This window comes from Triturus cristatus, chromosome 12, assembly GCF_964204655.1.
Source record: "Triturus cristatus chromosome 12, aTriCri1.1, whole genome shotgun sequence".
NCBI classification, from domain to species: Eukaryota; Metazoa; Chordata; class Amphibia; order Caudata; family Salamandridae; genus Triturus; species Triturus cristatus.
Genome location: NC_140595.1, coordinates 425,667,296 through 425,739,384, shown reverse-complemented (window position 1 = coordinate 425,739,384; position 72,089 = coordinate 425,667,296).

The window sequence follows — 72,089 nt, the reverse complement described above, 5'->3', positions numbered from 1 at the left end:
GTTTTGTGTGAGAGGGTGCCCAAGCATGAGCTGAGCTCCTCTGCAGCTTTCGGAAATCCTTTCTTATGGCTGTTCTGTGATACAGCCATACCATATACTTTTTGAAGTGCATTATAACCTCGCGGTAAATGCTAACTTTGGAATGGCTGCATCAAAACATGTCGTGTTTGGTGTCAAACGCTTTGGAATACTACACCCCACCCCCACCAGTTCTGGTGGCAGGGGTAGCATTCCAACCTTCTAGAGGGAGAGACATGTTCACACTGGTCAAACCCGGTAGGACTTTTCTGAGCCCTGGCATCGCAAAATGGATGCCTCTGCCACAGACACGAGTCTGGCCTCCTGCTGCTGACCAAAACTCCGGCAGGAGAGGCCTGGACAATAGGTTTCCTGTCGAAGAGAGGTGTAACCACCTCCCCAGACAGGCAGATGTGTATTGGAGCTGGGCGGGAGCACTCTCTGGTGCTTTGAAGTCCTGCACTGGGGGCACACTTGGGTGCCGATCACGATCCGGTAAAAACTGGGTACGAACCGTCGGACGGAGCATATTCTCCGTCCGACGCGTACCCGGTCTTAAAAATATACAAACCTGGAATTACGATTCGCACGGAAACACCATTTCCGTACGAATCGTACAAAACCCCGACCGACGAAGATAAATATACAAATGTGATCCGGGAAAGCGCCGACGTGACGTCGGGACGCACGCAGCCTGCCATTCACGAACCAGGAATCACGATTCGCACCGACGTCATCCCGCACGGTGAATATTTTCCGGCAGCCAAAAACTGCCGGGAAATCAGGACGACGCGAACAAGGAGTACCTGTACGCGACGGACAGACATGGACCCGAACCCACGTGTCATCCCGGCCGTCATAGCAGTCGACCTCCTCCACAGGTTACGACGCAGACGCCGCAGAAGGTCAGAACAACAAAGGGAGGGGGGAAAGTGGTGGGGGGGCTGGAGCAGGGGCAGGCCACAAAACCCCCACCAAAGTCACACAGCACACATGCCCTGGACATACCTGACCCCAGGCCCTGGTCACTACGAGGGGGTGGGGGCGTGTCCAGCAAAGCCAGCGTCCGCCACAACGGAAGTGCTTGACGACGCGAAACGGCAACACAACAATACAGGTACGTCCCGTACCCACGCCTTAAGAGCGTGGGTATGAGTCGTACCACGCCCACACCTACGTCATCCCAACAATGGCGGGACGGCTGTACCCACGTGGCAAAGGCCTGGGAACGGCCTGCACAAGCATCACATTGCGTGGGGACGCATATGTATGGACCGTACCCCCACCCCTGTATGCATGGAGCGTACCCCCAACCGCAACAGTGTAAGTACGACCCGTACCCTCACCCACGTACGTATGGAGCGTACCCCCCACCCCAACAGTGTAAGTACGACCTGTACCCTCACCCGCGTACGTATGGAGCGTACCCCCACCCCAACAGTGTAAGTACGACCCGTACCCTCACCCGCGTATGCATGGAGCGTACCCCCACCCCAACAGTGTAAGTACGACCCATACCCTCACCCCCGTATGCATGGAGCGTACCCCCACCCCAACCGTGTATGTACGACCCGTACCCTCACCCGCGGACGTATGGAGCGTACTCCCACACCAACAGTGTAAGTACGGACCCTACCCCCACCCCAACCGTGTATGTACGGCCCGTACCCACACCCGCGTATGTATGGAGCGTACCCCCACCCCAACAGTCTATGTACGACTCGTACCCTCACCCGCGGACGTATGGAGCGTACCCCCAACCCCAACAGTGTAAGTACGACCCGTACCCTCACCCGCGTACGTATGGAACGTACCCCCCACCCCAACAGTGTAAGTACGACCCGTACCCTCACCCGCATATACATGGAGCGTACCCCCCACCTCAACAGTGTAAGTACAACCCGTACCCTCACCCCCATATGCATGGAGCGTACCCCCACCCCAACTGTGTATGTACGACCCATACCCTCACCCGCGGACGTATGGAGCGTACCCCCACCCCAACAGTGTAAGTACGGACCCTACCCCCACCCCAACCGTGTATGTACGGCCCGTACCCACACCCGCGTATGTATGGAGCGTACCCCCACCCCAACAGTGTATGTACGGACCCTACCCCCACCTCGTATGCATGGAGCGAACCCACACCCGTGTATGTTCTAAGCTTACATATCCTGAAATAGGAGGGGTGGGTGCAGAGTCCTCCCAGCAGTGCCCAGAGACAGGAGGGGTGGGTGCAGAGTCCTCCCAGCAGTGCCCAGACACAGGAGGGGTGTGTGCAGAGTCCTCCCAGCAGTGCCCAGACACAAGGAGGGGTGTGTGCCTATCACTCCCAGCAGTGCCCAGAGACAGGAGGGGTGTGTGCAGAGTCCTCCCAGCAGTGCCCAGACACAGGAGGGGTGTGTGCCTATCACTCCCAGCAGTGCCCAGAGACAGGATGGGTGTGTGCAGAGTCCTCCCAGCAGTGCCCAGACACAGGAGGGGTGTGTGCCTATCACTCCCAGCAGTGCCCAAAGACAGGAGGGGTGTGTGCAGAGTCCTCCCAGCAGTGCCCAGACACAGGAGGGGTGTGTGCCTATCACTCCCAGCAGTGCCCAGAGACAGGAGGGGTGTGTGCAGAGTCCTCCCAGCAGTGCCCAGACACAGGAGGGGTGTGTGCCTATCACTCCCAGCAGTGCCCAGAGACAGGAGGGGTGGGTGCAGAGGCCCCCAGCAGTGCCCATGGAAAAAAAAGGGTGGAGTACCCACAGATCCAATTGCCACAATTGTCAGTCAGGTGCACAAAGACCCTGCAGTACATGTAACACATGTGTGCGAGGCTGGGAGTACACACATGCCTACAGCCTAAAAGGGAACATGTCCACATGAAGTCATGTCAACAGACTACATACACAAGTACAGTGATCACCAAGGATGCCACGAATGATGCAGGTGGAGACATCGCTCTGCATGCATGGCCAAAGTTGAAGGGGTCCGTCACACACCCAGCTAATGTAGACACAGCTCAGCGCTAAATATTGGGAACACCCTGCAGGGAAGATGTCAGGGTACACAGAGGAAGGAACAGACCTTGGGACAATTTCACCATGCAGGAACTGCTTACATGAACAGAGAAACCTAGCTAACAACTTGTGATGGCACACAGATACCAGGGTACCCCCTATGACCAGCACACTACTACATTTCCCACACACCCAACACATGATTACCACCCAAAAACATGTAGCAGCCCCACCAACAGCAACATCAGAAAAGCAGTAGTGTTCAAAGGAAACAAAAATGGCTTTGATCAGCATGATCTTAAATAGTGTATTCGTAGAAAGTCCAATATTTACAAAGCCCATATAGCAGTCTATGAGTCACAGCTGGACGGGGGACACAGTGGGACGCGTGTCCCCTAGCTTGCCTGCACAGTCAGACTCCTTCGTCTTCCACAGCGGGGAGGGCATCATGTTGGGGGGAAGGACCAGGCACCGCAGGGACAGGAGGGCGAAGGGTAGGCATTGTGGGTGCAGGGATGGAGGACTCCACCACAGGGGGTGGGGCAGGGCCAAAGGCGGAGGCCAGGATCTCGCTGCACACCTTAGCAAGGTCCTCCAGCGTCTCCCCTGCACCCGAAGGAACCACAGGCCCCAAGGAGGGGGGGGCGGAGGGATGGGTTGCAGCGCCACTGGGGGAGGGTGTGGACAGGGGGGGACTCAACCACCCTGACCGGGGACTCCCTTGACCGCTTGCGGGGTGGTGTCACAGTGGGGCTCAGGGACAGAGCGGCCATGAAGGAGTCCTTGCCGGATATGTGGCCAGGAGAGCTGGGGAGGGGATTTGGAGGGAGTGGATTTGTGGAATGCGGACTCCCACTATGGCTGTGTGACTTACGTTTGCCCCCCGACCCAGTGGGTGTGCCTACTTCACCCTGTGTGTGCGTGCCAGGAGGTGTGCGTATGACCTTCCCTGCTGGTATGGTGCCTGTGTCTGTTGTGGTGGGTGCATGCTGACGTCTGGGTGTACGTGGGACAGGCATAGGAGTGGGAAGTGTGGATGGGTCAGGGGTAGGGGGTTGGACGTAGCGCTTCAGGAGACCCACTGCTGCAGTCCGTGTCGAGTCAATGGACCTCAGCAAGTTGCGTTGGTCAGCCTGCGATGAAAAAATGCCCTCCAAGTATGCCTCCATGTTGTTCAGCACTTGGCTGTGGCCATGGAGGACATTAAGCATCGCAGCCTGACCAACCTGCAACTGCCGCTGGATGTCCACAGACTCAGCATTGGCGGCAGCAGTGGAGACAGGGGCAGGGGGTGCGGTGCCTGGCAGGAAGGAGACATGTGGTGACCGGGCACGCTTGGAAGGGACACGAGCAATTGGGAGGCGGCTGGTGGCAATGGAGGGGGCGGGGTGAGATGTAGTGCCGCTGTCACCTGCTGGTGCAGCCTCCGCCCACTCGGAGAGATCATCCTCGGACCCGTCAGCCTCATATTCTGTCGTGCCAGTGGACAGGTCCTCAGCCTCACTCTCCTCTGCCTCAGTTCCACTCAATGTGCCAGCCACGATGTCAACCCTGGCACTGGTGCTTGGGCCCTCCGCTCCGTCTGTGCTCATGTCTCCCTCCGTGTCCCCCGACGATGCTGTGGGCAAGGTGAAGAGACAGCAATTAATCACACACCTGTATACATATGTCACATGAGTCCAATCTACATAGGTTACAGTGCATAGCCTGAAAAGAAAGATCAGTAACATCTACAAAACAAGGTACAGATGTAGGTCATGCAACACAGAGTTGGTTGACCCACCATGCCACTGAAAATCCATGGAGAGCATGACACAATAGCAAATGACATGAAATGGAGTTTGAAAAAGTGATACTAGAGGTTCTCTAGAGTCATCCCTTTATGGTCACACATTTTGTTGTCTTTTCCACAGAAAGAAAGACTTCCACTCTGTTAATTCAATGGTTTGCAGGTAATTTATTTCATTAGCACTTTGGCTTAATTTCGAGCATAATTTGTTATTCTTTCACATATTCTCAAACGTTTTTATCCCAGGCAATGTCATCATCATTTATCCTATCCAATGCATTTCGGGCATTAGGGTCATGCCCTTCATCAGGGAGTTGACACTGTAAAACGGAATGGGATACCGTAAATGTGGTATAAAACAATTTGTATCATAAGTAATATCATTGTGGTGTGACATCATGAAAATTAAATAAGGCAATACGAGCAAAAAACATGAACTGGCTTACAAACAGACATGATAATGGTGTACACTCAAGGTGAACATTGACATGAGAATGAAAACGTCACTTACATGCCTTCCTCCTTAGAAGAGAGAACCACTGGATTCAAAAACTTTCCACCCAAAAACCGACAGGTTTGAATGAAAGAATTGAATTTTCTTGTTATTTGTAATTAATTGCTCCGCAGACTGTACCTTCGTGAACACTGTGTTCGTTCACAATCATATCTGACACCCACCGTATCATTGTTTATTGTACTCGCACTTTCCCTGTAAACCTGCCAGATGCGCTAGTGGCACCACTCACAAAACGAGATGATATGTACACATATCTACACAGGTTTGCGCCCCGATGAGTTCCCAACACCTTTTCATTTTTTCGTTTCCTTTATTTTCATACCACTTTTTTTTGGAAGCTGATGACCACCTAAATTAATTTCACACACCCTCCACCTGTTTAATGTGTCCACTTTCTCATCTAACGGGTGATTCCCGCAATTAAGATTGACCCCCCGGCCGTAGAATACCGATTAGCTGTAGTCTTTCTTTCCCGTCAATGGTCATGTGACACATCACATGATCGGAATCATTTTAAAATAGCAAAGCGCGGCCGATAATCTTCGTGCCGTCGCTACGGAAGACGAGTAACGGACTCGAGCACGTTTGAGTTCCTTTTCAGGTTAGTCCATCAGCTAGGATAGACCCATATTTATTCAGCACAATGCCGTAGCTCCCAACACCCATAGTTTAACCGAACCCTACCATTCTTTTACAGATCTTAAAAACAACACACAGAAAGGCATGTAAGTGACGTTTTCATTCTCATGTCAATGTTCACCTTGAGTGTACACCATTATCATGTCTGTTTGTAAGCCTGTTCATGTTTTTTGCTCGTATTGCCTTATTTAATTTTCATGATGTCACACCACAATGATATTACTTATGATACAAATTGTTTTATACCACATTTACGGTATCCCATTCCGTTTTACAGTGTCAACTCCCTGATGAAGGGCATGACCCTAATGCCCGAAATGCATTGGATAGGATAAATGATGATGACATTGCCTGGGATAAAAACGTTTGAGAATATGTGAAAGAATAACAAATTATGCTCGAAATTAAGCCAAAGTGCTAATGAAATAAATTACCTGCAAACCATTGAATTAACAGAGTGGAAGTCTTTCTTTCTGTGGAAAAGACAACAAAATGTGTGACCATAAAGGGATGACTCTAGAGAACCTCTAGTATCACTTTTTCAACTTATGTTCTAGACGCCGTTGGACCCTCGGCGCCACCTTTTGGTGCACCATAAAAATCAACTAAACCTAATATAATCACAGGTACAACAAATTTGCTGTGCATCTATCCAACCAAACAATGAAATGGAGTTTGACATAGGAGCCAGGCCCTGGGGACAATCCAGCACTGCATCTGCACCACACAGCGTTCCCGAAAATAGGGATGAGTAGGGACCATATCCATGAACTTGAGGCACATGCTGCATAGGTAATACTGAAAACATGCCCACCATGACTGGCTCACTGCACCTTGAGTGTATGTCCAGACAAACATCACACACTGGCCAGACCTAGAAAGGAGAATTCTGGTTTTGACATGTAGGCTTTGCCCGCACCAACCACCCCCTACATGAGACAATTTGTTGAGACACAGGTGGCACTTACATCTCTTAGTCTGGGTGAAATACACAGGGGCTGCATAAATGCAAGATTGGACGCCAAATACCCAAGGTGCGCCTGTCCAAATAATCATGTACAAATGGCCATCATCAGATGATTGTAACAAGACACACAGGCACTGGCCACCGTGAGTATGAACAAGGAAATTCAGGTCAGGCTGTACAGTGGACACTTGTACTACATTTTACGTCAATATACATGGTGCCAGGGGACAATGGCACAGAGCACAACCTATGCTGTAGACACTGAGAGTGTCCACGTTTTGTGATGACACACATGACACCTATGAAAACATGCCCCAGGGGACAGTAGTGGCCACACAACTCCATGGTCCTGAATGGGAATGACTGCAACACACGCCACCATCCCTATGCGTATCGCACACTCATGCACATCATGTCACAGGCCACAACATAGGACATGCGTGCTGTGAGGCATGACACTTGAGAGACTAACTCCCATGTCTGGACTCAGCATCAGTGCCAACTGACATGGAACCCACATGTACTGAACTGGACAGGGCACAGGCAAGTTCCCAAAACCTGTTACACACCACCCCCACACATGATGCTACAGGCATAGTTCACGTGGAGAAAGCACCAGCCTACATTACCTTGTGAAGGAGTGACTACACACAGACCAGGGAACACATTGCAAGGAGGGGAAGGGAGGCAGGAGAGCACCGCTATACTGTGGGTAACTGGATCTGCACAGGACCTTTAAACCCTGGCAGTGTATCCATGCAACTGTGCACTTACAAATGCTGGTGACACACAACAAACACACATGTACCTACCCCCTTCCTGCTGCTGCTTCTCCTGTAAGCGCCTGTCCAAGTCTGCAAATACCACCGCCAGCACACGCTTGTGGATGAGGGTCAGACGGCGGCGCCCGCGGTTCTTATGGGTCTCAGGTGAGTCCCACAGCAGGACCCGTGCGATCCTCCGCGTCCAGCACCGGATATCCTGCCAGCGTTTCCTCACCTGGGCCAGGCGTCGCTTGCGACCATCCGCACTCCTCACGGCACTGACGGCGGTCAACCATAGGTCAACCATATCTGCTTCTTGGCAGAGGCGCCTACCTGTGAGGATGAACAAGTGACACTACATCAATACACCAGGCACATGTCACAGAGAGACATATTGGAACACATTTGCTGTTTACAACAAGGCATAGTATGCATCCAACGCATTGCACCTTTGTCATAGGGACATGATCCTCTGGGTAAGGGCAAAAGCAGTACGTGCCATTGAAAGTACACAGGTGGAATGAGGGCAACGACACAATCAATGATCCAGGCTCACACTGTGCATCACAAGCTACACCAGGATAATGTGCAGCACCTCTAAGCAGTCACATGCCACAGGCCACTGACGCTACCGCAGCAGAGTACACAGACACACACAGGCACAGGACATGCACCTGCCATTGCCACATGCAGCGACAAACCTCACTCTGCACATGTGCCACTAGACGGGGGGGGCTCACAGGTGTGGGGCTGGCCCTGCACATCAGACACACAGCACTGCTCCCTGCTCACATCACATGGGCAGGGTATATCCATCCCTCATGCAGCCCGGGGGCCACACTCCACATATGCACCCACCCACATGACAGGGGACTTACACACACACCGATGTCCAGGGTACGAACACATCATGTGGACACTCTCAACACAGGTACACAGAACTAACACACATCTGTGGGTACAGTCACCTGTCACACTGGGCTGACCACATCATAAAATGAGGACTGTAGAGGCTACATTCCCAGGAGGACAAGACAGGCAGAATGTGGCATGCACCATGCAGGGATTGTCACAGTAAACACAATGCAAGTGAGGATGGCAGACATGCACCACAGCATGCACTGGCTGGGAGACATCAGGCATTCCCCCCCCCGGGACCCCCCCTACAGTACATAGCATGTGTGCCACACCTGGACACAATGCCAGAAGTCACAGTCACAAACAAGGGACACAGTCTGTGCTAGTAGACTCTGCACTCACCTGATACCCTGGTCGGCCATACAGCAGGGGGTACTGTGGGAGCATCACATCCAGCAAAGCCAGGTTCTCCTCCAGGGTGAAAGGCTGTGACCTCTCCACAGACCTTGACATGGTTCCAGGGAATCAGTAGCAGCAGCTGGGTCGTCGAATACAAAGATGTGCAGGCAAGTGCTCCCTCATGGGACCTGGCTGCCTTATATCTGCCTTGCTGGCCTGTTTCATGCACAGGAGTACAGAGTGATTGGTCACTCACATTTGCATCCTATGTTTCCTCCAATCCCTTCAAACCTAGCACAGTCAGTGGGTTCTTATTATGTTTTTTTCTTGAGCATGATGTCAACTCCAGAACCACATTGCAACAAAGTAGATTCATTCAAACTGACTACTGCTGTGCACCTGCTTAAAAAAATTCAAACTTTAAACTTGGTCTCCATGACAACCAGCATGCATGTAGGCCTTTATACTTGTCCCTCATGTGTCCCCTATGTAATTTGGAGTTTCACACACAGGTACGGTGCGTACCGGGGCCCTAGGGCACCACAAATGCATAGCAACGGCCCATACAGGCGTGTGTACGGTCCGTACCACTATGGGTACGCATACGCGAGAACACCCATAGTGACAGTGAGCGTACGCGCGTGTGTACGGTCGTATCACTATGGGTGTTCTCGCGTATGCGTACTCATAGTGGTACGGACCGTACACACGCCTGTACGCTCACTATCACTATGGGTGTGCTCGCGTTTGCGTACTCATAGTGGTACGGACCGTACACACGCCTGTACGCTCACTATCACTATGGGTGTGCTCGCGTATGCGTACTCATAGTGATAGTGAGCGTACAGGCGTGTGTACGGTCCGTACCACTATGAGTACGCATACGCGAGCACACCCATAGTGATAGTGAGCGTACAGGCGTGTGTACGGTCCGTACCACTATGAGTACGCATACGCGAGCACACCCATAGTGATAGTGAACGTACAGGCGTGTGTACGGTCCGTACCACTATGAGTACGCATACGCGAGAACACCCATAGTGAGACTGACCGTACACACGCCTGTACGCTCACTATCACTATGGGTACACATACGGCAGCACTCCCATGGTGATAGGGAATGTACATAGGGCTGACATACTTGTCCATGGATGGACATCGAGGCATTGTCTGGGCAGTACTACATGTGTGGGGCACAGGTGTGAAAGGCTGTGATGTGGCACATCACTCCTGAGTGGAGAAGGCACCAGATGTATGATGAGATGTGTACAGATGTTATGTGTGACGGTGCAATGTGTGCCAAGCATGGCCTTAACTCCTTTGACATGTGTGCATGTCGTACTGCACACTTGGGATGAGCGTCACTGGCATGGCACAGTCAACAACACACGCAAGTGTCCCCTGATGCCCGCTACTGGGGTTACCACACCAGAAATGTGACTACCCACGGTGCACGATGTGACTATGTCATGTATGTGTGGGGGGTGGCCATTTGCTTGATGTTGGAGCTCCCTCAAAAGCATCAGCTGTTGCAGCAACCAACATGTGTCTGTGTGTAGATGGACATGGCACACTGTTCTGCACACCAGGCCACATGTGGTATCGGATGTGAGGTGCGTATGTATGCATGGGACACGGAGTAGCGTAACAAGGACATGTCTGCATCCTCTCTATGAATGTGTGGTGAGTCATTAGATGTACACCTTATTGGCAAGGTGTGTGGGCTGTCCTAGTGTAATGTCATGTGACCTGTGGCTCTAGTGTTCCGCTACCAGTCTCTGCAATCGACATCCTATTTCTGCTGATGTGTTGATGTATGTCACTCCTGTGTTGCGTCTGGCTGTTCACTTACACTGGGACACAGCTAATCCCATGCCATGGCATGTGGAGGTTCACAATCTCTGTTAGAAGGCGACCTCAGAGGAGCCCGGAGGGGGCCCTGACTATCCTGAGACCAACCCTCGAGGTATCGTAGCCGGGCACTGGCGGGAGGCTCCTCAGGGGAGGAATCTCGTATCTAGGATCGTACACTCGGCACCACACGACAAAGAGACACCACACCGGGAGTTCTTAAGAACAAATCTTTATCCGATCGGAGTTGTAGGATCTTTATGATCAGCAAGGCAAATATATACAAGTGGAGCGCGGGCTCACAGAGTCTTGGAGGGGGGTAGGAGGTAGCGGGACAGTCTTTGGGGATATGGATCAAATGCAGGGGCGTACCCGTCGCACAGCTCACAATCCTCGAGCTGGGGGATACACTTGTCGTCGTCGGGGTCCGGCGGGACCAAGAGAGTCTGTGGGAGCCGCGAGTCACTCAGCAGGGCTCAAGCACAAGTCGGGGGTCTTACGATCTTTCCGGGGAGCCGCGAGTCACTCAGCAGGGCTCAAGCACAGGTTCGGAGGTCTTACGATCTTCAGGGAGCCGCGAGTCACTCAGCAGGGCTCAAGCACAATTTCGGAGATCTTACGCTCTTCAGGGAGCCGCGAGTCACTCAGCAGGGCTCAGGTGTTTCCAAAGGCGAATCTGCCGGACAGTCCCAGAGTGTAACGCCCTGAACGCCTCAGGATCGTTTAACAGACACGATAATGAGGACGCAACCACTTGTGAAGGGTTAGTTATTTTAATGAAGGCAAAAATAATACAAAGATATACAAAAGTTATAGTCACTGGAATCCTCCAGGCTAAGTACGTTACCAGCCCACCGCACGGATGGTCCTAACCGTCCTCCGCATATACGCCGATCCCGGCGTATGCCAACAGAGGGCAGAAATGAAATGGCCGACAATGCCAATCGGTAGGCTGTGAGGGGCACGAAGAGTGTTGGGGAGAATCGAGGAGTCAGGGAAACACCCAGCCGGGGTCTCTACCTGAAGGGAGCAGCCGCTCAACCTCTTCCTCAGACTGCACCGGGACGCAGAGTCACCTCCTGGTGATGCGTCACCGATACCCCAATCAAATAGCAAGAAGACTGAACCGAGAGCAGCCGCTCGATCGATCCTGTGGACTTCCGAGTCTGTAACGCGGCAAACACCTCCTGGTGTGCGTTACAGCTGGCAGTCCCTGTATCTCTGGTCTGGCTGGGAGTTACGACTCCAACCAGCAAAAGCGCCACTGCGCTTTGACTCAGCCGAGTCAAGAAGCGAAGCTCAATGGTGGACCGGTAGAGCTTCCGGGTCCTTCACAGGTGACGATGGGGCAAGACACGGCCCAGGGAGTAACGACTCGACCTACCTCCGTTCTTGCCTTACTGGAGCACCACTCCGGAACACTGCTCTTCACGAAGCAGGTACGTCGGTGTAAACACAATATCCGACAGCGTTGTACCTCCCGGTTCCTCCCTTTATAGGGCGTGTTTTTCTTGAGTTATGTAACAGCTCTCCTGTTTACATAAGGGCGTGCTTTTGTGGAAATATGGATTTTTCTGATCAGTTATGTCCCCTATCTTGGACCCCAACGGTTTCATGTATGAATCACAAGTACATGTATGTTCCCTCCAGTTCCAGTTATGAAGACGCAAACACATGTGCGTCCACCGTCAACATGTCCTCTGTCAGATCCGCCATGAATAGGCCGGATATTCCATTCCTAAGTATGAAAGGCTACCAGCTTTATATGGTTCACTTATGCCATTTTACAGTCCAGGCAAGTAGGCCCTGATTCTGTCATCAAGCTTTTCTTGCTTTCTGTCTCTGAAGCTCCAGTCCGAGCCTGCATCTGTGACCATGAACTTTGTCTCATCCTCTGCGCGGCTCACGATGCCCGACATCAGCTTGCTGCCTGCCAAGAACTGTATTTCACCTACGGAAATTATCTGCTCCGTTCCCTGCCCAATGCATTCCTGTCTAGCAGTTTAAGTAAACATTCTTCCAGCTACCGAGCAAAGGCTCGGCTTCTCTGTCTTTATGCAAGTAAATTCATAGCCCTGTTACCATGGAATATTCCTACCCCCTCGCATTTAGTGTAGACACTTAGACGCTTGTACACGCACTCACAGTCAATATAGTCAGTATAGAATAAGGTTCTACTCCGAGAGACCTTTCTTTTGGATAACATAGTTCTTTAAACATAGGATGTTAGATATGATTTGGGATTAGGTTGACATAACCCCAGACTTTTGTCTCCACATGTAGAGCTAAATGTCAAGTCCCTTTCTCCCTCTAGTTGCACGTCAATCACACGTCATGCGACTGTGCACGCATCTCTGCCAAATATTTCTGCTGACATTGCAGGATTCTCCAGGTATCCACCCACACATGACAAATTACCCATTATCATCAAGTGGACGCCCACATGGACGCCCACCTTCACGCCTACTTACACGCCCACATGCTCTTATCTCATTCTCTCTTGCTCTTTTGCTTACGTACAATTGAGAAATGTATATATACTGTACTCTGTGAATAATGTTTTGAGAATATTGAGAATACTTTTGAGCCCCTTTCCAGATCCAATTTTGGTGATGGAAATATTCTCCCTTTGACTCGAGTTAATGGAATAAATCCCTTTATGAACCTGATACCACAGACTCAGCCTCTTGCTTTATGCATGATCTTATTTATATTTTAAAAGTCTGACAGCGTAATATTTTATTTACCACATAATGGCGCCCGAACAGTTTAATCTCTTTCCCCACACGCCGGAGATGAAGGTCCAGTTTTGCCCCTTCCACAGCCGTGATGGACTTCAAGCGCGCGAATAGGGACACTTTCTCATCTCACGCGCCGGCGGTGAGTTGCAGGCCCGGTCTCCTGCCACAGCTGGACGGACAATTACGCGTACCAGCAGGATTTCCTGTATCTCCCTCCGGTCAAGCGGGGGCGACTGAGACTGCGATCAACACCCAGACGAGGCGGTGAGAAGTGCGAAGTATCCCGACCAGAGCCTAGCTGAGAGAGCAAGATCCGAGGTATACAGAGACCCGCCAGTTCGAAGTCAAGCCCAGTTTCCGACGAGTCGAGTCGAGTCCAGTCCGGTTCAAGTTCAAGTTACCGAGGCCTTCCGTTTCCGAAGCTACCCGGTGAGTACCATTACTGGGGAGGCATTTCTGACGTGCACATAGGTTGTGCCGGTCAAGACGGGTTTGGGTACACAAATCCGGTCTGCACTGTTTTAGCAGTGTATCTGTACTGTTTAGCAGTATATCAAGTATTCCGAAGTATCTAGTTATTGTCAAGAATTATGCTTGGTGATCAGTTATGCAGACGATCATCATTGTTGTTTATTTTAAAGGTTAAAAATGTTTAATGTTTAATGTTTAATGTGTTAAACGTCCTGCATATTGTGGTATGAATGGTTGTTCATTAGTGTGTTTTTGTATTAAGTGTGTTCAAGATTAAGTATCGGATCAGTTGTCAATATGCCGCTCTTTTCGAAATTAAGACAGATCACTACTAGAAAAGGGGTACTCGAAGAAGCCGTCCCTATTCCTCCTAGGGATACTCCAGGGCACTTCATGTATCACAAACATGGCTTAGACGCTATATTATTTCTTGATTTATGGGTAGACTACACCAAGGGATTGCCAGAAAGTCAGAGGTGGCCCGCAGCGGGGACCTGGGATGCAGAATGCATCATGAAAGTCGAGGAAGAGTTATGGAAAAGGAAAGTCAGACAGTCACAGAAAGACGCCGTTGAGTTATGGCGTAAAGAATCTCATAGACGTACAGAAAAAGCACGTAGACAGGAAGAGAAGAGTAAAGAAAGTTCAAATAAAGTTCGAGAAAATCTATTAATTGAGGAAGGTATCCGAGTGAAATCAGAACAAGTAGATAGACAAAGAAATGCCCTCATGAATGGTATGTATCCCCTTCTAGCCGAAGGATTACCTAAGGCTACTCCAGAGATACCGAAAGACTTGCCACCCCCATTATTCCCAATTAAGGTACATCCTAAGGGGCATCCTAGAACCGCAGAAGATGTTTTTCTTTCCTCATATTTAGATGACGTAGCTCCCGAGTATGCTAATTCCGCCCCACATAGACCACATACCAGGGAGGTCCCACGCCAAGATCCAGCACCCGTATCCCTACAGCAACAAATCGAGTCACAAGTTCCGACCAGCACATCTGTTTCTGCATCTGTTCCTACAGCTACTTCTATAGCTGTGTCCACACCTATAGTTGCTGTGTCACGTTCGACGAATCCTTTCACACCCGACGCCCCAGATGGGGCCACGGGAGGTGCTACCAATATTTTTTCTACGCCACCTAGAATAAATAAACTTACTTTTCAAGAGTCAGCGCATTCACGTACACCCAAACTCGTAAGTGCCCGTGCGCTTAAGGAACTTCTTATAGATTGTAGATATGACCCGGTGCCCGGTAAAGAGGACGAAATGACCCTGGCATCATTGCGTATCAGACGAGCCGCAGTGTATTTAGCGAAGTTACCAGGAATGACTGCGCATCTAGATAAAATATATCATTTTGTCCAAACAGGGCGAGATCCAGAATGTATTAACAGAGCTATGGAATACCAGAAAGTAGAGATACAGGGGGAACTGTTACGTTTCCTCATAAACTGTGTGATCAGAAATCAAGACCGACCGGGGGTAGACCCGGATGCAATGCAAATTCTTACAAGATGGAGCCAGAATATATCAGAAGGGAGACACGATAAACAAAATTGTATAATAGCCATGTGCCGAAAGATCCGTAAAGAAATAGAACGCCTACACGAAGAGAGATTAGAGGCAGACGAGTTCGAACAAAGCGAGGAAGAAGGGTCAGGACCGTCCGCGGGACAGTCGGACACCATAGCCTATGTAGGTAGAGGAAGATCTTGTAATAGAAATCAGACTAGATGTCATACTGACTCAATACGTCCGATATGTCCAGATAATAACAAGAATTTCCAAATACCTATAATTAATATAAGGTCTAACGAGCATTCGTTCCAAACCGCCGACAAACTACTCCGAGAACGAAGGGGTTATCATTTTCTCGATTCTATGGATGAACAAGATTTAGCCAGGGCAGCTGTCTATTGGGTGGACAGTCCCGGAAAATATAGTGATGATACAGTAGTACGCACATTTTTGAATCTCACCCCAGATGAACAGAGGTTAGCTGGGATTTATATGATTCAACAACTCATTATACTATATCGGAGTCAGCATTCGGACCCTGGTCCCTTACCTGACATATTGACTGAATTGCTTATGAATAAATGGAGAGGTCCAGGTACTAAATTAATTAAAGAAATTCTAGAATCAAGAAAGCAGTATATTCTTTTTGTATGCTCAGAGCATGTCTCATTGCCCGGCAAGGAAAGAACCACGTATCACATGGATAGACAGAATCCCTTACGAGAAGTGCACCCAATAAAAGGCGAGGACAACGAGTTTAGGCGCGTATTTGTATATACGCCCATATCAAAAATAGAACTGTTACAAATGAAGAAAGTGGTACCCAGTCATGACAAAGATCCAGCGGGTTTTCACCGAGAAATTAAAGACATGTTACTCATGGGAGAGTATACCTATCCCGACATTATGACAATATTAAAGGTGTTGATGCCTGCTGGCATTTATGAGAAACTCAAGGAAAAAGAGTGGGAGGTAGGAGATCAAAAGATAGAATGGTCAGTGTTAGAAGCGTAAGAAAAGGCCCGAACTGCAGGAGCAGGACTTGGGGATAAAACTAAAGCATTACCAGGTTTATTAGTACAGGTACTGCCACGTTTATTAACTACGAAAAAGGAAGATTGGGGTACAATTTCAGCCTGTAAACAGAAGCAAGATGAAGACACTAGTGATTACTATGCCCGATTCGAGAAATGTTTTGGTATAAATAGTGGCATAAAAGCAAGTAGCGAATCATACCCGCATCTGTTTGTAACAAAATTAGTAGAAAATGCCCTGCCCCCAGTAAAGAATAGAGTATTAAAATTCGAGAGTACCTGGCAAGGTAACACTCCATCACAAATGTTACAAATGTTACAGTACCATCACAATAGAATTAGAGAGGAACAAGAACATGAACACAGACGCATGGAAGACACAAAAATGAAAATGCTAGTTTCCCAGACAGTTCCAGCTGAAGGACATAAAAAGGGTATGACACATTCCGATTCAGCAGGACCTGTAAAAGGGACATGCAATTATTGTAAAAAGCCAGGTCATTACGTTCACGATTGTCCAGTTTCCGAGCTACCCGGTGAGTACCATTACTGGGGAGGCGTTCTGACGTGCACATAGGTTGTGCCGGTCAAGACGGGTTTGGGTACACAAATCCGGTCTGCACTGTTTCAGCAGTGTATCTGTACTGTTTAGCAGTATATCTAGTATATCAAGTATATAAATTCAGAATAATTCAGTTAATGCCGAGTATTATGTTTAAGTGATTAAGTTTTCCTTAGATCGTCATCATCATCGTTGCTCAGTTAAATGTTAAATGTTAAATGTTTTAAATACGTCCTGCATATTGTGGTGTGAATGAATGTTCATTATCGTGTTTATTGTATTAAGTTTGTTCAAGATCAAGTATCAGATCAGTTCTCAATATGCCGCTCTTTTCGAAATTAAGACAGATCACAACTAGAAAAGGGGTACTCGAAGAAGCTGTTCCCATTCCACCTAGGGACACTCCAGGGTACTTTATGTATCATAAGCATGGCCTAGATGCCGTATTATTTCTTGATTTATGGGTGAACTACACCAAGGATTTACCAGAAAGTCAGAGGTGGCCCGCAGTTGGGACATGGGATGCAGATTGCATCATGAGAGTAGAAGAAGAATTATGGAAAAAGATAGCCAGACAGTAACAGAAAGACGCCATTGATTTATGGCGAAAAGAATCGTATAGACGTACGGAAAAAGCACGTAGACAGGAAGAGAAGAGTAAGGAGAATTAAAATAAAGTTCGAGAAAATATGTTAGTTGAGGAAGGTATCCGAGTAAAAGCAGAACAAGTAGATGGACAACGAAACACTCTCATGAAAGAGTAATTTTTGAAAAGTTTAGCTTGAAAAAAAAAAAAAAAAAAAAAAGAATTGTGGGTATTTCGAATTTGCAAATTGTTCAAGAATACAGGTTTGTGTTCTTGATGGTCCAGTGAGCCAATGTGCTGGGTCAAGTCGGTAAGATTATGACCCCCTGAGTGCAAATTGTATATAAAAATAATTTTTCAATTGGGCGAATTATTGCAGTTTTTCTGGAATTGAGTAGTCTTTTTGTCTTTGACAGCTTCAGAGTGAGGAGAAGGTGGGGGCTGTGTAGAGCAGTATGTGATACAGAAATCGGAGACAGATTCTGACCTTGTAGCCAGTGTAGGTGGGGGCCGGTGAGTGGAGCAGAACAGAGGCACTGCTTAGAAAGCTTCTCTGACATCGCATCTGTGTAATGCCTGCAGGCGGAGAGCCTTGGGGGCAAGGAGTAGGAAAAACAAAAAAAAGATGGCTGGCAGCCCAGGCTCAGGCCGCGCTGAGGGGCTATTTTTAACTTCTCTGATAAGACAGGGCAGCTGAGAAATGTAAGTCGAGAAAGATTCCCTTGTTCTATTCTGTGCAAAACAAGTGCCCCGAGGAAATGTCTATGGAGAAGATTTGTTTTATTTTTTAGCAAATGCTATATTGCTTCTGGCCAGAAAGTAAAATGTTGCTCTTGCTTGGAATTTTAAGGGCTATGTGCCTATATAAAAACGATTTTCAAATTCAGACATTTTTGAATTGTGGCCACAAGCTGCCACCAGTTGCATTGGATAAATGATCCAGTGGTTAAAAGTCTGTGAGGAGAGATGAGAGGTGCGTCTTCGTCTGGGACATTAGGGTACATTGTGTTGACGAAGATGCATAGCTCATTTTTATAAAAGAAAACAAACAGGTTCGTGTGTTCTTCGTTTTTGATTATTATTGCTGATTCTGTTTTTATAAAAGAAAACAAACAGGTTCGTGTGTTCTTCGTTTTTGATTATTATTGCTGATCCTGTGTGTCAGACTTGACACGGTGGTTTTAAATGGGGGTGTATAGGGCAGGTAAATGAATTATTGATTATAAGCCTGACAAATTAAGCAGGCCAGAATGTTCGCCTCTGAGCTGTAGGTACTGTAATTGCGCATCGCTGCTCATTTATATATGTTAGTGCAACTGTCTATGCTTTCTGTGCTTGGTATACTGATGGCTTGGCATATGTATTTTATATATGTTTTGTTTTTGTGTTGTATTGACCAGTCTGTTTAGCGTTTAATACCAAGTTCTCCTGTGCAAGTACAGAGATAGTCGTGACGACGGCGATCTTTGCACAGCGCTTGGCTGGAACTTGTTCACAATTACTAAGTTTCACAGACGTGATATTACCTTTATCATGCTGTCAAAATAGCAGACAACACGTTATCAGTGTATGTCTAATTGGTGTTGGTGATGAATGAAATAAATGGAAAAATTATGCAAGACTAAAATATTTTTCACATGACTGCCTTTCTCTTATAGACAGGCAGCCTCGGTCATATGTTTCCAGATTGGACATTAAGGAACAATTATGATCTGTGCACTCGCATCTTAACTCTTGAAAGGCCTGTTTTAAATAAGGACTGCCACCACAGAGTGACAAATGAGGCTCGGTATTTAGGGTAATGATAAAATATCTGACAGGATTTCCTTTTTAAAGTTTGCTTTAGTAAGCTCATTCTTGTAAGTGGTGGCCCCAAAAGTTGACTTGTTTTTAAATTAGGCTCTTTATTGTATAGGTGGAAATTATTGCAAAATGACTGATTTCTTTAGCAGATAAATTATTGATTATCGACATTAACAACTGTTCTTAAACTTGGTTTTCCGAATATTTAGGTAATTTAGCATTCCTATTAGGGCCTACTAGCATTAATATTGACTTTAGGTTGGTGTAGGTTCATGTAATAGGGACATTTGCATATGAGATGTCATTTGGCCAGCTTATGAGCTAACACAATGAGGTTTGTACATTAATTTGAAGGATTTCTCGCCGTTTCAAATACGCTGTGTATCTCCTATAATTTTGCTTACGCCCAGTAGCTACACACAGGGATTAATAGTGTTGACAAGACACAGGGTTTGATAGTGTTTGACAGCAGTGAAATCTGTTTCAGATTTCCTCCTGTCAAAAAGGGGGGGAAGGAGGAGAATATTGGCTTTCTGCTGGCCCCTGAGGAGGTTCGCTTCCCGCTAGCCCCTTAAGAAATTAAGCCCCTTAGAAATTAGCCCCCTTAGAAATTAAGCCAAGGAAATAGATATGGTGTTTTCCCCATGTTTTATTGTGATCTTTCAGGGGAATTAGTCCAAGCCCCTAATACAGCTTCTACTAAAGTCCTCCCTTGGACACAAGAACACACTGTGGCATTTGAAGAATTAAAGAGAGCTTTATGTCAAGCACCAGTTTTAGCAAACCCTGATTACAACAAATCGTTTATGCTTTTTGTGACAGAGCGGGATGGAACAGCACTATCTGTCCTAACACAAGATCATGCAGGAAAACACGAGCCCTGTGCTTATTTTTCTAGTACATTAGACCCAGTAGCACAGGCTTTGCCTGCGTGCCTAAAATCAGTTGCAGCAACGGCCTTAGCCATAAGACAAAGTGACTTGATAGTGCTGGGCCACCCTCTGACAGTATAAGTACCACGCGCAGTAGAGGTTCTCTTGAACCGGACACAAACACAACACCTGACTGTAGCTAGACTGACAGGCTATGAGCCAACGTTATTTCAACCACACATAGAGATCAGACGATGCAACATACTGAATCCTGCTACCCTTTTGCCCTCCAGTACAGAAAGCGTTTCACCACACGACTGTGTTGAAGTAATACATACCGTGACTAAACCAAGACAAGACTTGACAGACGTTGCACTCCCAGACCCCGACCTAACACTATAAGTTGACGGCTCATGCATGAGGACAGGGGCGGGAGAATTAGTGGCAGCATATTCAGTGACTACTGATACTGTAATAATAGAGACTAAAAGAATAGACATATTGTCAGCACAAGCAGCAGAGCTCATCGCCCTGACACAAGCGTGCATAAGAGCTAAGCACCTGAGAGTAAAACATTTACACCGATTCTCTGGCGAGAAAGAGGTTTCTTGACCTCTCATGGGGCCAAGATACAGCATGGCCCCCATATTCAAGCCCTACTGGAAGCAATACATTTACCAACAGCCATAGCTATCCTAAAATGTAAAGCACATACTAGAGCCACAGATACCATTTCCCAAGGCAATGATCTGGCAGACCGAACAGCTAAACGGACAGCTCAGACCCCACTAGACAGGACAAAGTTACAGGTTCAATAAGTGTCCAAAGCCATGACAGTTAGGGATCCTTCCAAGGATGTACAAGACATACAGACACATGCTACGATGGACGAATTAAAGAAATGGTCGGAACAAGGAGGGGTACTGACTGATCAGGGTTTCTTTCTGATTCAATGGTACAAATAATCATAAATACCGCACATAGTCCTGCACACTTAGGAGAGAAAGCAATGATAGATAGCTTACAGAATATATGGTTCAACAAGCACCTGCGTGCAGCAGCGAAACAAAAGGTCAGAACATGTATGATCTGTTGCCAATTCAATGCAGGTAAAGGCATTCCGATGGAACAAGGTGGATTCCATCCACCTGACCACCCTTTTGAAGTGCTCCAAATGGATTATATCCAAATAAACAGATGTAGAGGTTACAAATATGTTCTGGTACTAATGAAGCAGGTGTCCCTTCTGTTAGGGTATACCTGGAAATTCCATTGTGTGCGACATCCTGAAGCAGCAGGCCTTGTAGAAAGACATAATCATAATGCCGGTTGCCCTCTTTTACATGCGAATGGTAGCTCATTCTAGAACAGGCTTATCTCCCTATGAAGTGGTCTTTGATAGACCACCAAATATGTGGGCACTCCAATGCCTAAAAGATTACTGATGCTGACAGATTACCTGGCTTCCTTGATGTCTGTTGTTCGCAGGTTGCTGCCGCCTTCCCTGACAACACCCAGGTCAAATGAATACTCCATCGCTCCTGGATGAAAGGCGCCAAAGTCAGTGCTCTGGACCACGGGGACGGCCGTTAAAGTCAAAGTGCACCTTCACCACTCTTTCACAAAGGAAAAAGACTTTAAACTTGAATTTTGGATTTTGAACACCATTTTCTAGAGGAGACTCCCCAGAAGTTTCCACAAAGCTAAACTTAGATCTAAAAAAAGTCAGAACCCGTTTGATCAATTAAGTCCACTAGGTGGTGAAGCGGTTGAACATGTATTCTGGCTTGCATAAGATCTTGGACTATAATATTAAAAACAAAGAGCAAGATGTGCATCACGATAATATGTATCAGCTTAATACTATATGCTATTTTTCCTCCTATTGCCTCACTTTTACACTCCTCCACTAATGATACCATAAAGCACACATTTAGTGATCTGCCATCCTATGAGCTATCATATCGACATGCCTTACGCAACAATACGTTTATTCAGATGCTGCACCATTCACATCAGACTAGCAATGCTACAGACTGCTGGGTCTGTGGCCGACTCCCCCCCTATCAGAACTATAAGGGAGTTTTGCCCCTCTTTCTCTATCCGTTCACACACAATGGCTCCTGTGGAGCATGGTTTAGTTTGATTAATTCCCTAGATTCGAATTCCGCAGTTTATCAAGACAACTGGGTATGGGGAAACCTGAACTTAGTTTTGCTTAAAGTCTGCTACCCTAACAAGGAGGGACTTCCCAAAAGAACAGGAACTGATCTAAGAAATGAAGTATATGGATTAGGTAATTTTACACTTAACCTCATGATCCTGAAAGTTGAATCTGAAGCTACACCAATCTTGCCCGCCATGTCCGTATTCCCAGTAAAAGGGGAATTATGTATAAGAAAGAATGGCTCCATACACATGGGCCATAGTAAATGCACCACTGTAATAAAATTCAGTGATCAAGGCAAGTCTACATTTAGAGCTTCTCGTCATTCCTTCTTTATATGTGGCCAGACCGCATATATACGCCTACCTCTAGATTGGGATGGTACCTGTTACATAGCATTCCTCCTACCACCTGTTTTCCTAGCTCCTCCTGATTATCATAGAAATACTCATTTAGTACACAATAGACAGCAGAGAGATCTCCCAATTGTCGATTACACTAAAACAGCATGGGAAAAATACACAGATTTCAATAAAGGTTTCTTTCCCTATATAGGTACAGTTACCAATAGTAAGCTGATACGTAGATTAACCAGAACCCTTGAAGCAGTAGTGAACGAAACTATTTCCGCCTTAGGCAATTTAACAGAAGAGCAGTCTGCTATGCGGATTGTTGTGTTTCAAAATAGTCTTGTCCTTGACGTTATCCTGGCCGATAGGGGCGGAGCTTGTAGGGTCATCGGATCAAGCTATTGCATTTTTCATACCAGAAAATTCGCCATCTGTATATAAAGCCATAACTCGCCTTCATAAGATTGTAAGCCAGATACACCAGAATCCAGGCACCTGGACTTGGTCCGGTTGGTTTTGGAGTGTATCATCTACCTTTGGATGGAAGGTCCTATCTTTCCTAGGTATTGGCCTTCTCATACTATTCAGTTGCTGTCTATGTCTGCAATGTGGACCAGCGATTTGTGGTCTGTGTGCCACATCGTGCATTCCACATCAAGATTTTCATTCAAGATCCCGGAAGAAGAAAGAAGAACAAATGATGCTATATGAACAGATCAATGGATTAATGAAGATTGATATCTCTTGACGGGCAAGTAGGGGACAAGGAGGGAATGTGGAAATATGGATTTTTCTGGTCAGTTAAGTCCCCTATCTTGGACCCCAACGGTTCTATGTGCATGTTACAAGTACATGTATGTTCCCTCCAGTTCCAGTTATGAAGACGCAAACACATGTGCGTCCACCGTCAACATGTCCTCTGTCAGATCCGCCATGAATAGGCCGGATATTCCATTCCTAAGTATGAAAGGCCACCGGCTTTATATGGTTCACTTATGCCATTTTACAGTCCAGGCAGATAGGCCCTGATTCTGTCATCAAACTCTTCTTGCCTTCTGCCTCTGAAAGCTCCAGTCTGAGCCTGCATCTGTGACCATGAACTTTGTCTCATTCTCTGCGCGGCTCACGAAGCCTGACATCAGCCTATTCTCTGCCAAAAACTGTATTTCACCTTCGAAATTATCTGCTCCGTTCCCTGCCCAATGCATTCCTGTCTAGTAGTTTAAGTAAACATTCTTCCAGCTACCGAGCAAAGGGCCCGGCTTCTCTGTCTTTATGCAAGTAATTCATAGCCCTGTTACCATGGAATATTCCTACCCCCTCGCATTTAGTGTAGACACTTAGACGCTTGTACACGCACTAGTCAGTATAGTCAGTATAGAATAAGGTTCTATCCTAAGAGACCTTTCTTTTTGGATAACACAGTTCTTTAAACATAGGATGTTAGATATGATTTGGGATTAGGTTGACATAACCCCAGACTTTTGTGTCCACATGTAGAGCTAAATGTCAAGTCCCTTTCTCCCTCTAGCCCCACGTCAGTCACACGTCATGCGACTGCGCACGCATCTCTGCCAAATATTTCTGCTGACATTGCAGGATTCTCCAGGTATCCACTCACACATGACAAATGACGCATTTAGTGTAGACACTTAGACGCTTGTACACGCACTAGTCAGTATAGTCAGTATAGAATAAGGTTCTATCCTAAGAGACCTTTCTTTTTGGATAACACAGTTCTTTAAACATAGGATGTTAGATATGATTTGGGATTAGGTTGACATAACCCCAGACTTTTGTCTCCACATGTAGAGCTAAATGTCAAGTCCCTTTCTCCCTCTAGCCCCACGTCAGTCACACGTCATGCGACTGCGCACGCATCTCTGCCAAATATTTCTGCTGACATTGCAGGATTCTCCAGGTATCCACGCACACATAACAAATTACCCATTATCATCAAGTGGACGCCCACATGGACGCCCACCATCACGCCTACTTACACGCCCACATGCTCTTATCTCATTCTCTCTTGCTCTTTTGCTTACGTACAATTGAGAAATGTATATATACTGTACTCTGTGAATAATGTTTGGAGAATATTGAGAATACTTTTGAGCCCCTTTCCAGATCCAATTTTGGTGATGGAAATATTCTCCCTTTGACTCGAGTTAATGGAATAAATCCCTTTATGAACCTGATACCACAGACTCAGCCTCTTGCTTTATGCATGATCTTATTGATATTATGAAATTATGAGAGCGTGATATTTTATTTACCACATAATAAAATAAAATATCATAATAAAATAGCTCAGTAAAATGAGAGGCAGAATCCGTGATATTGGAGGTTCGGAATGGGCTTTATTCCAATGATCCATTATAATCGGATGCTCCAAGTTCCATCACCACGGGGGTTCAGGAAGTGAAGTACATACTTTATTGACAAGAAGTAACTTTTATAGTACATACATTACAATGAAGCGAATGCAGTAGGCGTAACAATTGATAAGGAAATTGACGTTTTACCTGCGTAACCGAAAATGGGTGTAATAAGGAGTAAAAAGGAACATAATTGGTTATGATGTCACACATAGGTGGATCTATAAGATAATACTTGGCATAGATGCGCGCGCAGCCGCATGACGTGTAATTGACGTGTAACTAGGGGGTGAAGGGGACTTGACATTTAGCTCTACATGTGGAGACAAAAAGTCTGGGGGGTCAAGTCAACCTAATCCCAAATCATATCTAACATCCTATGTTTAAAGAACTATGTTATCCACAAAAGAAGGACTCTCGGACAAGATCTATTCTATACTGACTGTGCGTGCGTGTACAAGCGTCTAAGTGTCTACACTGAATGCGAGGGGGTAGGAATTATTCCCTGGTAACAGGGCTATGAATTACTTGCATGAGGACAGAGAGGCCGAGCCTTTGCTCAGTAGCTGGAAGAATGTTTACTTAAGCTGCTAGGCAGGAATGCATCGGCTGAGGGGGAAGCAGATAATTCGAAGGTGAAATACAGTTCTTGGCAGAGAATAGGCTGATGTCAGGCTTCGTGAGCCGCGCAGAGAATGAGACAAAGTTCATGGTCACAGATGCAGGCTCAGACTGGAGCTTTCAGAGGCAGAAGGCAAGAGGAGTTTGATGACAGAATCAGGGCCTCCTTGCCTGGACTGTAAAATGGCATAAGTGAACCATATAAAGCCGGTGGCCTTTCATATTTAGGAATGGAATATCCGGCCTATTCATGGCGGATCTGACAGAGGACATGTTGACGGTGGACGCACATGTGTTTGCGTCTTCATAACTGGAACTGGAGGGAACATACATGTACTTGTGACATGCACATAGAACCGTTGGGGTCCAAGATAGGGGACATAACTGACCAGAAAAATCCATATTTCCACATTCCCTCCTTGTCCCCTACTTGCCCGTTAAGAGATATCAATCTTCATCAATCCATTGATCTGTTCATGTAGCATCATTTGTTCTTCTTTCTTCTTCCGTGACGAATGAAATCTTGATGGTGGAATACACGATGTGGTACACAGACCACAGATCGCTGGTCCACATTGTAGACATAGACAGCAACTGAATAGTATGAGAAGGCCAATACCTAGGAAGGATAAAACTCTCCATCCCCAGGCTGATATCACACTCCAAAACCAACTGGACCAAGTCCAAGTGCCTGGGTTCTGGTGTATCTGGTTTACAATCTTATGAAGGCGAGTGATGGCTTTATATACAGATGGCGAATTTTCTGGTATGAATACGCAGCAGCTTGATCCGATAACCCTACAAGCTCCGCCCCTATCAGCCAGGATGACGTCAAGGACAAGACGATTTTGAAGCACAACAATCCGCATAGCAGACTGCTCTTCCGTTAAATTGCCTAAGGCGGAAATAGTCTCATTCACTACTGCTTCAAGGGTTCTAGTTAATCTACGTATCAGCTTACTATTAGTAACAGTACCTATATAGGGAAAGATGCCTTTATTAAAATCTACATACTTGTCCCATGCCGTCTCAGTGTAATCGACAATGGGGAGATCTCTCCGCTCTCTGTTGTGTACTAAATGAATATTTCTGTAATAATCAGGAGGAGCTAGGAAAACAGGTGGCAAAAGGAATGCAATGTAGCAGGTACCATCCCAATCTAGAGGTAGACGCATATATGCAGTCTGACCACATATAAAGTAGGAGTGGCGAGAAGCTCTAAATGAAGATTTGCCTTGATCACTGAATTCTACTATAGTAGTGCATTTACTATGGCCCATATGTATGGAACCAACCTTTCTTACACACAATTCACCCTTCGCTGGGAATACTGACATGGTGGGTAAGACTAGTTCAACTTCGGATACGACATTTAGAATCATGAGATTAGGTGTAAAATTACCTAATCCATATACTTCATTTTCTAGATCAGTTCCTGTTCTTTTGGGGCGACCCTCCTTGTCAGGGTAACAGACCTTGAGTAAAACTAGGTTCAGGTTTCCCCATACCCAATGATCTTGGTAAACTGCTGTGTCTGAGTCTATGGAATTTATTAAACTAAACCATGCTCCACAGGAGCCATTATGTGTAAATGGATGTGGAAAGAAGGGCAGGACTCCTTCATAATTCTGATAGGGAGGGAGTCGGCCACACACCCAACAATTGGTGGCATTACTAGTCTGATGGGAATGATGTAGCATACTAATGAAAGTGTTATTGCGCAGCGCAAGTCTATAAGACAATTCATGCGGAGGTAAGTCACTAAAAGAATGTTCAGCAGTAACATTATAAACGTGTCTAGAAATAGGGTAATATATGTGCAACAATATACTTGCAGTAATTATTAAAAGACTCAAGAAAAACAAAATTAATAATGTCACTATACAGTGGCTACGCAGTGATTTACAATACGCCTGTCGTTTCAACATTTTCCGGGTATTTTCTCTACTCAGGTCCAAGGGATACATGTCAGAGACAATTCAACCGCTTCACCTTGGAGAGGACTTAAACAATCAAATTGCTCGACTTGTTGGGCCTAAGCTTTAGTTTGTAATTTTCAGAGTTATTCTGTTCAACAAAAGGAAGTTTTGAATCAGTCTGTGAGGGAGTGCAGGGCACAATGTCTATATCCGAGGATAGTCCATGAAATTTCTTGATATGACTTGAATGAATCCAGCCCTTGCGGCCCTCGATCTTCACGGCTGTCCTTGTGGTGAGCAGAACCAACTTGGGTGTCTTCCACCTGGGCTCCAGCTGAGTCTTCCAGTCGAAATTTCTCACAAATACAAAATCACCCGGAACAACGTCATGGGGTTTCACCTCAGTGTTGTCGGGAAAGGCTGCAGCTACCTGTGAACGACAAGATTGTAGTGCAGACATCAAGGAAGCCAAGTAATCTGTCAGCATATTACAGTCAATATCAGTTATTTTGCGTGGTATAGGCGTCCCCCACATATTCGGTGGTCTGCCGAAGATCACCTCATACGGGGATAGCCCTGTTCGAGAGTGTGCTACCATTCTCATGTAAAAGAGTGCAACGGGTAACGCTACTACCCAGTCGACACCTTTCTCTCTGCATATTTTGGACATTCTGATTTTCAGTATCTGGTTATGTCTTTCTACGAGACCTGCTGCCTCGGGGTGTCGGACACAGTGGAATTTCCACTGATATCCTAACAGAAGTGAAACGTGTTTCATTAATTCGGATGAGAACGGCTGGCCGTTATCTGAGTGAACAACACGTGGTAAACCGTATCGTGGGAAGAATTCTCGAACCAACTGTTTGGCAGTAGTCGGGGCAGTGTAATCTGAAACCGGGTATGCCTCTGTCCAACGGGACAGAGCGCAGACAACTACAAGAACATATTTGAATCCTCGACATCGTTCCATCTGGATATAGTCCATCTGGAGTACTTCAAAAGGGTGATTAGGAGGATGAAATCCACCCTGTTCTACGGGAACGCTTTTTCCTGGGTTAAACTGACAACAGATCATACAGGTACGGACCTTTTGTTTGGCTGCTGCTCGTAAATGTTTATTGAACCAAATGTGTTGAATGCTGTCTAGCATAGCTTTTTCTCCTAGATGTGCTGGACTATGTATAGTGTTAATTATAACTTGGACCATTGAATCAGGAAGGAACCATACAGACTTTTCCTTCATCATCCATCCTTGGTCCGTTTGGATCCCTCCTAATTCAGTCCATTTCTTTATTTCGTCTGGTGTAGCATGTGACTGTATGTCAATTACGTCAAGAGTAGGATCTTTAACTGTCATACAATGTGTCGGTGTCGGGACTATTGTCTTTGTCATGTCGGGGGTTTGAGTTTGAGCAGTCTGTTTAGCTGTTCTGTCGGCTAGATCATTGCCTTGGGAAATGATATCAGTAACCTTCGTATGAGCCTTACATTTCATAATTGATATTGCAATGGGTAGATGTATTGCATCTAATAAGGCATGAATGAGGGGTCCGTGCTGAATGTGGGCACCGTGGGAAGTTAAATAACCTCTCTCTCGCCACAGCACGCCGAAGTCATGTACAACTCCGAATGCATAACGTGAGTCAGTGTATATGTTGACTTTTTTATTCGTGGCTTGAATACAGGCTTGTGTCAGAGCGATGAGTTCTGCGGCTTGAGCTGACAAAGTATTTATACGATTAGTTTCAATGACTTCAGTATCTGTTGTGACTGCGTAAGCGGCCACTAACTCTCCTGTACTTGTTCTCATACATGAACCATCTACATACAAGGTCAGGTCTGGATCTGACAATGGGACATCGGTTAAGTCTTGTCTGGGTTTCGTCGTTATCGTAATAACTTCAATACAGTCATGAGCTAGTGGGTCTGTTCCGATTACAGGTAAAAGTGTGGCAGGATTCAATGTGTTACAGCGTCTGATTTCTATATGTGGCTGAAACAATGTAAGTTCGTATCCTGTAAGTCGCGCTATAGTCAAGTGTTGTGTTTGCGTTCTATTCACAAGAACCTCTACTGCATGTGGTACTTGAACTGTCAATGGATGTCCTAACACTATGGCATCGCTTTGTCTGATTGCTAAAGCTGTCGCTGCTACTGATTTCAGGCACGCAGGCAAAGCCTGAGCTACGGGATCTAATGTACTAGAAAAATAAGCACATGGTTTGTGTGCTCCTGCTTGTTCCTGTGTGAGTACTGACAAGGCAGTACCTTCGCGTTCTGTAACAAAGAGTATAAACTGTTTTCTGTAACATGGCGTTGCTAAAACAGGTGCTTGACATAAAGCTTTCTTTAGGCTTTCAAAAGCTTGTGTGTGTTCCTGAGTCCAAGGGAGAACAGTCGGTGTGGCTGCCTCCTGTGTGGTTAACTGAATGAGTGGTTTTGCTAGAAATGCGTATTGAGGGATCCACTGCCTGCAATATGACGTGAGGCCTATGAAAGCTCGTACTTCCTTTTGTGTCTTGGGTATTGGCATGTTAGCTATTAACTGAATGCGGTCGGGTGTAAGCTGCCTTCCCTCCTTGGACAGCGAGTGTCCAAGATAAACAACTCGCTGGACACAGAATTGCAGCTTAGAAGGGGACACCTTGTGCCCCTTTTCGGCTAGAAATTGTAAAACTGTCAGTGATGCTTTTTCACATTCCGGTTCGCTTCTCGCGGTGATCAGCAGATCATCGACATATTGAAGCAAGGCAGTGTTAACTGGCATGTGGATACTGTCAAGTTCTCGTTTCAGTGCTTGGCTATAGATGCTGGGGCTTTCTGTAAATCCTTGAGGTGCGCGTGAGAATTTAAAGCTGCGCCCATTTAAACTAAATCCGAACAAATATTGACTTTCCGGATCTATTGGGACGCTGAAAAAGGCATTCTTGAGATCAATTACAGTAAAGAATGTTGCTTCGGAATCAATAGCTGTCAGTAATGATGAGATATCTGGGACCACAGGAAATTGTGGCACAATGCATTTGTTTAACTCGCGCAGATCAATAACCAATCGATATACTGGCGGGGCCGTAGGATCTGTTCGTTTAAGAATCGGAATTATCGGTGAATTACATACATTGGAGTCTGTTTCTACAACTACTCCTTGGGCAATTAGCTCGTCAATGATTTGTAGTAAAGCCACTACAGCATCTGGTGGTAACTTGTATTGTCGCATTCGTGGTAGCACCACTCCTGCCTTTAGTGTGACTCGATATGGTGTAATATTCATGCAACCAACATCAGTAGGGCCTTGTGCCCATAGATGTGTAGGTAAAGTCTGCAGTCGGGGATCCATGTCTCTAGACACATAGTGACCTTTAAAATCACGTAAAAACAACCTTACTCCTTCCGGGGAACAACATATTATGGCTCCTAGGGCTTTCAGAGTTTTTATTCCTAACAAGTTTTCTGGACATGATTTAGTAAGCAATAAATCTGTAGTTCGGGTCAGAGGTCCTATCGTAAGTGGAAGAGGCTGTGATACTTCATTAACAATAGGTTTTCCTGAAAAACCAAGGGAAATATTCTGAGAGCCTGAGAGGGGTGCCCCTGGAACTTCACTACGTTTTATAGTTGTTCGACTTGCCCCTGTATCGAGTAAAAATTTTCTATCTTGACCTAATAATTCACTATGTACATAAGGTCCTTCTTGATCTACAGGAATCTCGATAAGGGGTAAGTCAACTTCCCTCTCTAGGCTATTCATACTGTGCAGTCTGATACATTTGTCGTGTTGTTGTCTGTGTGGCAGCAACAGGCAACGGTGGTGCAGCTGGCACAAACTGTATTGGCTGTTGTGCGGCTGGCATGGCCTGGGCATGCTGCATAGCTCCTTGTTCATTCTGATCTTGTCTTAGTGGCCGTGATCTTTCTTGTGTTTTACCTATGGCGATATTATGTTTTAAAACTGGACAATCGTGTACGTAATGACCTGGCTTTTTACAATAATTGCATGTCCCTTTTACAGGTCCCGCTGAATCGGAATGTGTCATACCCTTTTTATGTCCTTCAGCTGGAACTGTCTGGGAAACTAGCATTTTCATTTTTGTGTCTTTCATGCGTCTGTGTTCATGTTCTTGTTCCTCTCTAATTCTATTGTGATGGTACTGTAACATTTGTAACATTTGTGATGGAGTGTTACCTTGCCAGGTACTCTCGAATTTTAATACTCTATTCTTTACTGGGGGCAGGGCATTTTCTACTAATTTTGTTACAAACAGATGCGGGTATGATTCGCTACTTGCTTTTATGCCACTATTTATACCAAAACATTTCTCGAATCGGGCATAGTAATCACTAGTGTCTTCATCTTGCTTCTGTTTACAGGCTGAAATTGTACCCCAATCTTCCTTTTTCGTAGTTAATAAACGTGGCAGTACCTGTACTAATAAACCTGGTAATGCTTTAGTTTTATCCCCAAGTCCTGCTCCTGCAGTTCGGGCCTTTTCTTCCGCTTCTAACACTGACCATTCTATCTTTTGATCTCCTACCTCCCACTCTTTTTCCTTGAGTTTCTCATAAATGCCAGCAGGCATCAACACCTTTAATATTGTCATAATGTCGGGATAGGTATACTCTCCCATGAGTAACATGTCTTTAATTTCTCGGTGAAAACCCGCTGGATCTTTGTCATGACTGGGTACCACTTTCTTCATTTGTAACAGTTCTATTTTTGATATGGGCGTATATACAAATACGCGCCTAAACTCGTTGTCCTCGCCTTTTATTGGGTGCACTTCTCGTAAGGGATTCTGTCTATCCATGTGATACGTGGTTCTTTCCTTGCCGGGCAATGAGACATGCTCTGAGCATACAAAAAGAATATACTGCTTTCTTGATTCTAGAATTTCTTTAATTAATTTAGTACCTGGACCTCTCCATTTATTCATAAGCAATTCAGTCAATATGTCAGGTAAGGGACCAGGGTCCGAATGCTGACTCCGATATAGTATAATGAGTTGTTGAATCATATAAATCCCAGCTAACCTCTGTTCATCTGGGGTGAGATTCAAAAATGTGCGTACTACTGTATCATCACTATATTTTCCGGGACTGTCCACCCAATGGACAGCTGCCCTGGCTAAATCTTGTTCATCCATAGAATCGAGAAAATGATAACCCCTTCGTTCTCGGAGTAGTTTGTCGGCGGTTTGGAACGAATGCTCGTTAGACCTTATATTAATTATAGGTATTTGGAAATTCTTGTTATTATCTGGACATATCGGACGTATTGAGTCAGTATGACATCTAGTCTGATTTCTATTACAAGATCTTCCACTACCTACATAGGCTATGGTGTCCGACTGTCCCGCGGGCGGTCCTGACCCTTCTTCCTCGCTTTGTTCGAACTCGTCTGCCTCTAATCTCTCTTCGTGTAGGCGTTCTATTTCTTTACGGATCTTTCGGCACATGGCTATTATACAATTTTGCTTATCGTGTCTCCCTTCTGATATATTCTGGCTCCATCTTGTAAGAATTTGCATTGCATCCGGGTCTTCCCCCGGTCGGTCTTTATTTCTGATCACACAGTTTATGAGGAAACGTAACAGTTCCCCCTGTATCTCTACTTTCTGGTATTCCATAGCTCTGTTAATACATTCTGGATCTCGCCCTGTTTGGACAAAATGATATATTTTATCTAGATGCGCAGTCATTCCTGGTAACTTCCCTAAATACACTGCGGCTCGTCTGATACGCAATGATGCCAGGGTCATTTCGTCCTCTTTACCGGGCACCGGATCATATCTACAATCTATAAGAAGTTCCTTAAGCGCACGGGCACTTACGAGTTTGGGTGTACGTGAATGCGCTGACTCTTGAAAAGTAAGTTTATTTATTCTAGGTGGCGTAGAAAAAATATTGGTAGCACCTCCCGTGGCCCCATCTGGGGCGTCGGGTGTGAAAGGATTCGTCGAACGTGACACAGCAACTATAGGTGTGGACACAGCTATAGAAGTAGCTGTAGGAACAGATGCAGAAACAGATGTGCTTGTCGGAACTTGTGACTCGATTTGTTGCTGTAGGGATACGGGTGCTGGATCTTGGCGTGGGACCTCCCTGGTATGTGGTCTATGTGGGGCGGAATTAGCATACTCGGGAGCTACGTCATCTAAATATGAGGAAAGAAAAACATCTTCTGCGGTTCTAGGATGCCCCTTAGGATGTACCTTAATTGGGAATAATGGGGGTGGCAAGTCTTTCGGTATCTCTGGAGTAGCCTTAGGTAATCCTTCGGCTAGAAGGGGATACATACCATTCATAAGGGCATTTCTTTGTCTATCTACTTGTTCTGATTTCACTCGGATACCTTCCTCAATTAATAGATTTTCTCGAACTTTGTTTGAACTTTCTTTACTCTTCTCTTCCTGTCTACGTGCTTTTTCCGTACGTCTATGAGATTCTTTACGCCATAACTCAACGGCGTCTTTCTGTGACTGTCTGACTTTCCTTTTCCATAACTCTTCCTCGACTTTCATGATGCACTCCGCATCCCAGGTCCCCGCTGCGGGCCACCTCTGACTTTCTGGTAATCCCTTGGTGTAGTCTACCCATAAATCAAGAAATAATATAGCGTCTAAGCCATGTTTGTGATACATGAAGTGCCCTGGAGTATCCCTAGGAGGAATAGGGACGGCTTCTTCGAGTACCCCTTTTCTAGTAGTGATCTGTCTTAATTTCGAAAAGAGCGGCATATTGACAACTGATCCGATACTTAATCTTGAACACACTTAATACAAAAGCACACTAATGAACAACCATTCATACCACAATATGCAGGACGTTTAACACATTAAACATTGAACATTAAACATTTTTAACCTTTAAAATAAACAACAATGATGATCGTCTGCATAACTAATCACCAAGCATAATTCTTGACAATAACTAGATACTTCGGAATACTTGATATACTGCTAAACAGTACAGATACACTGCTAAAACAGTGCAGACCGGATTTGTGTACCCAAACCCGTCTTGACCGGCACAACCTATGTGCACGTCAGAAATGCCTCCCCAGTAATGGTACTCACCGGGTAGCTTCGAAAACGGAAGGCCTCGGTAACTTGAACTTGAACCGGACTGGACTCGACTCGACTCGTCGGAAACTGGGCTTGACTTCGAATCCGAATGGCGCCCGAAAAGTCTGTGAGGAGAGATGAGAGGTGCGTCTTCGTCTGGGACATTAGGGTACATTGTGTTGACGAAGATGCATAGCTCATTTTTATAAAAGAAAACAAACAGGTTCGTGTGTTCTTCGTTTTTGATTATTATTGCTGATTCTGTTTTTATAAAAGAAACCAAACAGGTTCGTGTGTTCTTCGTTTTTGATTATTATTGCTGATTCTGTGTGTCAGACTTGACACGGGGATTTCAGATGGGGGTGTATAGGGCAGGTAAATGAATTATTGATTATAAGCCTGACAAATTAAGCAGGCCAGAATGTTCGCCTCTGAGCTGTAGGTACTGTAATTGCGCATCGCTGCTCATTTATATATGTTAGTGCAATTGTCTATGCTTTCTGTGCTTGGTATACTGATGGCTTGGCATATGTATTTTATATATGTTTTGTTTTTGTGTTGTATTGACCAGTCTGTTTAGCGTTTAATACCAAGTTCTCCTGTGCAAGTACAGAGATAGTCGTGACGACGGCGATCTTTGCACAGCGCTTGGCTGGAACTTGTTCACAATTACTAAATTTCACAGACGTGATATTACCTTTATCATGCTGTCAAAATAGCAGACAACACGTTATCAGTGTATGTCTAATTGGTGTTGGTGATGAATGAAATAAATGGAAAAATTATGCAAGACTAAAATATTTTTCACATGACTGCCTTTCTCTTATAGACAGGCAGCCTCGGTCATATGTTTCCAGATTGGACATTAAGGAACTATTATGATCTGTGCACTCGCATCTTAACTCTTGAAAGGCCTGTTTTAAATAAGGACTGCCACCACAGAGTGACAAATGAGGCTCGGTATTTAGGGTAATGAGAAAATATCTGACAGGATTTCCTTTTTAAAGTTTGCTTTAGTAAGCTCATTCTTGTAAGTGGTGGCCCCAAAAGTTGACTCGTTTTTAAATTAGGCTATTTATTGTATAGGTGGAAATTATTGCAAAATGACTGATTTCTTTAGCAGATAAATTATTAATTATCAACATTAACAACTGTTCTTAAACTTGGTTTTCCGAATATTTAGGTAATTTAGCATTCCTATTAGGGCCTACTAGCATTAATATTGACTTCAGGTTGGTGTAGGTTCATGTAATAGGGACATTTGCATATGAGATGTCATTTGGCTAGCTTATGAGCTAACACAATGAGGTTTGTACATTAATTTGAAGGATTTCTCGCCGTTTCAAATACGCTGTGTATCTCCTATAATTTTGCTTACGCCCAGTAGCTACACACAGGGATTAATAGTGTTGACAAGACACAGGGTTTGATAGTGTTTGACAGCAGTGAAATCTGTTTCAGATTTCCTCCTGTCAAAAAGGGGGGGAAGGAGGAGAATATTGGCTTTCTGCTGGCCCCTGAGGAGGTTCGCTTCCCGCTAGCCCCTTAAGAAATTAAGCCCCTTAGAAATTAGCCCCCTTAGAAATTAAGCCAAGGAAATAGGTATGGTGTTTTCCCCTTTTTCTCATGTTTTATTGTGATCTTTCAGGGGAATTAGTCCAAGCCCCTAATACAGCTTCTACTAAAGTCCTCCCTTGGACACAAGAACACACTGTGGCATTTGAAGAATTAAAGAGAGCTTTATGTCAAGCACCAGTTTTAGCAAACCCTGATTACAACAAATCGTTTATGTTTTTTGTGACAGAGCGGGATGGAACAGCACTATCTGTCCTAACACAAGATCATGCAGGAAAACACGAGCCCTATGCTTATTTTTCTAGTACATTAGACCCAGTAGCACAGGCTGTGCCTGCGTGCCTAAAATCAGTTGCAGCAACGGCCTTAGCCATAAGACAAAGTGACTTGATAGTGCTGGGCCACCCTCTGACAGTACAAGTACCACACGCAGTAGAGGTTCTCTTGAACCGGACACAAACACAACACCTGACTGTAGCTAGACTGACAGGCTATGAGCCAACGTTATTTCAACCACACATAGAGATCAGACGATGCAACATACTGAATCCTGCTACCCTTTTGCCCTCCAGTACAGAAAGCGTTTCACCACACGACTGTGTTGAAGTAATACATACCGTGACTAAACCAAGACAAGACTTGACAGACGTTGCACTCCCAGACCCCGACCTAACACTATAAGTTGACGGCTCATGCATGAGGACAGGGGCGGGAGAATTAGTGGCAGCATATGCAGTGACTACTGATACTGTAATAATAGAGACTAAAAGAATAGACATATTGTCAGCACAAGCAGCAGAGCTCATCGCCCTGACACAAGCGTGCATAAGAGCTAAGCACCTGAGAGTAAACATTTACACCGATTCTCTGGCGAGAAAGAGGTTTCTTGACCTCTCATGGGGTCAAGATACAGCATGGCCCCATATTCAAGCCCTACTGGAAGCAATACATTTACCAACAGCCATAGCTATCCTAAAATGTAAAGCACATACTAGAGCCACAGATACCATTTCCCAAGGCAATGATCTGGCAGACCGAACAGCTAAACAGACAGCTCAGACCCCACTAGACATGACAAAGTTACAGGTTCAATAAGTGTCCAAAGCCATGACAGTTAGGGATCCTTCCAAGGATGTACAAGACATACAGACACATGCTACGATGGACGAATTAAAGAAATGGTCGGAACAAGGAGGGGTACTGACTGATCAGGGTTTCTTCCTGATTCAATGGTACAAGTGATTATAAATACCGCACATAGTCCTGCAAACTTAGGAGAGAAAGCAATGATAGATAGCTTACAGAATATATGGTTCAACAAGCACCTGCGTGCAGCAGCGAAACAAAAGGTCAGAACATGTATGATCTGTTGCCAATTCAATCCAGGTAAAGGCATTCCGATGGAACAAGGTGGATTCCATCCACCTGACCACCCTTTTGAAGTGCTCCAAATGGATTATATCCAAATAAACAGATGCAGAGGTTACAAATATGTTCTGGTACTAATGAAGCAGGTGTCCCTTCTGTTAGGGTATACCTGGAAATTCCATTGTGTGCGACATCCTGAAGCAGCAGGCCTTGTAGAAAGACATAAATAGACATTAAAAATTTGCGCAGACAAAGGTGTAGATTAGATGGTAGCCCTGCCGGTTGCCCTCTTTTACATGCGAATGGTAGCTCATTCTAGAACAGGCTTATCTCCCTATGAAGTGGTCTTTGGTAGACCACCAAATATGTGGGGCACTCTAATGCCTAAAAGATTACTGATGCTGACAGATTACCTGGCTTCCTTGATGTCTGCACTACTCTCTTGTTGTTCGCAGGTTGCTGCCGCCTTCCCTGACAACACCCAGGTCAAAGAATACTCCATCGTTCCTGGATGGAAGGCGCCAAAGTCAGTGCTCTGGACCACGGGGACGGCCGTTAAAGTCAAAGTGCACCTTCACCACTCTTTTACAAAGGAAAAAGACTTTAAACTTGGATTTTGGATTTTGAACACCATTTTCTAGAGGAGACTCCCCAGAAGTTTCCACAAAGCTAAACTTTGATCTAAAAAAAAAAGTCAGAACCCGTTTGATCAATTAAGTCCACTAGGTGGTGAAGCGGTTGAACATGTATTCTGGCTTGCATAAGATCTTGGACTATAATATTAAAAACAAAGAGCAAGATGTGCATCACGATAATATGTATCAGCTTAATACTACATGCTATTTTTCCTCCTATTGCCTCACTCTTATACTCCTCCACTAATGATACCATAAAGCACACATTTAGTGATCTGCCATCCTATGAGCTATCATATCGACTTGCCTTACGCAACAATACCTTTATTCAGATGCTGCACCATTCACATCAGACTAGCAATGCTACAGACTGCTGGGTCTGTGGCCGACTCCCCCCCCTATCAGAACTATAAGGGAGTTTTGCCCCTCTTTCTCTATCCGTTCACACACAATGGCTCCTGTGGAGCATGGTTTAGTTTGATTAATTCCCTAGATTCGAATTCCGCAGTTTATCAAGACAACTGGGTATGGGGAAACCTGAACTTAGTTTTGCTTAAAGTCTGCTACCCTAACAAGGAGGGACTTCCCAAAAGAACAGGAACTGATCTAAGAAATGAAGTATATGGATTAGGTAATTTTACACTTAACCTCATGATCCTGAACGTTGAATCTGAAGCTACACCAATCTTGCCCGCCATGTCCGTATTCCCAGTAAAAGGGGAATTATGTATAAGAAAGAATGGCTCCATACACATGGGCCATAGTAAATGCACCACTGTAATAAAATTCAGTGATCAAGGCAAGTCTACATTTAGAGCTTCTCGTCATTCCTACTTTATATGTGGCCAGACCGCATATATACGCCTACCTCTAGATTGGGATGGTACCTGTTACATAGCATTCCTCCTACCACCTGTTTTCCTAGCTCCTCCTGATTCTCATAGAAATACTCATTTAGTACACAATAGACAGCAGAGAGATCTCCCAATTGTCGATTACACTGAAACAGCATGGGAAAAATACACAGATTTCAATAAAGGTTTCTTTCCCTATATAGGTACAGTTACCAATAGTAAGCTGATACGTAGATTAACCAGAACCCTTGAAGCAGTAGTGAACGAAACTATTTCCGCCTTAGGCAATTTAACAGAATAGCAGTCTGCTATGCGGATTGTTGTGCTTCAAAATAGTCTTGTCCTTGACGTTATCCTGGCCGATAGGGGCGGAGCTTGTAGGGTCATCGGATCAAGCTATTGCATTTTTCATACCAGAAAATTCGCCATCTGTATATAAAGCCATAACTCGCCTTCATAAGATTGTAAGCCAGATACACCAGAATCCAGGCACCTGGACTTGGTCCGGTTGGTTTTGGAGTGTATTATCTACCTTTGGATGGAGGGTCCTATCCTTCCTAGGTATTGGCCTTCTCATACTATTCAGTTGCTGCTTATGCCTGCAATGTGGACCAGCGATTTGTGGTCTGTGTGCCACATCGTGCATTCCACATCAAGATTTTCATTCGTCACGGAAGAAGAAAGAAGAACAAATGATGTTATATGAACAGATCAATGGATTGATGAAGATTGATATCTCTTAACGGGCAAGTAGGGGACAAGGAGGGAATGTGGAAATATGGATTTTTCTGATCAGTTATGTCCCCTATCTTGGACCCCAACGGTTTCATGTATGAATCACAAGTACATGTATGTTCCCTCCAGTTCCAGTTATGAAGACGCAAACACATGTGCGTCCACCATCAACATGTCCTCTGTCAGATCCGCCATGAATAGGCCGGATATTCCATTCCTAAGTATGAAAGGCTACCAGCTTTATATGGTTCACTTATGCCATTTTACAGTCCAGGCAAGTAGGCCCTGATTCTGTCATCAAGCTTTTCTTGCTTTCTGTCTCTGAAGCTCCAGTCCGAGCCTGCATCTGTGACCATGAACTTTGTCTCATCCTCTGCGCGGCTCACGATGCCCGACATCAGCTTGCTGCCTGCCAAGAACTGTATTTCACCTTCGGAAATTATCTGCTCCGTTCCCTGCCCAATGCATTCCTGTCTAGCAGTTTAAGTAAACATTCTTCCAGCTACCGAGCAAAGGCTCGGCTTCTCTGTCTTTATGCAAGTAAATTCATAGCCCTGTTACCATGGAATATTCCTACCCCCTCGCATTTAGTGTAGACACTTAGACGCTTGTACACGCACTCACAGTCAATATAGTCAGTATAGAATAAGGTTCTACTCCGAGAGACCTTTCTTTTGGATAACATAGTTCTTTAAACATAGGATGTTAGATATGATTTGGGATTAGGTTGACATAACCCCAGACTTTTGTCTCCACATGTAGAGCTAAATGTCAAGTCCCTTTCTCCCTCTAGTTGCACGTCAATCACACGTCATGCGACTGTGCACGCATCTCTGCCAAATATTTCTGCTGACATTGCAGGATTCTCCAGGTATCCACCCACACATGACAAATTACCCATTATCATCAAGTGGACGCCCACATGGACGCCCGCCTTCACGCCTACTTACACGCCCACATGCTCTTATCTCATTCTCTCTTGCTCTTTTGCTTACGTACAATTGAGAAATGTATATATACTGTACTCTGTGAATAATGTTTTGAGAATATTGAGAATACTTTTGAGCCCCTTTCCAGATCCAATTTTGGTGATGGAAATATTCTCCCTTTGACTCGAGTTAATGGAATAAATCCCTTTATGAACCTGATACCACAGACTCAGCCTCTTGCTTTATGCATGATCTTATTTATATTTTAAAAGTCTGACAGCGTAATATTTTATTTACCACACTTTCCTTGAGTTATGTAACAGCTCTCCTGTTTACATAAGGGCGTGTTTTCCTTGAGTTATGTAACAGCTCTCCTGTTTACATAAGGGCGTGTTTTCCTGGAGTTATGTAACAGCTCTCCTGTTTACATAAGGGCGTGTTTTCCTGGAGTTATGTAACAGCTCTCCTGTTTACATAACCTCTCAACCGCTAAGCATCCTGGGAGATGTAGTCCGTTTTCGCTGGTTACCGTTTTCTTCCCCTCGCATGACAGGAATTCTTGACAGTACATCCTCCCTCTCAGCGGCTCCCCACGGGTCCAGCGCTGGCAGGAAAACGCCGATGGAACAAGGAGACCAAGCGCGGAGCATGAACCCCTTCAGCCGGTTCCCATGATTGCTCCTCCGGGCCATAGCCTTTCCACGCAACCAGGTACCACAGCTTCCCCCTGCGCCATTTGGACGCCCGTATGCCCGATACTTCATACTCCACCTCCGACTCCACGCATACCGGCCTAGGTGTCCCAGACGGCTTGGAGGGTGCAGGTTTGAGCAATGATACATGAAAGACAGGGTGAATCCGCAACGACTGGGGCAAGCACACCTTCACGTTCACGGGACCCATACACTTGGCAATTCGATAGGGGCCCATGTACTTGGGATGGAACACACTGTTCTTTCGAAACCTCATGTTTCTTGTGGATATCCAGACGTAGTCTCCAGTGCGGTACAGTGGCCCGGGCCTTCTCTTCCTGTCTGCCGCAGCCTTGTATTTTCTCTTGGCCTCTATTAGGACAGCCCTTGAGCGCATCAACGTGTCTTTTATGTGTGCCACCCTGTCCGCTGTGGCGGGAATCCTGTCCTCTCTGAACGGATGTAGAAATGGCAAGAACCTGGGATGTTGGCCATAGTTGCTATAGAACGGAGATGACTGTGTGGAGCTGTGAGTGGCGTTTTTATAGGCTATCTCTGCAACCCATAGCAAGTCGACCCATTCTTCCCTGCCCTGGTCCACAAAACATCGCAGATACTGTTTGAGCGTTTGGTTCAGGCGCTCGGTCTGGCCGTCCGTTTGAGGGTGGTAGCTGGTGGACAGGGCGGTCTTAACATGCAGCGCAGTGCACCAAGTCTTCCAGAATTGCGCAGTAAACTGCGACCCCCGGTCCAACACGATCACCCCAGGTAATCCATGCAGTCGTACCACATTCTTTAGAAGTAGTGAAGCCAATTCCCCGGCCGTAGGGACTCTCTTGCAGGGGATGAAGTGCCCCATTTTCGTCAAGTAATCCACCACCACCAGTATTGCCGTCATCCCCTGGTCTACCGGTAGGCCCACCAAGAAGTCCAGTGATATGCTATCCCATGGTCTATCCGGGGTCGGAAGTGGATGTAAGAGCCCTTGGGTTCGGCCATGGTCGGCCTTCATGGTAGCACACGTAGGACACTCCTGTCCCCACCTCCTGACATCCACTCTCATGGTTGGCCACCAGAAATGCCGTCCCATGCTAGCCACCGTTTTTTCAAAGCCCAAATGACATGCGCATGGAGAGTCATGGCACCGGGTGAATGCTTGTTTCCTTAGCCTAGGCATGGGTATCAATAGGCACCTGCCCTTTAGGGGTATCCCGTCCTTCAGCTGCCATTCTCTGTGACTGAGGAGCCACCTCCGCCATGCGAACGACCTGATCCCTCTCTTTATTCCCCTCAGGAAAGTATCCGGTTGGATAACCCCCAATACCATCCTCGGGGAAATGATGGAACGCTCGGTCGCAGGCAACGGTTCCTTAACTGCAGATTGACGGGACAGGGCGTCCGCCTTCCGGTTTTCCGTCCCCGGCCGATATGTGATGCGGAAGTTGAACCCCGCAAAGAAGATCATCCACCGCAGCTGCCTGGGAGAAAGGTGTCTTGCGGCCGTCATGAACTGTAGATTCCGATGGTCCGTGTACACCGATACCACATGTCTTGCCCCCATCAACCAATGCCTCCATTCGGTGAAGGCGTCCTTGATTGCAAGAAGCTCCTTCTCCGCAATATGGTAGTTGCGTTCGGCGTCGTTGAGTTTGCGGGACATGTACGCAACGGGATGAAGCACCCCTGTGTCGTGCTTGCGTTGGGACAAGATAGCCCCCAGCGCCACATCCGAAGCGTCTGCTTCCACCACGTAGGGGAGATCCGGATCGGGGTGAGCCAACACCGGTGCCTTACCAAAGGCGCTTTTCAGGGCCTCAAAGGCTGTGTTCGCTTCAGGGGACCAGACAAACTCCTTGGACTTCCTCCGTAGCTGTGTGATTGGGGCCACCAATCCTGAAAATCCATCTATAAACCGCCTGTAAAAGTTGGCGAAGCCAATGAAACTTTGGACGTCCTTCACGCTTTGGGGCACTGGCCATTCTTTCACCGCCTTGATCTTTCGTTCTGCCATCTCCTGTCCCTCTGGACTCAGCATCACTCCGAGGAATTCCACGGACGTGACATGGAAGTCACACTTGCTGAGTTTACAAAACAGCTTGTTTTCCGTCAGCTTTTGGAGCACAGCTTTGACGTGGTGTACGTGCTCCTCCACACTGGACGAGTAGATGAGAATGTCGTCGATATATACGACCACGTAGATATCCAACTCCTCTCTGAATACCTCATTCAAAAAGTACTGAAAGGCTGCCGGGGCGTTGGACAGACCGAACGGCATGACGAGGTACTCAAAAAGGCCGAACCTGGTCTTAAAGGCGGTCTTCCACTCGTCTCCGTCCCTCATGCGCACCAGATGGTATGCCCCTTTCAAATCCAACTTGGTGTAGATACGAGCTTTCTTGACCTGTTCCAGAAGTACACTGATGAGAGGCAAGGGGTACCGATTCTTTATGGTGATCGCATTCAATGCCCTAAAGTCCACACAGGCTCTCAGCTCCCCATTAGCTTTCGGGATGAAGAAGAGTGGCGAGGCGGCCGGAGACTTGGACGGGCGGATGAATCCTAGCTTGAGGAGTTTATCCAGGTACCCCCGGAGATGCACGTTTTCAGGCTCTGTCAGGGCATACAGCCTGCCGCTGGGAACGCTGGCCCCTGGCACCAGGTCGATCTGGCAGTCAAACTGTCTATGTGGTGGTAGCACTTCCGCCTTCACCTCATCAAATACAGCCTCAAAACTGTGATAAGCCTGGGGGAGAGCCACATCTTTTTCTGCCGCTGTAGCCACCGTCTGACTCCCGCTCTCATCTGCGTCAAGGGATTCCGTTCTTTTTCCACAATGCAGGATGCAATACGGTGACGTCATTTCGACGCGATGTGTTGGCCAATCCACAGAGGGGTTGTGTTTCTGTAGCCAAGGCAATCCCAATATGACGCCATATTGGGGCGCTCGGATGATGGTAAAATCGATTTGTTCCAAATGGTTCCTCCCATATCTCATCGGAAGGACCCCCGTGTGCTGCCCGATGGGCCCCGTCACCAATCGCCTTCCGTCTACAGCATAGACGTCTTCGGGTACGGCTTTGGGAAGAAGCACTAGCCCTAGCCTGCATGCCTCGTTGTGGTCCATAAACATGCCAGTGGCCCCGGAATCCACCATGGCCACAATGGGTATCCACTGGTCATGCACTCCCACGTGCACCGTGAGAAACAGGTGTCGGTGTCCCTTAGTGACCGAGTTGGAAAGTGAAGGGATGGATGAGTGACTCCGAGATGCCCCTTCTTTGGTCTGGGAGTCCTCTAGTTTTCCGCCGGTATGTCCACCACGGCTGTTACCGACCGGTTGGCCCGATAACATGACGTCTTCGGTTTGGCAGGGCATTCCCGTACGTAGTGGCCTTTTTTGCCACAATATAGGCACAATCCTTGTTTACGGCGTGACTCTTTCTCCGTGGCTGTGAGGCTCGCTCGTATTGCGCCGATGTCCATGGGTTCTCCCTTGGATGCGGTGGAAGTTTCAGGACTTCCCACCGTCACATAGGATGGAAGGGATTTTCCTTTTCTCCCATGATCCCCTTTTCTTTCACTTAGCCTATGTTCCATCCGTAATACCAGGTTGATAAGGCCCTCACATGTCTTGGGTTGAGGGTCAATATGAGCCACGGCGTCTTTGAGCTCATCGCACAGCCCGTGATGGAAGAGCGCCGTCTGTTTAGCAACAGGCCACTTGGTTTCCGCAACCAGCCGTCGGAACGCGTTGAGATACTGCACCAGGTCGTTGGATCCCTGTCTCAACTCAAGCATTTCAAGGTCCGCCGTGTACGAGTCAGCCCTTCTGTCGAATACCTTCAGGAATTCCTCGCAAAAAGCACCCCAATCACATAAGATGGGGTCGTCCCTGCTCACCAGAGGTACGGCCCATTGTGCCGCGTTTCCAGCCAAATAGGAAATAAGGAAAGCCACACGAGCCTGACTCGTGGGGAACGCCTTTGGTTTGCACGATAAATGTAGCGCCACTTGTGTGAGGAATACCTGCACTGTGTTAGGATCCCCGCTGTACCTCTCCGGTGTTGCCAAGGGGACGGCTACCGGCATTTCCACTACTACAGCAGGGGTCTGGTCCGTGAGGGAGGTGCTGGGCGTGAGCGGGTCCAAGTGGATAGCATCCAGTCTGGCTTTTACATCGGCTGTTTCTTGCCTAGAGGCAGCCAATTCAACTTGCACAGTCACTAAAGCAGCCAGCACATCATCAAGTGTTACCATGTCTGTTATCGACCGGGAGACAGTTAGTGTATTAAGGTCGGATATTTTGTAACGCCCTGAACGCCTCAGGATCGTTTAACAGACACGATAATGAGGACGCAACCACTTGTGAAGGGTTAGTTATTTTAATGAAGGCAAAAATAATACAAATATAAACAAAAGTTATAGTCACTGGAATCCTCCAGGCTAAGTACGTTACCAGCCCACCGCACGGATGGTCCTAACCGTCCTCTGCATATACGCCGATCCCGGCGTATGCCAACAGAGGGCAGAAATGAAATGGCCGACAATGCCAATCGGTAGGCTGTGAGGGGCACGAAGAGTGTTGGGGAGAATCGAGGAGTCAGGGAAACACCCAGCCGGGGTCTCTACCTGAAGGGAGCAGCCGCTCAACCTCTTCCTCAGACTGCACCGGGACGCGGAGTCACCTCCTGGTGATGCGTCACCGATACCCCAATCAAATAGCAAGAAGACTGAACCGAGAGCAGCCGCTCGATCGATCGATCCTGTGGACTTCCGAGTCTGTAACGCGGCAAACACCTCCTGGTGGGCGTTACAGCTGGCAGTCCCTGTATCTCTGGTCTGGCTGGGAGTTACGACTCCAACCAGCAAAAGCGCCACTGCGCTTTGACTCAGCCGAGTCAAGAAGCGAAGCTCAATGGTGGACCGGTAGAGCTTCCGGGTCCTTCACAGGTGACGATGGGGCAAGACACGGCCCAGGGAGTAACGACTCGACCTACCTCCGTTCTTGCCTTACTGGAGCACCACTCCGGAACACTGCTCTTCACGAAGCAGGTACGTCGGTGTAAACACAATATCCGACAGCATTGTACCTCCCGGTTCCTCCCTTTATAGGGCATGTTTTTCTTGAGTTATGTAACAGCTCTCCTGTTTACATAAGGGCGTGCTTTCCTTGAGTTATGTAACAGCTCTCCTGTTTACATAAGGGCGTGTTTTCCTTGAGTTATGTAACAGCTCTCCTGTTTACATAAGGGCGTGTTTTCCTGGAGTTATGTAACAGCTCTCCTGTTTACATAACGGCGTGTTTTCCTGGAGTTATGTAACAGCTCTCCTGTTTACATAACCTCTCAACCGCTAAGCATCCTGGGAGATGTAGTCCGTTTTCGCTGGTTACCGTTTTCTTCCCCTCGCATGACAGGAATTCTTGACACAGAGTACCCCTTGTTATAGGACGACTCCTCTTTGATGTCTGGAGTCTGTGCAGGCAGGGGTCTTGTCACCTGGGGGTCGCTTGTCGGGGTTTCCTGCCACTGTCTTTTGATCCTTTCAGGGCCGGGTCGGGAGGAGTCCCAGACACCCAGCAGGCGTGGAGCCAGCCCTCGGGGAGGCCGGCGGGCCGATTGAAACCCACCTTCCCAGGGGAGCTCAGAGGTGCGATGGAAACTGCTCCTCCCTCTCTCATCCCAATGGGAGCGCGATGTCCCCCAGCCGGAGTGGCGCCTCTAGGCCAGGGTCGCGCTGGGGCCGGGCGGCCATCCTGGTGCATGAAGTGGGCACGTGGGCCCGGTGTGGCCGAAAGGAGGAAGGCCACGGACGGGGAAGTCCGGGTCGGGTGTGTGTGTGTTCTGGTGGGAAGGATCAGCTAGGCCGTGGGCTCGGGGGCTGCGTGAGGTGCATGGGTCAGGTTATGTGGTGCGGGGACAGGGGTGGCTAGGCTACGAGGCCGGGTCTAACAATCTCCATGTGTAGCTGGGTCTTGGTAGGAGTGTCACCTGGCAGCCATACGTGTCCAGGGCATGTGGCACATACCTCACTCCGTATGTCGCATATGTGTATTGACAGATTAACATGTGCTCAGCTCCCAAAAATTGTTGTAGTAGTGCACTCACTCTTCCTTGTCACTTCCAAATTACTGCAGAGCGCCGCCTCTTCCCCGAGCAATTCCGGACTTGGCTGACATGCGGGAGAATGACTGTATCCGGTGCTACCGCTTCCCCCAACCGTTGATTCTGGATTTGACGGCGAGGCTGGCACCACACCTGCAACCGCTGCACAGGTATCCTACGGCACTGACACCCAAGCTGAAGGTAATGGCAGCCCTACATTTTCTTGCCACGGCTACCTTTCAAAATACCATTGCTCATGTTGGTGGCATGTCCCAGAGCATGTTCTGCCGTGTGCTGCATGATTTCTTAGAGGCCATGTTGCTTCACCTGGATGAGTTCATCCATTTCCCAACCCCTGAAATGTTGACTGGTGTCAAGCGTGGATTCTATGCCCTGGGAGGGATGCCCCATGTCATTGGGTCCATAGATGGGACACATGTGGCTTTGGTACCACCACAGGCACAGGAGGTAGCGTACAGGAATCGCAAACACTACCACTCCATCAATGCCCTTGTGGTGTGTCTGACCAACATGGTGATTTCACATGTCTGTGCTCGTTTTCCAGGATCAGCACATGATGCCTACATCATGAGGCGTAAGCAGGGTGCCTGAAATGATGACGCAGCTGCGCAACGAACGAGCATGTGTTGTTGGTGGGTACACTCTGTCTGTCCTGTATTTTGCGTAGACTTCCAGCACGACCGCTTCTCCTGTCCTACTTATGTCCATGTGCTTTCCATGTAGGGGATGCTGGCTATCCCAACATGCCATGGCTGATCACACCTCTCCGCAACTCCATCACGCCGGCCCAGCTCCGCTACAACACCGCCCATGGCCGGACAAGGCGAGAGATAGAGAGGACATTTGGCCTCCTGAAGAGCCGATTCCGATGCCTCCACAAGACCGGCGGCGCCCTCCCATATGCCCCGGCGAACGTCTGCAAAATCTTCATGGTCTGCTGCATGCTGCACAACATGGCAGTTGAGAAAGCTGTGCCACTCATCCTGGATCAAGATGATCAGGACCATCCACCCGTGGAGGACGAAGGTCTTGGCAATGGGGCTAGTGATGTGGAGGATGTGGTTCCGCAAGAGGACATCTGGACTCGGCTCATACGTGACTTCTTTGCTTAGTGGTGAGAACCAGTGTCTGTGTGTGCACGCATTGGTCTCCGTGTGGCATGTGTTGCGATGTGTGTGTCCATCTGCATGTATGGCACCTGAGTCAGAGGTGTGTGTGGATGTGTCACTGGAGTGATGGTGCCAGTGATGTGTATTTCCCCAGTCATAATTGTGACCTAGCATGTTGTCATCCATACATGTGTCGAGTACATGCACATGCAAGTGGCTGTGCTTTTTGTGGCTGACTTCTTGTGTGTCTCTCTTCCCCAGGTACTTGCGCATGCCGTCTGCTGCTTGCATTGTTGTGGCACTGCTATTCCTCATGGACACGTCATCGTGTGCTGACTCAGCGTTACACGCACGGACAAGTTTGGAAGTCTCCTTAGGGTAAGGGATGCATCAGGGGTGTATTGGGTGTGGCAGTTGTTTACGATGTATGCACACTGCCCCTGTCGATGTTTGGTTCCTCTGCAGACATGTCGCATCACCATGGTACACATGACATGCTGCTGGGTACACCTGAATAGATGGTCAGACTTGTTGACAGTCATCAGTGATGGGATTGTGGAATGTGATGATGGCATCAATGTGTGTTACACTGCCCTCGGACACATACGCTTTGCATTGGCTTGACATGGTGTGGGACTTCCACATCAGCGGATCAATGGTGTATGGCAGTCTCTCCGTGAGCAGCAGGGGGTGTTTAGCTGTTAGCCGACACTTGTGTGCCAGTTCCATGGCTATCACGCATTTGTGCTGCAGAAGGGGGGTTCCAGTGTTGGACCCACATGTTACTCCACATGTCCCGTTCATGTGTACTCCGAGTTGCCTCTGCAATCCCGAATACATGACTAATAAATGTGTCCCTATGCCTCCAAGGTGCCTATTCTCAGTCAATGCTGGTGTGTTTCCACGGTGCATCCGGCATGTCTGGCATGGTTTTCCGTGACAGTGGCTATGTGTCTATGTGTAGAGTGGCAAGATGCAAGCTGTTTGTGTGGGATTAGACTGTGTATTGTGCATGATGTCCATGACTGTGTGGGTATTGTGACATGTGCCATCCCCATGCATCCAACGTTGGCCAGGCCACCATTCTCTGCATCCACCTGACTCAAGCTTGCAGGACATGGTTCTGCCACCTGTCCACACATACCTGGGTGCCCCCCAGGACACTCCACATGATCCCTGACCTCTGCGCATGGCTGTCGCTGTACTCAAAATGTCTGTCGGCACGGTTGTGCGGCCACCCCCTCAGCTGGTTGGGCCCATCACGGGTGTGTATGGTGCTCCATGTCTGTCTTGCCTAATACAATGTAACCCATGTGTGTCCTGTGCCAGACTCAGGCCCCAGGGTGTGGATGGTTGAAGTCAAATGAGAACTCAGGCATGGTTAGACTTTACAAGACACATGTCAGGTAATAATGCAAAAGGTAGGCATCTTCTCTTTATGGTGTAACTTTTTATTTTGGTTGGGGTACCGGGGGGAGGGGGGTATGACATGAGGGGCTTTCCAGGTTTGTGGAATCCAAAGTTTACTAGGGGAGTTGGTGTCCTTGCCATTTGAAATCCTCAGAGTCCATGCCACAGTCTTTGTCAACATTGGTCAGACAGTGACCAGCAAGTCCATGTGGCAGAGAATGTCTTTTGCTGCTGTGCTGCTGTTGCTCCAGTGGGCCAGGTGCCAGGCCAGGTGTCCTGGGAGATGGTGCTGTTGCGCCGACCCTCACGGTCTTTTCCGTGGACGACCCGCCCTCTTGCGGGGACCCTCAGAAGCAGGCCGTGACGATGTTTGGGATGCTCCGTCGGATGTCTCCTCCTCCTCCTCATCCCTCCCTGTGGGTGGTGATGTTCTACGCCTGGTGGCACAGGGAGGGTTGCCCATGTTGTCGGCCATCCGACGGAGTGTACTGTGAATTCCCGTGAACACCGTCACGAGCTCAGCCTGTCAGTCCTCCATCCGCCGTTGGTGTCGCAGTAGACAGGCATGTTGCTCCGCATGTTGCTGGGCCTGCTGGGTCTTGATCTCATCGAGGGTCCTCTTCATCTCGTTGAGGGTGGACACAACCTGGGCCATGCCCGTGGTGTCCTGCCGGTATGTGTCCAGGATGTTTCGGACATGGGAATATACCGGTTCCCCAGCCAACTGGTCAGGCTCGCGCCTCCGCCGTCCTCCACTCCCACCACCCCTGCCCACTTGCGCCTGGCCTGCCCTTGTGGGCACATCGGGTCTCCGGGACCCCTGAGGGGTGGCATTGGCGTTGTCGCCTGCCTCCTCCTGGGTGCCCGGTAGACCGTGTCCCTCCTGGCCAACCTGGCTGCATTGTGGTGGTGGGGCAGGGATCCTGGGTGTCTCCTGGGATGTGGCAGGAGTGGGGGTGCTGATTGGCCCAGTTGTACCTGACGCAGGTGCTGCAGGTCGTTGGACACCAGAGGAGCCAGGTTGGTCGGGGTCGGGTTCGTCCACAGAGTGGTGAGAGTCGTCGCTGCCGGTGGCTCCGTCATCACGCCGAGCCGGGTCCTGTGAGTCTTCCCCCCCAGTGTTGGGGGGTGATCCACGACGTTGACCTGTGTGTGAGAGAGACAATGTTAATTTTGTTCCATGCAACATCCATGTTTCATTGGTTTCTAAGTTGGCACATTTCCTCTGGGAATTTGGATATGTCTTGCATTCCACTCACAGTGCACTTGTGCATGGGTATGTCCCTTGGCCACAGCTTTTGCGACTTTACCTATGTGTGGCACAGTCTTACTTGCTGCGTCAATTGTGACTGCAGTCAGCAGTGGAGTGGGCAGGTGTGGCGAGCCGTGCATTGGCGCCTTCCGTGTTGCACTGTACGTGGGCACATGGAGTGGTTCCACACACTTAGATAATGCAGGTAGCTGTCGTTGTGCTCGTGCACAGGTTGTGACATGGCCCTGTGTTTTGCCATGGAGAAGAGGGGGGGTTCTGGCACTGGCCACCCTTGTCTACATGCACGCAGTCCACCTGCTGACGAGCAGACATTCCCACATCCCCCAAGGCTGATTTTCTCTCCCTGTGTGTCCCTTTCTCGCTCCCTCTCTGTCCCCCTCTCCCTCCCTCTGTGTGTCAGCCTCCTCCCTCTGTCCGTCTCCCTGTGTCTCCCTCCCTCTCTCTCCCCCTCTCCCTCCCTCTGTGTGTCACCCTCTGGCACCTCAGCCCAGCTTCCTAGGCACACACTTTTTGCAGATCTTTGAATGGCCCTTGGCTTGTTCATGTGAGTTTGTTTCTGATCTCTAGGCACCCATTGGGTGTAGTGTCTGTGTCTGTGCTGCTGCTGTGGTGGTGTGTGCTGCCACTCTTTCACAGTGTTGGCTGTTCATTAGCTGCTGTCATGTGCAAGAACGTGCCGTCACTCCCATGTGTTAATGCAAGGCATCCGCCATTTGCTGGCAAGTCTTTCCTGTGTGGGGACACACTGTTTGTCTGGCTGTGACCTAGGCCATATGGGCAGGGGGCATATTTGTCTGCTTCTGAGTTGCACTATGTGATTTTTGGGGCCCACACTCCCGCCATCCGGCTTACCGTGTCTTGTGTTGGTGTTTTTCTGTGGCCTGTGACTTGGCATTGTCCACCTGGGTGCATGGGGCATGGTGGCGCCAGTGGCATGTGCATGTTCATGGAATGTGGTTGAGTCATGCGATGGCTTGGGGTGGTTGCGTGCCTGTTTGTGAGTTTGGTTGTGGATGACGTTCCCCCCATGTGAGGTGAGTTGTTTGTGTACTCACCCGGGTCTCAGAGTCCTTCTAATCCGTCCACTGCCACCACCGGCAGTATGGCCATCACCCTCTCCTCCCAGGGATGGTAGTGTACGGGTCTGCGGGGCGGCCCTCCTCCAGTGACATTGGCCTGGTTGTGGTCGTCGGTCATTTTGGCTCGGACCCCCCTCCGCAGATCGTACCACCTGGCTTGGCATTCATGCCAGGTCCTTCTGTTGTCCGCAACAGCATTCACAGCATCGACAATCGTCTGCCACATGGCTGTTTTTTCAGAAATGCTGGTCTGTCTGACCAATGTTCCAAAGAGGTGTGGCTCGACTCTGAGGATTTCATCGACAAGGACCTCCAACTCTCGGCTAGTGAACTTTGGATTCTTGTTAGTGGGCATGGTGAGGGGTGTGGGTGTGGATGGTGGGGGGGTGTGTGTGGATGGTTGTGGGTGTGTGGGTGTGGTTGTTTGGGAGTGTGTGTGAATGTGATGAGGGGGTGTTTGTGAAGGTGGTTGTGTGAAGGTGAGCAAGTGTAAGGTGTAGTAAAGGTTCTAGTATGGTGCTGTAGGTTGTCTGTGGGGTCTGGCAGCAGTGAGTCTGTTGCAAAGGCTCATGGTTTGTGAGTGTGGGCCCTTTTTATTGGTCCATTGGTGGGTGTGGCTGTGTTTGAAGTTTGGGTGGGTGTGTTATAAGGAGTGGTTGTGTTTTGGGCCTCTGTTTGGGATTTTGGCAGTTGCAGGTCAGTGAATGTGTTGTTTTTGTGCTTGTTGGACATGTTTTGTGGCTTTGTGCCATTCGAATGGTGTATTCTTGTGTTGTTTTGCTTTGTCCTGGTTGTGTACGTGCGTTTTTAACGTGTGTACGGTGTGTACTTCGGCCATTTTGTTGTACAGTGCTGTCCTCTTGTCTGGCTTGGTACGACTCGTACATGCGCGATGTTGTGTGAAGGTGGTGGTGTTGGAGCCTGGGGTGCGCTCCGTACTTAGAATGTTGGGGTTGGGGTCCGCTCCATACGTACGCGGGTGAGGGTACGGGTCGTACATACACGGTTGGGGTGGGGGTACGGTACGTACATACACAGTTGGGGTGGGGGTACGCTCCATACGTACGCGCGTGAGGGTATGGGTCGTACATACATGGTTGGGGTGGGGGTACAGTACGTACATACACGGTTGGGGTGGGGGTACGCTCCATACGTATGCGGGTGAGGGTACGGGTCGTACATACACGGTGGGGTTGGGGGTACGGGTCATACATCCACTGTTGGGGTGGGGGTACGCTCTATACGTACGCGGGTGAGGGTACGGGTCATACTTACACTGTTGGGGTGGGGGGTATGCTCCATACGCACGTGGGTGAGGGTACGGGTCATACATACACGGTTGGGGTGGGGGTACGGTACATACATACACGGTTGGGGTACGCTCCATACGTACGCGGGTGAGGGTAGGGGTCGTACATACACGGTTGGGGTGGGGGTACGGGTCGTACATACACTGTTGGGGTGGGGGTACGCTCCATACGTACGCGGGTGAGGGTACGGGTCGTACTTACACTGTTGGGGTGGGGGGTACGCTCCATACATACATGGGTGAGGGTACGGGTCGTACATACACGGTTGGGGTGGGCGTACGGTACGTACATACATGGTTGGGGTGGGGGTACGCTCCATACGTACGCGGGTGAGTTTACGGGTCGTACATACACTGTTGGGGTGGGGGTATGCTCCATACGTACGCGGGTGAGGGTACGGGTCATACATACACGGTTGGGTTGGGGGTACGGTCCGTACATACACGGTTGGGGTGGGGGTACGCTCCATACGTACGCGGGTGAGGGTATGGGTCGTACATACACGGTTGGGGTGGGGGTACGCCATGCATACGCGGTTGAGGGTACGGGTCGTACATACACGGTTGGGGTGGGGGTACGCTCCATGCATACGTGGGTGAGGGTACGGGTCGTACATACATGGTTGGGGTGGGGGTACGCTCCATACATTCACAGGTGGGGGTATGTCTCGTACATACACGGGTGTACATACACGGGTGGGGATTCGACTCGTACATAGGAGGGCTGGGGGGGTGTTTGGCGCGTATGCGGGCAAATGTCTCCATGGTTGCAATGGGAGTTCGGTGCGGACGGTGTTTTTTCCATACGAATCATGAGAGTATCGTAGTTCCTCTACCATCATACTCACATACAAACAGTCATGGGGCTGCCATTAACCACCAACTCAGCTATTGCCCATCTACCATTACTAACTTGTGCAGTTCTACTGCATACCCCAGATCCATGTCTCAAAAGAATTGCGACCCCTCTAATCCTAGCAGATTGTCGAGAGCACACAACTAAGTCAAACCCAGGAATTTTTAAATATGCCCGATCATTCCAAGATACATGCGTTTCCTGCAGACACACCACCTCAAGGTGGAAAGCCTGGATAACCTTCGAGAATAATCCCCTCTTTTTGCCATCATTGAGGCCACAGATATTCCAAGTCCCTTTACGAATTTTGCCCTGTGCCATCTATGTTGAAAAAAATAGAACCAAACAATAAAAATAACAGCTCTTCCTCCACAAATATTTGCATTTAACAAGAAAAAGACATGCTGTGTAAAAACCATGAGTACTTTGTTAGTTCCAGCTTCTTTTTTAATGTTTTTAACCCCAACCCTCCCTAACCCCCTTGATCACTCCCTACGCCCCTCCTGCTCCGTCCCTCCTACCTCCCTCCCCCCCCAAATGAGGCATAAGGACTCTGTCCTTTCGATGAAAAGGCTGGTTAACCACCCGTCCCCTCCTGTGCAACTGCCAGAACCAAAAGCCAAAAAAACAAGCCCTTAATTACACATGCAAAGATATATGAGCACCGCAACCGTAGCGCAACAAGAGAACCAAAAAACTCAAGAAAACATTTTATTTTGGGTTACAGCAAGAGACCCAATACTTTCTGTGTGGTGCAGTGCTTCCCTAAAAACAAACACATTCCCCTAGGACCCCTGGACCCTCCATTGAAAAAGACATCAAAATCAAGAGCAGTGAGAGAGAACTGTATCCTTACAATGAATCCAAATACACCTTAGCCTAAATTTCTGAGTCAAAAAACTTTGTCTGACCCTGAAAAATGATTTTTAGCTTTGAGGGAAACAACAAAAACACCTGAGCTCCCTTAGACTGCAATGGTCCAATTAACTGCCGGAGCTGCCACCTCCGTTCCACGGTCGCTGGACATAAATTAGGCCTGACAAAGAACTCACACCCCCTTCCAACCCTTTTTTTATCAGGTCATGGAGACTTCAAAAGTGTTAGAAATTCATTTTGGAGGTACACAGAACAGTGCAAATGCAGTTATATAGCATTCAGGACACTGCCATTACACCTATATAGTTTTTAAATGATTTTGAGGTAATAACATTTTTGACCTCCATAAGGGGGGAAAGCTGAAATTTTACCACGCTCGGAGTTCCATGACTTCCGTGACCTTGTCCCCCTGAAATTTAAAAGAACAATTTTCAATGTTTTTGTAAAACTATTCATTCTATATCATTCATTATATGTTTAGCATGCTATTGAGCCACTGTAGCACTTTGTTTTTTTCATTTTATCCCAATTTTGACCGTTTTTGAACACTTTGATGCACCAATCATGTATTTGGACTAAGTCATTTTTCACTTCATGGAGACTTCAAAAGTGTTAGAAATTCATTTTGGAAATACACAGAAAAGTGCAAATGCACTTATATACCATTCAGAAAGCTGCAATTGCACCTACATAGTTTTTAAATGATTTTGATGTATTAATATTTTTGATCTCCATGGGGAGGTCCCTTAAGCTGAAGTTTTACCCAGCTCAGAGTTCCACGACCTCGGACACAACTGTGACGTTGTCCCCCGAACTTATTTTTGAAACTATTCATTTTGTTTCATTCATTGTGTGTTTATAATGTAATTAGGCCACTGTAACACTCAATTATTTGTATTTTAATCAATTTTTGAGCATTTTTTAACACTTTGATACATCAATAATATTTTGGGACTTAGCCATTTTTTTCTTTAGGTAGACTTCAAAAGTGTTAGAAATTCATTTTGGAGGTAGACAGGACACTGTAAGTGCACATAGCATTCCACACACTGCAATTGTACCTATATACTTTTTTAATGATTTTGTATTATATATTTTTTGACCTCTTGGAGCACCATAGCCTTCTGTAGAAGTGACTCTGTTCCCCGAACACCTAAAAAAATGACAAATATCACTAAAACAGGTAGCTGGATGCTACATTTGGGTCTCAGACTCTGAAGCTTTATCATCTGAGGAATAATATGAGTCCTGGTTCCACAGGGACCCAAAAACAGTCATGAGGGTTGATACCGAAAATTAGCAAAACTCGCTTATAGTGAGCACTTCTAGCAAGTTTTGCTAATTTGTCAAATAGCTCAGGCTGGATATCAGAGAAACTGTTTGAGTGCACAAGACCTAAATACACTTGTTAGAAAGGTCAGGTCTGATGCTTTCATGTGGTGTATATACCTTTGATACCATATGAAGTTTTTTTCCAGCTTGAACTAGGAATGTGATGTGACTCTGAGCTCTATGGCCTGTAATGGAAAAATGAGTTTGACACCAAACACCTCAAAATGTCAGAAATAGGAGTCAGACATGTAACTGGAGGCTGGAAATGAGCCCTAGCCACTCTTGCTATATCACCTGAGATATATTATGGGGTCCTGGTGGCCACAGGGACCTGCAAACAGTCATTAGAGTTGGTACTGAAAATTAGCAAAACTCGCTAATAGTGAGCGCTTCTAGCGAGGTTTGCTAATTTGTCAAATAGCTCAGGCTGGATATCAGAGACACTGTTTAAGTGCACAAGATATAAATACACTTCTTTTTTTTTTTTTTTTTTTTTTTTTGAAACCGTTTATTGCAGTTTGTAAAAGTTACAGGTATGGGCCTACAACCACCCGGCCGGCCGCTAGAATGACAAAAGCATATTGCATACATACAGTAAAAGTCTCTCGGCAGTGCAGAGTAGTGAAACAGGAGTAATCAATGGTGCAGGCCACACAGCTCCATGCCCACAGTACGGTTCCCTTTTCTTGGAACAAAACAACACCAAAAAACCACACCCGCAAGGCAACCCGCGATCCAAAGCGACGTGCTCCATAAGTGGGGGATCCAAACCAGCAGCAGAACTCTGAAGAGGGGAATGGGAGTAGATCAGGGACTGGGGGACCGCGCGCCCGCGGCCGAGGGAGGGGGGCCGTCTAGGGAGACGGAGCAGGCGAGGCAGCCGGTAGCAGTGGTGGCTCACAAATACCCCCGCGGTAGGCGTTCCAGGGGCCCCAGAGTTTCACCCACGCCCCAGGCTTACCCCTCGCCACATACACCACCTTTTCACGAAACATACACCAATCCATATGCTCTTTCCAGGCCGACACCGCAGGGGGCCTCTGGGATCCCCACAATTGAGCAATGTCACGCTTGGCTATCATGTATCCCAGAGTCACCCACCGCGTCTGCGGGACCGAATAGTCATTCGGTTCCCATACATTCAGCAAGCATCTCCTCGCTTCAGGCAGCAGCGCGACACGCGTAACCACACGCAGGACCTCATGCACACCACGCCAGAATCGCTCCACCTTCGGGCACTCCCACAGTATATGCATGAAAGTCGCCAACGCACCACAGCCACGCTTACACATTCCGTCACCAGCAAAACCCATACGCAGAAGCCTTGGCCCCGTCACGTAAACCCGGTGAAGGATCTTGAGCTGGACGAAACGAAGGCGAGCCGGGATGGCCACCTCTTTCGGAGAGGCCACCGCGGAAATCCAATCCTCGTCGTCCAGCTCCAGCCCGTCGGCAACCCAAGCCTCGCGGAGACTAGTCAGCAGGCACGATCTATCGTTGATCAGTTTTTTGTATATGAGGGAGATCGTGCTGTCCGGGACATGGCCATCTAGCACTCTGTCCTCCAGGGGGGAAGACTCCGGAATGGATGCGACATCCGGGAAGACGGAGCCCAGCGCATGGCGGACTTGTAGGTACCGAAAGTACTCACTGCCCTGCAGCTGAAACTCCGCCTGCAGCGTCTCAAAAGTTTTGAATCCCCCCCTCGTCCAGAGATCTCCCACCGTGCTGATTCCGATCGTGTCCCACTTCTCGAAGCCCTTCGACGTCCACAGGGAGCCCAACCTCTCAGACGCATACAGCGGTGACGCCCGGGTCAAACGGTCCTTCCACCCCATAGCTGCATTAGCCGCGTGCCAGACACGCACCATGACACGCGTCGGTCCCGTCAAACGGGAGTCGGGCGCGCCAGCGTAGAGCGCTCGATTGTAATCGCCACCGGGCAGGAGCATCTTATCCATCTCAAATGCCGGGTTCAAGGCGGGCCCGTAAAGGCCATGATTAATTGCAGCTAGTTGGGAGGCCCAGTAATACCGTTTAATGTCCGGGAGGGCGACCCCCCATCGTACCACGGGAGCGTCAATTTAGCCAGAGCAATGCGCGGCCTCCCGTCCCAGAACAGGCGCCGCTGGAGGCCCTCCACCTCACGGAAATAGCGTGCCGGGACCAAGTCCATAGTATTCTGGAGGGCGTAGAGGAAGCGCGGCAGGGACATCATTTTAAACAAGGCCGCTCGGCCGAGCGGCGAGAGCGGCAGACGCCGCCAGCGCACCACGTCCTCCTTCAAGCGCTGGAGGGGGGGTAGCAAATTCCGCTCATAGCGGGCCTCCGGGTCAAGAGTGATATAGATACCCAGGTACCGAAAACCTTGGGAGGCAATCTGGATCGGACAGTCCCGTGGTAGGACCGGAGCCTCCCCGGAAAGCACATAGACACAGGATTTCGCCCAGTTGATGACCAGGCCTGAGTTGCGACCGAATGAGCGCAAAACATCAACCAGGACGATCAGTGATTTACGCGGGGAGGCGAGATACAGAAGGATATCGTCAGCATAGAGGGACACACGGTCCTCATGCTCGGGGGTCCAGCGGAGACCACGGATAGAAGGGTGCCACCGCAGCCACTCCGCCAGGGGCTCCAGGGCCAGGGCAAACAGGAGAGGCGACAGGGGGCAACCCTGTCGCGTGCCCCGCCCCAGCGCGAATGGGGCCGAGACTCGCCCATTCACTACCACCTGCGCCAATGGGCCCGAATATAGCAATTTGACCCAGCTAATGAAACCCGGGCCAAACCCAAATTTCGCCAGCATCGCCCAGATGTATGGCCATTCAAGCGTATCAAACGCCATGGTGGCGTCCAAGGACGCCAAGATGGCCGGCTCCCGCACAAATGGGACACGCGCGAGCACCCCGTGTAAGCGCCGCAGATTGAGCGCCGTGTTGCGGTGCGGTATAAAGCCAGATTGGTCTTGGTGGACCAAATCGCCCACCACGCCAACCAACCGGTTGGCCAACACCTTGGCGAGGATTTTGGGCTCCGCGTTCAAGAGCGAAATCGGCCTATAGGATGTGACCCGTTCACGGGGCTTCCCCTCCTTGTGGATCACCACAATTGTGGCCAGACGCTGGTCCGGCGGGAGGGAACCCTGCGAGTGGGCCGCCAGGAACATCGCGCGCAGGTGGGGCGCCAACACATCCGGGCGTAGCTTGTATAGCTCGATGGGAATACCATTGGGGCCCATGGCCTTGCCGGATGCAACCGAGCGAATAGCCAAGGCAATTTCGTCCGAGGTGGGAGGGGCGTCCAGCGAATCCCTGTCCTCCACCGTAAGGGAGGGCAGTGCGATGTCCCGAAGCAGGGCATGGGAATCTTCCTCCGAGCAGGGGGAAACCGGGGAGTAGACTTCGCGGAAATAATCCGCGAAGCAGGAGACAATGGCTTCCGGCTCAGTGACACACGCACCATCCACACTCTCAATCAAAGGCACCACGCGGCTCGCTCTCTCCCTCTTATCCAACCACGCAATCAATTTACCAGCCTTATCACCCACATCATACAAGCGCCCCTGCTGCTCTCTACTGAGGCCCCTGGCCGCCTCCGTGACGAGGGCCCGATAGGCCGCCTGCTTTAGGTGTAGGACATGCAACTTGGCGTCTGTTACCCCGCTCCCCAGGTCACCCTCCAGTTCTGCAATCTCGGCCTCTACCCGGGTCACCTCCTCCCGCTCGCGCCGCCGGGCATGGGAGATAAAGGAGAGGGCCTCCCCTCTAAGAACTACCTTGAAAGCCTCCCACAGGGAGATGGCCGAAGGGACCGACCCCACATTCTCGTCGAAATATCGCTGTAAGGATTTGATCAAATCGGCACGAATGGTGGGGTCGCGCAAATACCATGCATTGATTGGGGCCACCCTGCCATCCCCCCTCGGGAAGACATCGAAATGCAACAACAATGGGGAGTGGTCTGAGATACCCCGCGCCAGATGACGCACCTCCCCCACCCTCCCTGCATGGGCCGCCGGGACAAGGAGGTAATCAAGCCGCGAGAGGCTACCATGGGCACCCGAGTGGAAGGTGTACTGTCGCAATGCGGGATGCTTTAAGCGCCAGCAATCCACCAGGCCCAGCGTGTCCAAAAGGCCGGGCAGCCACGCCTGTGCCCGGGGAAGGTCCCTAGGGGGATGGCGATCCATAGACCCAGAGGCTACCGCATTAAAGTCCCCTCCAACCACCAGCAGGCCACTCGGAAGGTCCAGAAGGAGGCGCCCCAGGTCCGCAAATGTGGTGGCTTGTAACCCAGGCGGGACGTACACTGATATAAAAATAAACACTCTACCCTCCATTCTTCCCACCAGAACCGTGTAGCGTCCCCTCTCATCATGGCGCACCTCATCAATCTCCAACGGGAGCGAGTTCTTAATCATAATACCCACCCCCCGCGAGCCCGAGGTGAAGCCGGAATGGGCCGCCAAACGATATCCCCGCCGATTCATTGCATGAAAGGAGTTACCTATAAGGTGCGTCTCCTGCAGGAAGACAACATCTGGTGAAATACGTTTTAAGTACTGCAGGACCACACCACGCTTAATCCTATCCCCCAGGCCGTTAACATTCCATGACAACACAGTCAAATCCCTACCCCCCATCATACGTCGAAACAATCGGTCGTCCCCCATCGAGCATCCTAAAAACAACAACACAGTAGCGGGTTTGCCTTGCGGTGCTAACAAACAACACCCCCCCCCCACCCCCCGGTCCCAACAGAACTCCCCCCTCCCTGCACCCCTGCATGAGCCCAGACAGCCCCCCCAAAGTGCAGTGTGCCTGTCGCCCCATAGCTAAATACTAACTAGTCCCCCAGAGGAGGAGGGAAGCCTCCAACAGACCCCGCACGACCTCCATAGGAGGGGAACATACGCAATCAATAAATGGTGAAGGAACAACGTCCAGAGCAAGGCCTATTCAGTCACCCCTCAATTCTGATCCGGCGGGTCCTCCTCGCCAGCCGCGCCCCCCCCGCCCCCCCGGCCCCGATCTCCAGGCAGAGTGTCCAGCCAGTCCCCAGCCGCCTCGGGCCGGTCGAAGAAGTGCGTGCGACCATCCACCTCTACCCTCAGCTTAGCTGGAAAGAGCATTGAGTACTTGAGGTTCAGGTCCCTTAGGCGACGTTTAACACCAAGAAAGCTCTGTCGCTGCTTCTGGACCGCCGGAGTAAAGTCTGGGTAGAAATGTACCTCCATGTTGTCAAGCTTGACCGGTCCCTGTTGCCTGGAGGTCTGGAGGATAGCATCTCTGTCCCGAAAATTAAAAAACCGGGCAATGAGAGGCCGCGGCGGGGCACCAGTCTTAGGTCTGCCCCCGGGGACCCGGTGAGCACGCTCCACCGCAAAAAGCTTACTCAGCCCCCGGGGCTGGAGATGGGTCAGGATCAACTCTTCCACGAAAAGATCCGCCGCCTCCGCCTCTCGTCCCTCCGGCACCCCCACAATACGGACATTATTCCTCCGGGCCCGACCCTCGGAATCCTCCAGTCGCCGGTCCATCAGGGCGCTCGCCTGGCCAAGCCGGCGCACCTCCTTCTGGAGGGCCACCACGTCTGTCGTGAGGCTCGTTGTGGTGTGGGCCAGGGAGTCGACTCGGTCGATTGTTTTGGACAAGTCTGCCCTCACAAGGCTAACATCCACCAGGACCGAGTCTATTTTCTGCGCTAAGGTGTCGAAACGCTGGTCCACCGAGGCCTTCATCTCTGCGATGGCGCCCATGACGTCCCGGAGGGTCAGATCCACCGGATGAGCAGATGCCTCCGTCGGGCCCACCGGGGATGCACGCGATGTCTCCGGAGAACCCTTCTGGAGCGTGTAGCGGTCCATACTGTTAGCCTGGTGCGCCGTGCCACGGCGGGTCGTCTTCACCTTCGCCCGGTCGCCATCTTGTTTGGTGGACATGCTGGCTCTTCCACCGTCGTGCCAAGCTCCCCGAACGGGCCGCTATACCAAGTCACGGGTGCCAGGGGGGGGGCGGGGGCGACCACCGAACCGCGGGTCAACCCACCGCCGGCGGGTCAGCCGGGCTCCTGGACAAGGCCACACCACCGCACCCCGCTCCGCCGCCCGACCCCGCTTGAGAGCAAGGAGGGCGCAAAAGCGAAAGTGAAAGTGCGGGGTACGCGAGTCGCCCAGCCCCGCTCGCCGCTGTTATTCACTTTGTCCCCGGATCGCCCCACTACTCCAATCCGGGGGGCCGGCGAGGAGAAGGCCGCAACCTTCGATCGATGCTCCCACCGGTGTTCGGGGTCCGATTCGAGCCCAAAAAACGGGTGGCGCCTCAGCTCGGGTTCCCCGACACAGTCCCCTCAACAAGGACAGGATATCGCCAGGATTAATTCAGGAGGTCGCGGAGGTCCTCGGGAGCCTCGCACCTACGCGGCCATCTTGGTTGCGCGCTAGGCTCCTCCAATATAAATACACTTGTTAGAAAGGTCAGGTCTGATCCTTTCATGTGATCTATCTACCTTTGGTATTATCTGAAGTTTTTTTTTCAGCTTCCAGCCAAGGGAAAAACCTGATATCGACCCAATTTTGAGCACCTTGGGCTGGGTGGAAGAAGTGACTTTGCTCCCTTAAACCCAAAAACACTAGTATTTGTGTATTCATACATTTTGAAAAAGAATTTCCTGTGACTTTGAATGGGAATCCACCATTTAAAAAAGACCGAAGTGCACTGGTTGGTGCTCACGAGAGGCTTGCATATGATAAGTGGAGACTGAAACAGCAACTTCTAAGAAAGGAGGAAACAATGAGTAAGTAAACATTTAGAGATGCTGAAATATATTGAAAAGTTAAAATTTTAGAAACTGATATCAATTTATTTTGTTTCTTTAAATCACAGAACAGTTCCCGCAAAGGCAACCAAGAGAAAAATGTGTACTAAAGTTTTTTAATCAAATGCAATGCAATGATGTACCAGAGATTGCAGAGCTAATCCAGAATTGGAAACCGATGACAGAAAGCACATCTCCAACTGGTGATAAACAAATTAACTCATGTCTGAGTCACCAACGGTGGAGTGGAGTCTCTGTTGTTGACGAAGAAGGAAGAAGGAAGACCGTTGAATTACGCATATTTCAAAAAGGAGAGGCGGTCTGTGATTTTCATGGGGAGCTAATATCTGCAACAGAAGGAATAAAGATGAATGAGCTGCCAAAGAAAAAAATGAGCAGCTTATTTTTTTTTTATTTATTATAAATTCTTTTTATTAAACATATTCAGCATATTCAACATAGGTACAGTTCCAACAGTTCAATGACAGGGCACACAGCGATACCAAGGTATATAAACATAGGAGGATGATAATTGGAAGTTATGTTGAGGGGGGACTGTCACATTCGGGGTCATCTGGTGGGGTACATATATAGCCACGATATGCGTTCCAGCGAGTCCAGATCCTAGACCACTTTCGGTAATGGGGTGGACTAGATCCTAGAGGGATTCTTGGCATAATGCCTACACAGATGCTAGGTACATTTAGGTACATCTAGTTAGGGAGACATCGTAGGAGTACGCACTTTTATCATGTGTTTCATAAACATGTATATATTCATGATTTCTGAAGATGGTAGAACTCGACCATTCCTTTACTTTCATAGTACTGCTAATCATATATCTCTGCTACTGTCTAATGGTTGTTGCAGCTCATTTATACTGCACTAGAATAACAACCGTTCAATAAATACTTATTCAAATTCCCAGACTGTTTATTCAGTGTATCTCTGAGACAAACTAAGTGAGCACGAATGACTGAGCGAAAGATAGCATATTGTTTCTACGATTCTGAGGGATCAGGATTGTCATGTTCTGAGGTTGCCAATAACTATTCTCTCCCCGATACGAGGAGACTCTAGTGGCACTGTGATCTAGCTAATATAGACAGGCTAACGTCACACACTGGCCGGACCTAGAAAGGAGAATTCTGGTTTTGACATGTAGGCTTTGCCCGCACCAACCACCCCCTACATGAGACAATGTGTTGAGACACAGGTGGCACTTAAATCTCTTAGTCTGGGTGAAATACACAGGGGCTGCATAAATGCAAGATTGGACGCCAAATACCCAAGGTGCGCCTGTCCAAATAATCATGTACAAATGGCCATCATCAGATGATTGTAACAAGACACACAGGCACTGGCCACCGTGAGTATGAACAAGGAAATTCAGGTCAGGCTGTACAGTGGACACTTGTACTACATTTTACGTCAATATACATGGTGCCAGGGGACAATGGCACAGAGCACAACCTATGCTGTAGACACTGAGAGTGTCCACGTTTTGTGATGACACACATGACACCTATGAAAACATGCCCCAGGGGATAGTAGTGGCCACACAACTCCATGGTCCTGAATGGGAATGACTGCAACACACGCCACCATTCCTGCACTATGCGTATCGCACACTCATGCACATCATGTCACAGGCCACAACATAGGATATGCGTGCTGTGAGGCATGACACTTGAGAGACTAACTCCCATGTCTGGACTCAGCATCAGTGCCAACTGACATGGAACCCACATGTACTGAACTGGACAGGGCACAGGCAAGGTCCCAAAACCTGTTACACACCACCCCCACGCATGATGCTACAGGCATAGTTCACGTGGAGAAAGCGCCAGCCTACATTACCTTGTGAAGGAGTGACTACACACAGACCAGGGAACACATTGCAAGGAGGGGAAGGGAGGCAGGAGAGCACCGCTATACTGTGGGTAACTGGATCTGCACAGGACCTTTAAACCCTGGCAGTGTATCCATGCAACTGTGCACTTACAAATGCTGGTGACACACAACAAACACACATGTACCTACCCCTTTCCTGCTGCTGCTTCTCCTGTAAGCGCCTGTCCAAGTCTGGAAATACCACCGCCAGCACACGCTTGTGGATGTGGGTCAGACGGCGGCACCCGCGGTTCTTATGGGTCTCAGGTGAGTCCCCCAGCAGGACCCGTGCGATCCTCCGCGTCCAGCACCGGATATCCTGCCAGCGTTTCCTCACCTGGGCCAGGCGCCGCTTGCGACCATCCGCACTCCTCACGGCACTGACGGCGGTCAACCATATCTGCTTCTTGGCAGAGGCGCCTACCTGTGAGGATGAACAAGTGACACTACATCAATACACCAGGCACATGTCACAGAGAGACATATTGGAACAAATTTGCTGTTTACAACAAGGCATAGTATGCATCCAACGCATTGCACCTTTGTCATAGGGACATGATCCTCTGGGGAAGGGCAAAAGCAGTACGTGCCATTGAAAGTACACAGGTGGAATGAGGGCAATGACACAATCAATGATCGAGGCTCACACTGTGCATCACAAGCTACACCAGGATAATGTGCAGCACCTCAAAGCAGTCACATGCCACAGGCCACTGACGCTAACGCAGCAGAGTACACAGACACACACAGGCACAGGACATGCACCTGCCATTGCCACATGCAGCGACAAACCTCACTCTGCACATGTGCCACTAGACGGGGGGCTCACAGGTGTGGGGCTGGCCCTGCACATCAGACACACAGCACTGCTCCCTGCTCACATCACATGGGCAGGGTATATCCATCCCTCATGCAGCCCGGGTGCCACACTCCACATATGCACCCACCCTCATGACAGGGGACTTACACACACACCGATGTCCAGGGTACGAACACATCATGTGGACACTCTCAGCACAGGTACACAGAACTAACACACATCTGTGGTACAGTCACCTGTCACACTGGGCTGACCACACCATAAAATGAGGACTGTAGAGGCTACATTCCCAGGAGGACAAGACAGGCAGAATGTGGCATGCACCATGCAGTGATTGTCACAGTAAACACAATGCAAGTGAGGACGGCAGACATGCACCACAGCATGCACTGGCTGGGAGACATCAGGCATTCCCCCCCGGGACCCCCCCTACAGTACATAGCATGTGTGCCACACCTGGACACAATGCCAGAAGTCACAGTCACAAACAAGGGACACAGTCTGTGCTAGTAGACTCTGCACTCTCCTGATACCCTGGTCGGCCATACAGCAGGGGGTACTGTGGGAGGATCACATCCAGCAAAGCCAGGTTCTCCTCCAGGGTGAAAGGCTGTGACCTCTCCACAGACCTTGACATGGTTCCAGGGAATCAGTAGCAGCAGCTGGGTCGTCGAATACAAAGATGTGCAGGCAATTGCTCCCTCATGGGACCTGGCTGCCTTATATCTGCCTTGCTGGCCTGTTTCATGCACAGGAGTACAGAGGGATTGGTCACTCACATTTGCATCCTATGTTTCCTCCAATCCCTTCAAACCTAGCACCGCTAGGTTCTTATTGTGTCTTTTTCTTGAGCATGATGTCAACTCCAGAACCACATTGCAACAAAGTAGATTCATTCAAACTGACTACTGCTGTGCACCTGCTTAAAAAAATTCAAACTTTAAACTTGGTCTCCATGACAACAAGCATGCATGTAGGCCTTTATACTTGTCCCTCATGTGTCCCCTATGTAATTTGGAGTTTCACACACAGGTACGGTGCGTACCGGGGCCCTAGGGCACCACAAATGCATAGCAACGGCCCGTACAGGCGTGTGTACGGTCCGTACCACTATGGGTACGCATACGCGAGAACACCCATAGTGACAGTGAGCGTACGCGCGTGTGTACGGTCGTATCACTATGGGTGTTCTCGCGTATGCGTACTCATAGTGGTACGGACCGTACACATGCCTGTACGCTCACTATCACTATGGGTGTGCTAGCGTATGCGTACTCATAGTGGTACAGACCGTACACACGCCTGTACGCTCACTATCACTATGGGTGTGCTCGCGTATGCGTACTCATAGTGATAGTGAGCGTACAGGCGTGTGTACGGTCTGTACCACTATGAGTACGCATACGCGAGCACACCCATAGTGATAGTGAGCGTACAGGCGTGTGTACGGTCCGTATCACTATGAGTACGCATACGCGAGAACACCCAAAGTGGTACGGACCGTACACACGCCTGTACGCTCACTATCACTATGAGTACGCATACGCGAGCACACCCATAGTGATAGTGAGCATACAGGCGTGTGTACGGTCCGTACCACTATGAGTACGCATATGCGAGAACACCCATAGTGGTACAGACCGTACACACGCCTGTACGCTCACTATGTAAATGTAAATGTAGTTGAGCTTATATAGCGCACAGCTACCACAAAGGGTTTCCCGGCGCTTGCTTAGGGAACCCGTCCTGGTATTCCCCTGTGAGATAGCAGGGTATCCACAAGGTGAAAGTCAGGCATCCCGCCGCGAGGGGCCGTTGTGGAGATTAAGCAAGCTATTGCCCAGAGTCGCAGAGTGTGAACCCGTGAGTCGAGGAGGCACCGGGGCGAGAATTATCGAGTCCGTGGAGTTTTTTTAGCCCAAGACCCGCCGAGGCGGGGAATTGAACCCTGGTCCAGGACCGATCTCAGCTTCCGGGTCTGCCGCCTCTAACCCATGAGCCACACTTCTCCACTATGAGTACGCATACGCGAGCACACCCATAGTGATAGTGAGCGTACAGGCGTTTGTACGGTCCGTACCACTATGAGTACGCATACACGAGAACACCCATAGTGAGACTGACTGTACACACGCCTGTACACTCACTATCACTATGGGTACACATACGGCAGCACTCCCATGGTGATAGGGAACGTACATAGGCCCTCTGAGCGAAAGTACGGTGCCTTTCACACATCACAGTGGTGACAGGCAGCACACAGGAAGGAATAGGGCTGACAAACTTGTCCATGGATGGACATCGAGGCATTGTCTGGGCAGTACTACATGTGTGGGGCACAGGTGTGAAAGGCTGTGATGTGGCACATTACTCCTGAGTGGAGAAGGCACCAGATGTATGATGAGATGAGTACAGATGTTATGTGTGACGGTGCAATGTGTGCCAAGCATGGCCTTAACTCCTTTGACATGTGTGCATGTCGTACTGCACACTTGGGATGAGCGTCACTGGCATGGCACAGTCAACAACACACGCAAGTGTCCCCTGATGCCCGCTACTGGGGTTACCACACCAGAAATGTGACTACCCACGGTGCACGATGTGACTATGTCATGTATGTGTGGGGGTGGCCATTTGCTTGATGTTGGAGCTCCCTCAAAAGCATCAGCTGTTGCAGCAACCAACATGTGTCTGTGTGTAGATGGACATGGCACACTGTTCCGCACACCAGGCCACATGTGGTATCGGATGTGAGGTGCGTATGTATGCATGGCACACGGAGTAACGTAACAAGGACATGTCTGCATCCTCTCTATGAATGTGTGCTGAGTCATTACATGTACACCTTATTGGCAAGGTGTGTGGGCTGTCCTAGTGTAATGTCATGTGACCTGTGGCTCTAGTGTTCCGCTACCAGTCTCTGCAATCGACATCCTACTTCTGCTCATGTGTTGATGTATGTCACTCCTGTGTTGCGTCTGGCTGTTCACTTACACTGGGACACAGCTAATCCCATGCCATGGTATGTGGAGGTTCACAATCTCCGTGTGTAGCTGGGTCTTGGTAGGAGTGTCACCTGGAAGCCATTCGTGTCCAGGGCATGTGGCACATACCTCACTCCGTATGTCGCATATGTGTATTGACAGATTAACATGTGCTCAGCACCCAAAAATTGTTGTAGTAGTGCACTCACTCTTCCTTGTCACTTCCAAATTACTGCAGAGCGCCGCCTCTTCCCCGAGCAATTCCGGACTTGGCTGACATGCGGGAGAATGACTGTATCCGGTGCTACCGCTTCCCCCAACCGTTGATTCTGGAGTTGACGGCGAGGCTGGCACCACACCTGCAACCGCTGCACAGGTATCCTAAGGCACTGACACCCAAGCTGAAGGTAATGGCAGCCCTACATTTTCTTGCCACGGGTACCTTTCAAAATACCATTGCTCATGTTAGTGGCATGTCCCAGAGCATGTTCTGCCGTGTGCTGCATGATTTCTTAGAGGCCATGTTGCTTCACCTGGATGAGTTCATCCATTTCCCAACCCCTGAAATGTTGACTGGTGTCAAGCGTGGATTCTATGCCCTGGGAGGGATGCCCCATGTCATTGGGTCCATAGATGGGACACATGTGGCTTTGGTACCACCACAGGCACAGGAGGTAGCGTACAGGAATCGCAAACACTACCACTCCATCAATGCCCTTGTGGTGTGTCTGTCCAACATGGTGATTTCACATGTCTGTGCTCGTTTTCCAGGATCAGCACACGATGCCTACATCATGAGGCGTAGCAGGGTGCCTGAAAGGATGACGCAGCTGCGCAACGAACGAGCATGTGTTGTTGGTGGGTACACTCCGTCTGTCCTGTATTTTGCGTAGACTTCCAGCACGACCGCTTCTCCTGTTCTACTTATGTCCATGTGCTTTCCATGTAGGGGACGCTGGCTATCCCAACATGCCATGGCTGATCACACCTCTCCGCAACCCCATCACGCCGGCCCATCTCCGCTACAACACCGCCCATGGCCGGACAAGGCGAGTGATAGAGAGGACATTTGGCCTCCTGAAGAGCCGATTCCGATGCCTCCACAAGACCGGCGGCGCCCTCCCATATGCCCCGGCGAAGGTCTGCAAAATCTTCATGGTCTGCTGCATGCTGCACAACATGGCAGTTGAGAAAGCTGTGCCACTCATCCTGGATCAAGATGATCAGGACCATCCACCCGTGGAGGACGAAGGTCTTGGCAATGGGGCTAGTGATGTGGAGGATGTGGTTCCGCAAGAGGACATCCGGACTCGGCTCATACGCGACTTCTTTGCTTAGTGGTGAGTACCAGTGTCTGTGTGTGCACGCATTGGTCCCCGTGTGGCATGTGTTGCGATGTGTGTGTCCATCTGCATGTATGGCACCTGAGTCAGAGGTGTGTGTGTGGATGTGTCACTGGAGTGATGGTGCCAGTCATAATTGTGACCTAGCATGTTGTCATCCATACATGTGTCGAGTACATGCACATGCAAGTGGCTGTGCTTTTTGTGGCTGACTTCTTGTGTGTCTCTCTTCCCCAGGTACTTGCGCATGCCGTCTGCTGCTTGCATTGTTGTGGCACTGCTATTCCTCATGGACACGTCATCGTGTGCTGACTCAGCGTTACACGCACGGACAAGTTTGGAAGTCTCCTTAGGGTAAGGGATGCATCAGGGGTGTATTGGGTGTGGCAGTTGTTTACGATGTATGCACACTGCCCCTGTCGATGTTTGGTTCCTCTGCAGACATGTCGCATCACCATGGTACACATGACATGCTGCTGGGTACACCTGAATAGATGGTCAGACTTGTTGACAGTCATCAGTGATGGGATTGTGGAATGTGATGATGGCATCAATGTGTGTTACACTGCCCTCGGACACATACGCTTTGCATTGGCTTGACATGGAGTGGGACTTCCACATCAGCGGATCAATGGTGTATGGCAGTCTCTCCGTGAGCAGCAGGGGGTGTTTAGCTGTTAGCCGACACTTGTGTGCCAGTTCCATGGCTATCACGCATTTGTGCTGCAGAAGGGGGATTCCAGTGTTGGACCCACATGTTACTCCACATGACCCGTTCATGTGTACTCCGAGTTGCCTCTGCAATCCTGAATACATGACTAATAAAGGTGTCCCTATGCCTCCAAGGTGCCTATTCTCAGTCAATGCTGGTGTGTTGCCACGGTGCATCCGGCATGTCTGGCATGGTTTTCCGTGACAGTGGCTATGTGTCTATGTGTAGAGTGGCAAGATGCAAGCTGTTTGTGTGGGATTAGACTGTGTATTGTGCATGATGTCCATGACTGTGTGGGTATTGTGACATGTGCCATCCCCATGCATCCAATGTTGGCCAGGCCACCATTCTCTGCATCCACCTGACTCAAGCTTGCAGGTCATGGTTCTGCCACCTGTCCACACATACCTGGGTGCCCCCCAGGACACTCCACATGATCCCTGACCTCTGCGTATGGCTGTCGCT